This window comes from Silene latifolia, chromosome X, assembly GCF_048544455.1.
Source record: "Silene latifolia isolate original U9 population chromosome X, ASM4854445v1, whole genome shotgun sequence".
Lineage (NCBI taxonomy): Eukaryota > Viridiplantae > Streptophyta > Magnoliopsida > Caryophyllales > Caryophyllaceae > Silene > Silene latifolia.
This window is the reverse complement of record NC_133537.1, coordinates 335145349-335217437: the sequence shown is the minus strand read 5'-3', so window position 1 is coordinate 335217437 and position 72089 is coordinate 335145349. Positions and strand designations below refer to the sequence as shown.

Sequence of the window (72089 nt, the reverse complement as noted above, 5' to 3'; positions counted from 1 at the left end):
ATAAAAATCAATTAAAATCTCACAAATTATGGCATACTCCCCCGGAGAAAAAGGATTACGCATCTGAGGTAGTACCTCACCTTGTAGTTTTTGAGTATATACACATTTCTTTCTGAGCATATTACCATTTATAAATACTCCCTCCATTCAACTCCACTTTACAAGTTTCTCTTTTGCGCACTATTCACAAGCGGACATTCAACTTCAATTTTCTCTCGATACATAAGTGAAAATATATTCATGCGGGATCTTATTTGATTCGTCTTTAAGAGTACATTAAAAATATCTAACTTTTATAATTTTTGCAAATACGCAGCTAACGATTTTTATAGTCTAAAAATTGCGTTGGCAAACGTGATAAATGAAAGTTGTAAAGTGGAGTTGAATGGAGGGAGTATAGTTTTTGAGTAATATTATATTTTTTTAGTGTAATGTATTAGTAAATATGCTCAAAAACTTTATACTAAAGCAGAACTCAAAAACTTTAAAATAAAACTCAGAAAATAAACTATAAGAGTTACTACCTCAGATGTATAGTCTATAAACTGTACTCCCCCGTCCTCGTCAATTACTGTTTTTTTATTTTCGCCCAAAGACCAAGAAAAGAGAAGGGTGTCAAACTAAATGACATGTGGACTAATTTGTGTACGAAAAATCAAATTGTTCATCAAGTTTACGCAATTGCTAAATCCCGCACATAAATTTGCTTAATCCCGCACATTTTACTCTATTATTCCAATCTTATCCTCCATCCAAAAAAAAAAAAATTCTCCCTCTTCTCCTCTCAAACCTTTAACAAATTCTTTAATAATTTGACAACTATGAATCTTAATTCGCACACATGGCGAGTAATTATGCCGTTTTATCAACAATTTTACTACCCATCTTTCAATCGATTGAATAAATTGTTTTTTTAAAGGAATTTTAGACTTAGGGTTTTGGATTTTTGGCTATTGTTGAAACAGTGGTTGGTGGTGGCGGTAGAATTGGCCGTGGAAGGTAGTCGTAGAAGGGTCGGCGACTCGGCGTTATGGTGAGGGCGCAGTGAGCAGGCTTTTCGGGCGCTTGCGGTGGTTGTTTATCGGAGAATACAGTGGCTGTTTGGGAGCAATACCAGTAGCAGTTGCGAATGGAATGAAAGTGTCGTCGGCTTAAGTGGTGGTCGGGGCTTGGAGGGTGAGGGTTTGTCGGTGCCGGAAGGTGGTGGGCGGCTGGTGGAGAGATCTGAGTTCTCTTTTTGGGAATTCTATAGCATCCTCTCTATTTTCATGTAAAAAATGAGAGGGGTAAAGTCGGAATAAGGCGAAAATATGTGTTGGATTAAGCAAAATTGTGTGCGGGATTTAGCACGTCCCCAAGTTTATTATTAAAATAGAAATGACGATAATTGACTGAGACATCCAAATTGAAAAAGGACAATAAATAAATAACTAGGATAGAGGAAGTATATTTTATTGAAAATTCTCATAATCTTATAGAAAACTCAATAATTAAAGGATTGCTTCATGTTGTTGCGTTTTGGAACCGTAAGCCACTTCATAAACCTTTTTCTATACACAAATTCTTGTTTGTGACGGCATATATCCGTCACTCTTGAGTGACGGATACCATTTTACTTCATAAAGTACCCACTTTTTCTCTCTCTGCAACACTATTCATGTGGTCCCCTTTCTCCATTAACCCATTTTGTTACCATTTTATCTCACAAAATATCCGCCACAAATGGTAACCCGTCACAAGGGAGACCAATTGTTTTCTATAAGACCTTGGTCAATGAGAAAGACATGCTCAAGTGGGGAAGCTTTTAGATTTGTTCTCTCGTGGTCATCTTATAATGAGTCGCTATTGAGTCTTATCTCTTTGCGAGTGCTTTTGTGTTTGCCTTATCCCTTACTCCGTAATATATAGCCCGTACTTCATCCGCCTTGCTTATTTGTTTAGCTTTGATTTTGAAAAAAAGGTCAAGCAAATTAGAGGGGCCATTATAATTATGGTTAGTTGATGACAAATGGAATATAGCTCCTGTTCTTTTGGACTTAAAGTCACTTAATTTAAATTCACTTCAGATCCTATAAGTTCAGTTCAGTTCAGTTCAGATCTTATAAGTTCTTTTTTTTTTTTTTTTGCAAGCAAGGAGAATAACCTTCCTTTCAAGCCTTATTGGATCCGTCTAGTCAGAACTATGACGAGTGTCTTTACACCAGAGATCATAAGGGGATGTCCGGTTGGCCCAAACCTTGAGATACGCTAAGAAGACGGAAGCGGCACCGTTTAATGGACCCTAAAGGGCCACCGTGCAAATACCTCAGCACTCCCGTCTAGGGCGTCGAACCCGGGATCTCAAGGATTGAGATGCGTACCTTGCGGCACTCCCGTAACACCACTAGACCCGTAACCCGGGATCTTATAAGTTGATTCGATTCGAGATCCTATAAATTGATTCGATTCGATCTTATAAGTTCGATTCGATTCTATAAGTTCGATTCGATCGATTCGAGATCCTATAAGTTCGATTTAGATCCTATACCTCACTTAATTTAAGTTCACTTGATCCTATAAGTTCGATTCGATTCGAGATCCTATAAGTTCGATTCAATTGATTCTATAAGTTGATTCGATTCGATTCGAGATCCTATAAGTTCGATTCAGATCCTATAAGTTGATTCGGATCGATTAGTTTGATCAAAAAAAAGCAGCCATAGTAGAAGTGTATGATTAAATTACTTATCAAAAACCTTGCTAAAATAGAAAGGTAAATAGAGAATGAAACATGGTAAAATAAAATAGGTAAATAAATTAAATGACAATTTCAAGATAACAGGTTAAGTAAATAGTTGAAACAAGTAATACTCCTTTTATCTCAATTATTGTTTTTTAATTCATTGTGAGGGTATTTGACCCAAAGTCAAGCAAATGTATGATTGGGACATAAGAGTATTAAAAGATTCAGATTCAATATATACAAAAGATAAAGTTATAATCCGTATTACATAACGTAAGTATGTAACTTAAACCTAGTTCATTTATGTCTACAATTGTATTTATATAAGAGATAATTTTTTTGTCAATGACTAGATATTCTGCTTTTGTATTAATTATGTTACTTGAGCATTTCAAGTTTAAGACGACTTTCATTTTAAATAAGAATTCTTGTTATATTTGCGTTAACATTTTATTTCTTTGGATGGGGATATTGTCATATTGACAACACAAATTCTCATTGAAGACATGACATATCCGTCACAAACTGAAGACGGATACCATTTTACCTCACAATGTACCCACTTTTTCTCACTCTGCAACACTATTCATGTGGTTCCCTTTCTCCACTAACCCATTTTGTTACCATTTTATCTCACAAAATATCCGTCACAAATGGTAACCCGTCACAAGGGAGACCAATTGTATTGACAATGACTTGCTACTTGCTAGAGTTGCTACTTTACTAGCCAATTATTATTGCAAAGACACAAATCTCCCATTCTCACTCATAGATATCCATTACTTTGAGTTATTTCCTTTGAAATGTCCTTATAGTACAAAGAGAAAACGGCAAAAATACAAAGTTGAGCATGTGACATTTTTATAATTTTGTAACAAAATTCTTTACTTTAATTTGTGTCCTTTTATGGCTTGGATGCTTTAGAATGAGTGGCTCAACTAGTGATTCTGATAGCATTTAGGGTGACACTTAATGGACCACCATTTACTATCAAAGATTTTTAATTCACTTTGTTTTTATGCTACAATCACTTTACCCAAATCTTCTAGAAGTCTTTGCATCTTTATCTTTATTGTGTGAGACCGCCTTATTCTATTAATAGTGTTATGCCGTGAGGCGATTTCATTGTATATAAAGATAAGTCATTTATTAACGATAAATTAATGGTCTTTTTCTAAAAATGAACCGTCAGTAGCAAAGCTAGGATTCTCCGTTACGGGGTGAAAAATTCCAGCGGAGACGAACTGGTAATGCCATAAAGTAAATCTCGAAAATTTTCGTAAATTTCAACTAAGAAATTTGAAATTTCCAATATCTAGCGGGGGCGACCGCCCCTAGGATACTGACGGTTCATTCCGTCACTGTGAACCGTCTCGCGTATAAGATTGTCTTACTTTATCTTAATTTTTTGGTGTAAATTGTAAAGGGAGCCACAAAGTAAAGGGCGAGTTAATGCTGGCGGAATTTAAACTCATATCATAAATACCACTTATTATGACTTTACCAACTATGCTAGTTGATATCTACATAAAACCGTCTTGCATTATAGTTTATGTTTTATTTTATTTTTTAATTTTTTTTGCTACAATCACTATACTTACCTAAGTCTTCTAGAAGCCATTGCATCTTTATCTTTCGTTCATTTATTGTTTTGTTTTGGATGATGAAAAGGGCAGCTTTTGTTTTGTTTTTATCAAAATGAGTCACTCGACCCATCATTTATGCTTCATCTAGAAGAACTTTGGAATTTGTCCCTTTTTTTTCTTTTCTTTTTTTTTTTGCTTTTTTTTTTTCATTTGCTTTCTTTGTTAGTGGCAAATTAGAGATCTTTTGAGGAAGTGCCTTTTAGTCATTTATGTTCATTTTGGGTATATTTATTTTGTTTTTTACATAATGATTATGATTATGGAAGAAATAATATCAACTTTTTTGTGCTTAATTAAATGACATTATGCCAAGTGGGTTAAGCTTTATTTGTATGTAAGTATGCTCAGTATAATTATAAAAAAATATTAACAAAATAAACATGTAATTAAAGTATTAAAACAATTATAAAACAGAATATGTAAATAAATGATTGTGACAAAGATAGTACAAAGTACTATTTTTAGCGAACAAATAGAGTTTAGAAGATTACGGTTTTTAATAGGAAGTGGTATGTTTGTGCAAATATAAATCCATTGTATTAGTGTAGACCATGGATGCTTAAAAGGGAAATGCTAAAAGCAATTAATTTGAGATTTTGTAGAGTAAATACATGAATCTCATGTGTACTTGATACTTTGGCAAATACATCCATAGCACTTGCAACAATGTGAACGCTCTATGGAAGAGGGAGATGGTGTTAATTCATGTTGAATGACGAATAGAGGTGATGTATGGAGAGGAAGAATGTTAATCGTTTTTACTTTTGACTATAGTCTTGTCACTTTTTTTCTGGCAAATATTTGACTTAAAAGAGTGAAAATTCATACTCCCTCCTATTCTAAATAACTCTCCCTATTTCCTTTTTCGTCTATTCACAATACTCTTCCTATTTCCTTATTTGGCAAACTTTTATACTTATTTTAATCACATCACCCCACAACAATACCCCACAATACTCATACTTTATCTTATTTTAATCACTTTACCCCACAACAATCCTTATTTTAATCACCTTACCCCACAACAATACTTATTTTAATCACACAATACCTTCCCTCTCTCCAATCTCCTACCCCACTGTAATACTTTATCATATAATACTCCCCTCCCTTAATTCCCGTGCCCTCCATAAAAGGGGAGGGTTATGTAGAATAGGAGGAAGTATGTTATTGATGAGACTATTATTCACTCAATTAATCGTGTTTAAATTAAATGAAACAAATCCAATACATACATGATTACACCATACTAATTATGAATTTATAATTGACACACTAATTAATTAATTAATTAATTAATGTACTACTTCTAGAGTTCTAGTTATCAGGTTGTTCGATGAACACAATTACCCCACATATACAGATCACCCAAGTTAAACATACTCAACTTTAAACATCCATAAAATACTCCAAATAGTAAAAGATTCAGAACAAATAACACTCCAATATTACACTTGCACAACTTGTACACAACACGTCTAAAGATCTTCATTTTCCCCTTTATTTTTCCTCTATATATACTCCTCCCCCCTTTCCCCACTGCACACTCACTCTCACTTTCACTCCCTCAAATAAAAAAAAAAATCCCATTTTTTATAATTATAAATTCCCAAATAATTTTCATAATTTAATGGCAATTAATACTAATATTAAGTCAAAATTATACAATTTTGAGAAAGAATTAATCCCTGGATTACCAAATGATATGGCCTTAGAATGTCTATTAAGGGTACCTATTGATTCTCATTCAATTCTTAGACATGTTTCTACTCATTGGAAGACAACACTTTCCCACTCTTCATTTTTCGACCTCCGCCGCAGGGTTTATGCGGCGGAACATCTTCTCTTCCTCATCCAACCCCTTTCTGCTGTGGCGAGAATCCCGCCACAGCAGGAAACAAACAAAGATGTCCTAGACTCGGTAAACTCCGTAACGAGTCCATTAATTTATAACATCAGTGTTTACAATTCTACGCTGAACGAATGGAAAAACATGGTTAATGTTACAATTCCCACCTTCGCCCAGTGCGTGGCGATTCCCGCCTCCGCGAAGGTGGTAATTCTCGGCGGGTGGGGCCCAGCTACGTTGCTCCCGGTGACGGATGTTTTAGTAATTGACTTATCTTCAGGTACTTGGAAACAAGGCTCGCCGATGCCGACGGCAAGGTCGTTTTTCGCCGCCGCGTCGGTGGGTCCCACCGCCGTATACGTCGCCGGCGGCCACGACGGCCGAAAAAACGCGCTTCGTACGGCGGAGGTGTATGACGTGGACACCGACACGTGGCGGAAATTACCGGATATGGAACAGGACAGAGACGAAGCTCACGGTCTTGTATTAAACGACGAAGAATCGAAGTTTTGGGTGATTAGCGGATACGGGACCGAATCTCAAGGTAGATTTCGATCCGATGCGGAAGTTTACGATACAAAAACGGGTTCCTGGACGCGGATTAATGGGGTGTGGCCCTACCCGGGCCAGTCCCCGAAATCGACCGCGACCCCGGAATTCAACGGGTCGCGGAAATGGTGGTGTATGATTGGGGGCGAACCAAAAGAGTTTAGTTTTGAGGAAATGTCATGGAAGGCAATTAATTTGGGTTTGATTCCGAAGAGCGTAATCGGGTCGACATCGATTTCGATGGTGGAGATGGGGGATGATAGGGTAATGGTGATGGGGAATGGGGAAAGGAATAATGGTGAGGAATGTAAAGAAGTTGGGTGTTGTGCTGGTGAAGGTGTGTTTATGTTGGAAAAAAGAACAAGTGAAGGTGGAATTAATGGTGTGGTTAATTGGAATTGGGAACATGTTCATGCTCCTTCAAAATTTTCGGGGTTTCCTTTTTCGTCGTCACATTTGCTTATTTAATTACCGAAGATATTTTAGTTTAATGGTTATCACTTATCAGTCAATTAGTCATGTAACAGAGGTATAGCGGGTTCTGGATCTTAAATGGTTGGTTATGTTCTTATAACTCACTAAAGTAATTGACTTTGTTAGTTTAATTATTAGTTTATGTAGTTTGATTTTTGTTTAGGAGAATGCTACTATTAGTTTGAGGTTGAGTAATGTATGATCACTTAAAAAGGCGGTAAAGTTTGATCATGGAGTTCAGTGTAGCCCACATTTGCAAGGCTTGAGGTCAATACTCAATAACTCACTTTATTGGACTTATAAACTTGACTCTTTTTTCAACGTATGAGTGCGGTCTGGACCGATACAGACCCAATACCAAAACTTAACAAGATGAAAAAACATCTTTGAATCGGTGAGAACTTGGTTCAGAATGATAGTATATCATATTATTGTGGACCTTGGGTATCGACACTGGTCGAACAAAAAATATATCATGAACTATTTTATTTCTTTAAAACGTCTTTGAATCGGTGAGAACTTTGTTCAGAATGATAGTATATCATATTATTGTGGACCTTGGGTATCAACTCTGGTCGAACAAAAATATACACTTTTCCAAACCATTCTATTTCTATGTATTTTCTACTTTAAATTCATTATTAATGGACTTTACGATTATAAAACCCTTCTCATTGTATTTTACACTGTATTTAACTAAAAAAGATCAATCATACATGCTCAATACTTTAAACCAAAGTTGGTTGGTGTGAGTGGTAAGAGCTCTCATATCTTAAATAAGTGGTCACTTAGGAGGTGTCTACCCATTAAGTTGTCTTCAGTACCCGATGAAAATTGCCCTAACTATCGGTAAATGAATACTCCTGATCAACACATGAAAAAAAATAGTTCAACGTAATTGATTTCTATCATTAGCATTTACTCGTGTAACATTTATTATCAAGTACTGAGTGAACTTTTTCATGAAGTATCAAGTCCCATTGATGATCTAGCTACTAGTTTAGAAATTGTGTAATACATGTATATAAAGTTTTTACTTTTAGTATATTAGCTATATAAAATAGACACTGTTTCGGGTGTGATTTCCAGAGCAGATTTGTTACCACGTGAGCTTGTAGAATAACGTCTTTGCTTGACTCTTCCTTTCGGCCTCTCCTGAAACAATGAACAAACTGAGGGCTCGGCTTGGTACCGAGCGTACTCACTCCGACGCTCAAGTCAGTGAACTTAAAGGGATTAAGTTGTGTATTACTTGGCAAAGTATATTGTAGAGAGATAAGGGAGTTTATACCAGATTTATAGTGAGATGTTTAGGTTATATTTTCGATCCTCTTCTCAATGAGAGAAGTGGAGTATTTATAGACTTTCACCTTTTGTCACGTAGTGGCCAAGTGGCCAAGTGGCAGAGCAGGTGGAAAGACCGTCTTACCCTCGGCCGAAGGACCCATGGCAGGCCGGCCGAGGGGTCTTGGATATGAGTACGCGGATATGTATCCCGGCTAGCTGATTGACCAGCCAAGACCCAAGTGACAGGCCGACAGGCTGAGTCGGCTAGGCCGTCTGATACGTTGACTTGCTGTGGATGTCTTTGACCTTGCTCAATATGTTGACTCGGTCAGCGGGTGCAGAATATGCCCCATCATGTTGATTTGCATCCTAAGGCCTTGCCGCGTGATCGCAGACCGGCCCCAAACGAACTTATGGAGCAGGCGACGAAGTCAATGAATGTGGCGGCGACCCAGGCGGAGATTGGCGGTCTCGTGCCGCGCCGAAAACCAAAAGTATTATCTTCGGCGGCTACGACGTCAACTCCAGCTCAGTCTTCGATCCCCGCGGTCCAAAAGGAGACGGTGGTCATTGATGTGGAAGAGGAGGTCACCGTTGCGGAGGCTCCTCCTTCTTCAAAGAAGAGGAAAGATCCAATGCCTGCTGCCGCTGTTACCGAGGCTGGGGGAAAGAAGGACGCAGCCGGTCCTCTATCCAAGAAGGTCAAGATTGGTACGGATCTAACCCACGGCTCGGATTTAGCTGGTTCTTTAGGCATTCCTGATGATAGGCTCGCTGACATGTCAGTCAATGTTGACATGGATGCTTTGTCTGAGTTTTTTTCAGATCCGCCGGTGGCAGCTTCTGTTCTTACCGAACGGCAATTGGAGAAGCAGCCTGAGCCGACGGGGGTGCCGAATGTTGCCGCCGAAGTTTCATCCCAGAAGGTTTCCCCCTCCCCCGCCCAGATTAGGGCGGAAGGTATAAGGTTGTCCAGGATGCTGGGGAAGTGGACGGAACTAGCCGGCAATCATATCATGGAGCAAGAAAAGGTCATGGCTAAAGCTGCCCCTGTGCTTGAACGGCTTCGGCTTGAGCTTGCTGCTGCTAAGAGGGAGGCCGAGAAGACAAAGAAGGATTTCCTCGCCGAGCGAAAACTTAGGGGGGAAGCTGACAAGCTGGTCCTGGCCGAGAGGGCCAAAGTTGAGGCTGCGTTGGCTGACGCCGCTAAGCAGCGGGAGGAGAAGGCCAGATTTCAGGGCGGCTATAACACCATGGTTGGGCAGAGGGGTAGATGGAAGGATCTGCACGGCACCGAGGCGAAGGAGCATAATAACACAAGGGCTATCCTTGCCCAAAAGGAGAAGGATATCGAGGTGCTTAAGACCGTCATCATCCCTAATATGTGTGCCCATTACCGGGACCAGGCCGAAGATGCCACAAGGGAGGTGATCAAGGAGCTCCTTCCTGAGGGTTTTACATGGGCAGAATTTGACCAGCTTCTTGATGAGAAAGCGGTTGCTGCGGAGGCAAAGGCTGCGGAGGAGGCAAAGGCGGCGAAGGCCGCTGAGGAGGCTGCGGAGAAGGCAGCCCGGGATGCTAAAGTGAAGGCGGTCAGGGAGGAAGCTGAGGCGGCAAAGGCAGGTGAAGCTGCTAAATCGGCTTCTGGGCCGCCCACTGATGGTGATACTGTTACTGCTGCTAGTGGTGAGCAGAAACAAGCATATGGAGACGGGCGGCTGTCACCAGATTCACGCGGCCCTTCGGATAGCTTCAGCTGTTCGGGGGCCAATTACTGAGCCTTGCCTCCCTGCCATCCTTTTGGCGCTTCAACTCTTATGTCTGTAATCTTTTGTCGCACTTTTGTTTTTTTGTTAAACATTGGTAGGTAGTGTTTTGGCTTATCCCTATGGGGACGGCCGTCGACTTCTTTCTTTGTATTACCTGTAAATATTTCAATAAGAGTTTGCTTATTTTGCCTCCGGCTTGGCCGAGGTCTTTATCTCATTTTCATCTGAGATGTCTTCTTACGTTATTAATTGAGCGCTTCTTTTTCTGTTTCTACCGTCGGCTTGGTCGGGGCAGTTAGAATGCGTATCTCAACTGTACTTAACGTTTTTAAACATGTTGGCATGTTGGTCGCTTCCTCCACCACCTCCGGTCTTAGCCGAGGCGGTCAGATTTGCTATCCCAACCACCGTTGTGAACATGTTAGCCTCCGGCTTGGCCGAGGTCTTTATCTCATTTTCATCTGAGATGTCTTCTTACGTTATTAATTGAGCGCTTCTTTTTCTGTTTCTACCATCGGCTTGGCCGGGGCAGTTAGAATACGTATCTCAACTGTACTTAACGTTTTTAAACATGTTGGCATGTTGGTCGCTTCCTCCACCACCTCCGGTCTTAGCCGAGGCGGTCAGATTTGCTATCCCAACCACCGTTGTGAACATGTTAGCCTCCGGCTTGGCCGAGGTCTTTATCTCATTTTCATCTGAGTTGTCTTCTTACGTTATTAATTGAGCGCTTCTTTTTCTGTTTCTACCATCGGCTTGGTCGGGGCAGTTAGAATGCGTATCTCAACTGTACTTAACGTTTTTCTTCTTGGGTAGTGACTGCCCGGCTTTGGCCGCGGCGTCTATTCTGGCATGACTATGGAGGGGACAAGTATTTTGACGGAAAACTTGGATTATTCTTCCTAAGGTGTAATCATGCGTTGGGGTGCCCACAACGGTCTCGGACACCTCTGCCGTTATACAAAATATTTCCTTAAGTTATCCGTGTTCCGGTGGCTCATCAAAGGCATTCCCCCCATGTCCGTCAGCCGGTATTCATCGGATCACCCTCCTGCTGTAAGGATGAGCTTTTCCCTTTTTCTGATTTCTTCGCCACTTTGAGGGATTGCATGTTACACCCTCTGGCAGATACTTGGATGTTGACGATTTCGTCTCTTTCGTCCTTTGAGACCAGCTTTTGTGCTTCCCCCCGGTCCGAGACATACATCAATGCCAGGGCCCGGATGGACATCACAGCGTCGGCCTCGCTCAAAGTGACCCGGCCTATAAGAACATTGTAGGCAGACGAACCGTCGATCACCACGAACTCGATAGAACATTTTTAGCCGCATCTGTAACACTACGGATTTTTATAAGCTAAGTACTCGGCCGAGTAGAGCCTACTCGACCGAGTAGTGTCAGGAGTGTAGTTTGTTTGAGTTCTGCTGAGGAATACTCGGCCGAGTATGGTGAATACTCGACCGAGTAGAGGATACTCGGCCGATTATACACCTTACTCGACCGAGTATCCCACTGACGGGTATTATTTCCGCGATTTTGGTTATAATGATTAGAGGTTATATATTATCGTTCGTCAGTTTCTAAAATCATTTCTCCCCAAAAACATAAACTACGTTCATTATCCTCTAATCATCTTCATCAATTCCAAGTCAAAGGTTGTCGATTGTGGGTTCTAGCATCTCATTCCGTGTCAATCGCCGTAGTAAGTGTCTTATACTTGTTCATCTATTGTCATTCTTATAAGTTAGCAAACCCTAATTTGGTTAATTTGGGGATTTAGGGTTTTGGTCATCATATGTCGTTGATTGTTGATTATCGCTGTTGTAGGTGATGATGTGTTACTAGTTGTGCATTTGTACGATTGATTGCAGCGTAGCGGATTGCGAAAAGGTAGGGTTTCTCCTACTCAGTACTGTTAATTGATTGAGATTGCATATGTTTTATAATTGTTGTTATCTCTGCGATCATCGGAGGTTGGGTGTTGTGGTGACGGTATTGGTGTGGTTGTCTTTGTGACGATTGTGGTGTTGTGTGTGACGTGATGTGTGTGTGTGATTGTGGTGGAGTCACTTGCGGGAGTGGCTTCACACCCTAGTTCGCCCTCCGTGGAACCCGTCACGGGAGGGGATGTGCACATTAAGGGACAGGGATTGTTAGTCGCTCGTTGATGAGCTGGACTAGGTGGGGATGGGCTGCGGTCACCCATCGCGGCGAGGATTACCTGTTGCGATGGGTAATCTGGCGGGGCTACACACTTCGGTGTGTAGTCGGTTCTCGTGTGAGATCGATGATCGGCTGGTTGTATTGTTGTTGTCTTATATTGATTGAGTAGTACTGACCCCGTGTTGTTGTTTTGTAAAACCTGCGGTGATCCATTCGGGGATGGTGAGCAGATTGTGACAGGTAATGCAGATGTTTAGCTATGAGATAGTCATGGGGAGTCATCACGTCAAGTCTAGCTTCCGTTGTTATGAGTTTAGATGTCTTGGATTTCATCTGTATTGAGACCTTGTACGTTTATTTTGAGTTGGTTTGAGATAATGTAATCTTTAACTTTTATACTTTAATAAATGTGGTTTGGAATTTGTAACTTTGATATACTAACCTCGGGAAACCGAGATGGTAACAGCCTTTCATGCTAGGGTAGTCCTTGGTAAGGTACCTTGGTATGAGGGGGTGTTACAAAGTGGTATCAGAGCCGACGATTCCGGCACCTAAAACAAATGAACCCAATGAACTTAGGGTGTCTAAATAAAATGAACCTGGGGAGAGTTGTTTGGAGCTGCCGCAAAGACTTGGGAGACGTCCCGAAGTCGCATTAAGGCCCTTACGATCTCAAGCCGGTCACATGGGGGGAAACTGTTGTATGTTTGAGTCATGTGAGTTTGATATTTATAGTTTGAATCTTGTGCATGGTTGGATGAAATGATGCAAGAAGTGGAATGTAATAGTTGTTGAAAGATGCATCGAGGATTGTTGATGTTAAACTTTGCGCATGAATATATTGGCATGTTAAATGTTGGAACATGGTAAAATATGAAAAGTGAATTGTGAAATTGTATCTGGTTGATATTGAGCATGAAGAATGTGATCATGTTACCTGTTTAATACAATGTTGAACATGAAGTATGGTAGTGGTACATGTGCTTATGAACATGATGATTTTAATGCTTGATTGTTGGTAGAAGCATGTGATTAAGGTCATGCGTCTATATATGTGAATGTCGTGTTTAATTTTCATGTGAGTATGATAAGAGTTCACTTGTGTACGGGTTTCTTGGAGTTTTGAGTCGTTATTGTTTGTTTTATGCATGTTAAAGTTGTTTTGATAAGTAATTTTGATTAGTATACAAACCGATTTTGGAAGGGTTGTCTTAAAACTGTCATAAGTCGAGTTCTGGAAATGATATTGCTGTGATTCCAGGTTGAGGTGATAGCTTGTCCTCTTACGATTCTAACGATAGGTCACACGCCCAAAATGACCAAGTAACGAGTGAGATATGACTGTTTTACGAAAATTGGACGGTGCTGAGAACTGCGCCGATACTCGACCGAGTAGTCCCTACTCGGCCGAGTATCTTTTATACTCGACCGAGTATTCCATATTCGGCCGAGTAATCTCTCTGTGATAATACTGTTTAGCGTCTGGAGTCGTGAACTCGGCCGAGTAGTCTCATACTCGACCGAGTAAGGTCTACTCGGCCGAGTATTCCCAATACTCGACCGAGTAATCCTTCTGCGACAATTGAGTTTGCTTCTGAGTCGAAAACTCGACCGAGTAATATAGTTACTCGACCGAGTACCTTGTACTCGACCTAGTATGTTATGTACTCGACCGAGTACCTCATTGGGCGGCCACTTGAGTCGATGGCTATGTTCTTACTTTTGTTTTGAGTCGGTGGCTATGTTCTTACTTTTGTTGTGAGCCGGTGGATATGTTTTTACATTGTTTTGAGTCGTAGGGTATACACACATGTATGTTTTGAGTCTTAACGCATTCTTTTATATGTGAGACGGTCTTGATATGTAAGTTACCGGAAGTCATGACATGGAGAATGATGGCTTATGAGGGACATGTGTTGGGTAAGGAAGACATGTGTTAATGTGGTTGTGAAGGATAGTGGAAAAAGAAAAGGGAAGAATGATGAGCTAATCGAGGTAAAGAGCATGTTTTGTGAGATATGATGAGTGATATAGTTGTGTGTTGGGTAGTATAAAAGTAAGTCTATATGGGCAAGGGTGATTTAAGTGTAAAGAAGCATGAGAATGAAAGATTGAGATAAGGGATACGAATAGTGGCATATTTGGATGTGTAAGGATTTATTGAGGAAGACAGCTATGATAGAGTTGCTTAAGGATATATGTAATGGAAGGTTGTTGTAAGAAGATAGGAAAGAGAGGTATATAGTGAACTTAAAGGAAGTTATGTCGCGATGTGGATTTGTAGATAGTGGCTAAGTTTGGGAAGTTGGAATATCAAGGGGTGAGCCTAGTGTGTAATTCTTTGGACAAACGGTATGAAGTGAATTTTGGTTTCTAGAGATGCGAAAGGGAGATACGACTAATTGAAGAGTAACTGTTAGTGCGTGGACTTGATGGTGACAAGGGTGAGTGTGAAGCAAGATTAGAGATGATAAATGATAAGAAGAATGATAAGATATTTATATGAATTAATGGAATTAGAGTTGTGGAGCTATGGAGAAATAAACAAATTACTAAAGAGTTAGGTAGAGAGAGGAAGGCGATGAATTATTAATTAGTATTATTGAGTAAAAAGGGGGAAATAAGGATGGAAGTAAGGTGGGAGAATGTTGACCGGAGTTAAGGAGCATGAAGGTAAGAAATTATGGAAATGTACGATATCCCCACTAGAGGGTGTGAGTTAATGGTTATATAGGAGAGCAGGACGACGTGTTAGCCGTGAGTTTCGAGGTATTAAGGGAATAAGGAGCTTGTAGAGTGGTTACACGATCTGAGATTTTGGTGGAGAGTTAGGTAACGATATGATAAAGGATAGAATTGGGAATAGTGTTGAGGTAAATCTTGTTGATGGATTGGATGTTCGTTATTTGGGATGATAACCAAAGAGAGAAAACGGATTGTGATATTAAGAAGTGATAGTAAGAGAGTAGTCACATGAAGGATGTTGGTGCCATAGTATTGTCACTAGTGGTTGAGGATGATGTTACTTTAGGGAAGCTAGTTGATCTAATGAGGTTGATTTTGTAGAGACCAGATAGATATGTATGGTTGTGAGAGAGTATAAGATGTGGTTATATGAGGCGGTTGTTAGTAGTTGAGTATTAATGGTATGGTTACATTTGGCAGGGGGTGATAGTTATGCGGATGGGAGAATATGTTATGAGGGGTGTACGAGTTAAGCTCGGGTGAGAGGTAACTTTTAACAGGTGGTAACTTACGTGATCAGGATTGACTAGTTGGATGTGATTACGGGTCTATGATATGTGTAAATGTTTGTGTGAGGTTCTGACCTCACAAGAAGTGGTATGGTGTGATAATTATAAAGTTGTTATATGAATGTTTTGTTTATGTTGGGTACGGTATACTAATGGAATGAGGTCCAAAAGGTAATAATTTGATTGATCTGGCATGGATAGTTAAAATCGTAGGTGTATTGATGATACATGTATATTCCGTGAAAAGGTATGGATGATATGCATGAGATTCTTGTATGTTTATTTCGTATAAAAAGTTGTGTTATGGTCGAGTAAAGCAGTTTTGAGTAAGGTCTCTTGTCCGGAGAGTTATACTGAGTCAGTGTTTGTGGGAATTATATGTGGGCGTGATGTTTATCGATGTGGTTGTTGTGCCTCGGGTGGTGATCCGGGCACGGTACTTACTCTTGTGATGCGGGTATTTTCGCACTGCGGTGCGGCTGTTGGTGGCGGTGTTGCGATGCCGTCACCGGTTGTGTGGAGTAGGTGAGATGACTATGATACGAGTTTTTGAAAGTGCATACAGATTAAACATAGATTGTTATTTTGTTCTTCTTTGTTCCTTGTGAGTTTTGGTTGAACATAAAGACTGTTGTTTTTGTTTGTTGATGTTTATTACCAGTTTTGGTTTGGGAATGAGGGTAGAGGATGATATGAAAGAGAGTTGTATATGTTTTCGTTGTTATCATGGTATAGTGATATTCTGTTGATGGGACACAGTTGTGATAGGTTTTACTGTAATTTTGATCTTGTTCTAGATGAGGCTTTGGTAGACATGGTAATGATCTGATATATGCAAGTGATTCGTAGAACTGTTTAGTAATGATCTGATATATACAGATGGTTCATAATCCTTTGTTGAGACAGTGAGTGTAGGGTGTTGGGTATTTAGTGTCGTGTTAAGTTATGTATGAGTCTTGCGGTAATGAAAGAAAGGAACTTGAGGATCTAGTGTGAGTGTACGTAACAAGTGTGGATCGTGAATTATGCTTTTGGCGATAAGAGTTTTATATAGTTATATAGAGAGGTATGTCGTGTTGCGGTAATGTGGAATAGTTAGAGTGTTTGTTATGATCAGGATTGTGTGGTATTGGTTAGATGGAGTGCAGAATGAGTTGAGGTATGAGAACTGTTTAAGTAAGAGAGCCTTGGATATAGTAAGTGTTTAGATTATAGGCGAGTATCTTTCACATGTGGTGGTGATGCAGATAATGAGAGGTATAGCTAAGGATCTAGTATTAGTGAGTTACGAGGACGTAACATGTGTCTTAAGAGGAGTAGGATGCGGCAAAAAGCGTTTGAGGGTGGTGCATGTCGTAATATTATTGGACGTAGAGTGTTGGTGTAGCATAAGGAATGGATGGGTACATATAGTGGTTGATAGTGTTAAAAGGCCATGGTTGTGCTTGTAGTAGTTCGATGAGTGTGAGAATTTTTTCGATAGTGTTGATAAAAGTGGATGATGATATTTATGAGTTCGAGAGTTTTGGCAGCTGGATGATGATGTTGATGAGTGTGAGTAAACTTCGAGGACGAAGTTCCTTTTAAGAGTGGTAGAATGTAACATTCCGTTTTGATGGTTGATCTCCTTTTGTGGATTGTTTTGGTATTGAGTGCTATTGAGTGTTATGGAAGTGAGACAAGATTGGAAACATTATTTTGTGGTTATTCGATAATGTTATGAAGTCATTATCGAGAGGATATGTTATCTAGTAAGCGTGGTTAGTGGAGCTGGTGTTAGGTGTCCATGTTTTATAGGTTGGATTGGAACTTCGGGGACGAAGTTCTTTTTAAGGGGGGAAGATTGTAACACTACGGATTTTTATAAGCTAAGTACTCGACCGAGTAGAGCCTACTCGGCCGAGTAGTGTCTGGAGTGTAGTTTGTTTGAGTTCTCTTTGAGGAATACTCGGCGAGTATGGTGAATACTCGTAGGAGTAGAGGATACTCGGCCAATTATACACCTTACTCGACCGAGTATCCGGCCTGACGGGTATTATTTCCGCGATTTTGGTTATAATGATTAGAGGTTATATATTATCGTTCGTCAGTTTCTAAAATCATTTCTCCCCAAAAACATAAACTACGTTCATTATCCTCTAATCATCTTCATCAATTCCAAGTCAAAGGTTGTCGATTGTGGGTTCTTGCATCTCATTCCGTGTCAATCGCCGTAGTAAGTGTCTTATACTTGTTCATCTATTGTCATTGTTATAAGTTAGCAAACCCTAATTTGGTTAATTTGGGGATTTAGGGTTTTGGTCATCATATGTCGTTGATTGTTGATTATCGCTGTTGTAGGTGATGATGTGTTACTAGTTGTGCATTTGTATGATTGATTGCAGCGTAGCGGATTGCGAAAAGGTAGGGTTTCTCCTACTCAGTACTGTTAATTGATTGAGATTGCATATGTTTTATAATTGTTGTTATCTGCTGATCATCGGAGGTTGGGTGTTGTGGTGACGGTATTGGTGTGGTTGTGCTGTGACGATTGTGGTGTTGTGACAAATTTGTGATCTTTGTGTGTGTGATTGTGGTGGAGTCACTTGCGGGAGTGGCTTCACACCCTAGTTCGCCCTCCGTGGAACCCGTCACGGGAGGGGATGTGCACATTAAGGGACAGGGATTGTTAGTCGCTCGTTGATGAGCTGGACTAGGTGGGGATGGGTGCGGTCACCCATCGGCGGCGAGGATTACCTGTTGCGATGGGTAATCTGGCGGGGCTACACACTTCGGTGTGTAGTCATTCTTGTGTGAGATCGATGATCACTGGTTGTATTGTTGTTGTCTTATATTGATTGAGTAATATCGACCCCGTGTTGTTGTTTTGTAAAACTGCGGTGATCCATTCGGGGATGGTGAGCAGTTGTGACAGGTAATGCAGATGTTTAGCTATGAGACAGTCATGGGGAGTCATCACGTCAAGTCTAGCTTCCGTTGTTATGAGTTTAGATGTCTTGGATTTCATCTGTATTGAGACCTTGTACGTTTATTTTGAGTTGGTTTGAGATAATGTAATCTTTAACTTTTATACTTTAATAAATGTGGTTTGGAATTTGTAACTTTGATATACTAACCTCGGGAAACCGAGATGGTAACAGCCTTTCATGCTAGGGTAGTCCTTGGTAAGGTACCTTGGTATGAGGGGGTGTTACAGCATCGCTGTGTTGGGCACAAAGTTGATGGCTTGGTATAGCTCATTCAGATGCCGTTTGTGCCCATTAGCTGACCCACCGTTCTCGTTGCCCCAGATGACAACCTGGATCACTCCCATACGTTGGAAAACGGATTTTCTATTGGCCCCGTCGGAGCTTGCTTCTGGGGCTCCAGCTACATACTTGCTGAGGCTCCCCTTTTGGATTAGCTCTTCAATGGCGTTCCGTAGCTGCCGACAGTTGTCGGTCTTATGGCCGGGTTGGCCGTGGTAGTCACAAAACTGGCTAGAGTCCCCGTCCGCCCTCGTCTTTGGGGGTCTTGCCCACTTCTGCCCTTCATTCTTGCTCAGGGCAAAGACCTCGGCCGGAGATTTGACCAGGGGGTGAGACCGCTGTACCGCTTCTGGGTGTATGGTCCTGAACTCCCCCCGGCGCCCGCCGAGTTCTGCTTCCTGTTAAATCTCTCAGGCCGTGACCGATTCATGTCACGGCGACCTTCATCAGCATTGTCCCGGCGGCTCTTCCTCTCTGGGTGCCCAGCTTCACTGTGGCCTACCCAGGTCTTGTGGTAATCCTCCACCTTCACGGCTCGATCGGCCATCTTCCTGGCGGTGTCGAGGTTGAGGTCCTCGCACTTGATGAGCTCATTTTTGAACTCGCCTTTCGGCAGGCCCTTCATCAGTGCGAAGGCCGCCAATTCGGAGTTCAGCTCTCGGATCTGCTGAACTTTTGCGTCGAATCTCTTCACGTAGCTCCGTAGAGACTCGTCCTCCCCCTGTCGGATAGTGAGGAGATCCGATGTCTCCACGGCCCTTCTCCTGTTGCAGGCGTACTGGGCTACGAAGTTATCCCTTAGGTCGGCGTAGCAGTATACCGAACCATTAGGTAGCCCCTTGTACCAACTCTGGGCCATCCCATGCAGGGTTGTTGGGAAGACGCGGCACCACACCTCATCAGGCTACTCCCATACCGACATGTAAGACTCGAAAGCCTCGGCGTGGTCGGTTGGGTCACTGTCCCCTTTGTATGATAGGGACGGCAGCTTTAGTTTGGTCGGCACAGAGACGTCGAGGACATAGGCACCGAGGGGTGTCGACCACGTCCGAATGACACGTGGCGATCGGCTCCTCGCATTCCTAGTCCGGCTTCTCTCCCCGTGGCGGGAAGGGCTTCTTGTTGTCCGACTTTGGAGAGTCGGGCTTCTTTATTCACTTCTCCGGGGGTGGCCTCGTTGGCGCCGCGGCGACGCTGTCCTCCCGCGAGGTGGGGAAAGACTTTGTCCGCCATCGACACCACGGGCACCGCCGGCGTCTTCGCATGTCCAGCTCCTTGTATTGCTCCGGTCAAGTTGATCGGAGTCACTTTATGGGCCCTGGTCACTGCGGGTGTCTTTGCCCGTCACCGTCGTTGCGGCGGGGGTGATCGGCGTATTACCCATCAGGTCTAGGAATAGCTTCAGTTTGGCTGCATCGACCACATGTCCCATGACAGTGACTTGGCCGGTGGGCATCGGTGTTTCTGGTAGTATGGGCATCCCGTACGCCGGTTGAATGACTCGGCCGGTGGGGGACTGCCCGATCTCAGAATTAGGAATTATTTCATCCTGGTAGAATGCGGTTTCGTCACTCACAATTACTTCTTGTTGTTTTGACATCTTCTTAGCTTGCTGGGTGGGTTTTTTTTTTTTTTTTTTTTTTTTTTTTTTTTTTTTTGTTAAGGGATTTGACTAGCTTTTAGTATGCTTCCCCACAGACGGCGCCAATTGTTCCGGGTGTGATTTCCAGAGCAGATTTGTTACCACGTGAGCTTGTAGAATAACGTCTTTACTTGATTCTTCCTTTCGGCCTCTCCTGAAACAATGAACAAACTGAGGGCTCGGCTTGGTACCGAGCGTACTCACTCCGACGCTCAAGTCAGTGAACTTAAAGGGATTAAGTTGTGTGTTACTTGGCAAAGTATATTGTAGAGAGATAAGGGAGTTTATACCAGATTTATAGTGAGATGTTTAGGTTATATTTTCGATCCTCTTCTCAATGAGAGAAGTGGAGTATTTATAGACTTTCACCTTTTGTCACGTAGTGGCCAAGTGGCAGAGCAGGTGGAAAGACCGTCTTACCCTCGGCCGAAGGACCCATGGTAGGCCGGCCGAGGGGTCTTGGATATGAGTACGCGGATATGTATCCCGGCTAGCTGATTGACCAGCCGAGACCCAAGTGACAGGCCGACAGGCTGAGTCGGCTAGGCCGTCTGATACGTTGACTTGCTGTGGATGTCTTTGACCTTGCTCAATATGTTGACTCGGTCAGCGGGTGCAGAATATGCCCCATCAGACACCTTATTAATTATTCGCATTTTTCATTATTTCATTTTTCTTTGAGGAAAAAGGTTAAAAGTGAAAATTAATCAAGAAAATTGAGTAATAAACTGAAATGTATTCTAATGAAAATATTTTTTATATGACAAAGTTAATGATTTCAATTTATAAATTTACTCATTTTTTTCACGACAATAATAATAACAATTTACAAATTTTTTTTATACCGAGTATGAGTCAAATCAATATCTAATGATAACATCAATAAAATATTTAACAATTTATATTTTATTAAATTTATTTTATTTTAATTAGAAGATTATAATTTAGAATTTAGTGAAAATAATATGATTTGATGACAAACTTTAATTTTAGTGAAAAATCATATTTTTTATAAAATAAAGGTATTTCTATCATTATTAGTTTCCTCATATAAATGAATGCACCTAATAGTCAATTATTTACTTATTAAAGAAGATGCAAAAACACCATATTCAACTTTTATAATTTCAATTTTGTATTGCTCTGCTTCTATAAATTCAGTTTAACTCTTTTAAATTCAGTCCAGAAAAGTTCAGTTCAGAAAAATTTAGAAAAATAAATTTAAAATAATAAGGCCTTAGCAATTCACTAAAATACTTCTCTCATTCTTGAAACGAAAAATTTACGTGCTAGCTAACCTTCAGGTTTGCCACTTTGCACGAAATACCCATTTTTTTGGAACAAAAACTTTAAGCGGCCATAACTCATATTTATGAGTTCAGAAAATGACAGTTCTTTTTTTCAAATGGCTCTTCTTTCCAAGAACTGCGATTTGAAAAAAAAAAAAAAAAAAAAAAAAAGAGATTTGTAGAGTTTGGAGTTCGTGAATAAGAGATATGACCACTCAAAGTTTAATCAATAAAAAATACTTTGACACACAAGAACTCTGGGCTAAGGGTTTCGAGCGAATGCAACAATTTTTTTTTTTCCAAATTGTAACTCTCGTAAAGACGAGCAGTGTTTTTTTTTTTAAAAAAAAAGAATCGTCATCTTTTAAACTCATTAATACGAGTTATTTTTGGTTCGGAAAAATGGGTATTTCATGCAAAGCAGCAAATCTCAGGGGCACTACGTGAATTTTATGTTCTACATATCATTGGTTGAATATATATGAGGTGTATTTTATACAAATGGTATGGCTTTAAAAAAAAATGATATATGGGGTAGTATTTTAGGATTATGCTCTTTCCATCTCAATCATGTACACGATTGAACATTTTACCCCTCCTATTTTAACATCCTACTACTTTCTATTTTGTCGCCATTTTAGTTAATCTTTCAATATCCTCTCCACAAATACTATCCTACAACCAGTTGTATAGTAGCATTGTACAACCGCCTCAAAGTTGTTGAGCTCTTACACAAAGTTGTTGAGTTATTTTACAAGTTATTGAGCTATTTTATGAAGTTATTGAGCTTAATAATTATTCTGTTAAACTCAATAACTTTGTACCATAACTCGATAATTTTGTTAATAAAACTCGACAACTTTATAATAAAGCTCAACTATATTAAGGTTGAATACAACCAGTTATATAATACATTAACTGATCTCCTCTCTCCAACTATTAAACACCACCACCAAACAACCACAACATGCCACCCTTCCCCACCTCTCCCTACCCTTCCCGCCGCCACTTTTTCTACGCACAACCGGCGAGAACTGCCCCCTCACGGTTTGCCAGACTTTCTAGTGCGTGGTGCGCAATCCCCTTCCCTACCCCCACCCTCACCCGCCCTTGTCACCACCACTGCCTTCTTACATGCTGCCCTTCGTCGTCTCCCTTCCATGTCTTTCTCGAGTACCCCGGCCCGATCGCCGCCCGCTCCCTCCTTCGCCACCCTGCAATAATCCTAGCTACCCCTAACTCTAATTTTAATAAACTCTAATGTTATCAATCCTAATTTAATTTACATTTGTTTAACTTGAAATCAAGATTAAAGCCTCATTAATGAAGTAAGAATTGTGAGTTGATTCGTATGAAAATTAAGAATTATAAATGAGTAATTTGGTGAAATTTTGATTAATTTGGGAGGGGGAGGAAAAGGAAGAATTTGCGTTTTTTTAGAACGGCGAGGTAAGGAAAAATTATGGCAAAAAGTACATGGAAGAGTAAATCTTGTACATGAAAGGGCAATTATGCTATTTTATTAGATGGTCTCTCTTAAAACACAAATTCTCATTGATGGCAGCCATATTTGGTCTTCAGCTGAAGACGGGCCAAATGTCGCCATTTTAACTACAAAATGTTACCATTTTAATGACAAACTATTATAGCTTTAAAAATTATTTACCTTAAAATGGTTACATTTTCATCAATGTTGGGTGACATTTTGCCCGTCTTCAGCTGAAGACCAAATATGGCTGCCATCAGCAAGACTTGCTGCTCTTAAAATAGTTGTAACTGTCTAAAGTATAAAATGGAGCAAATATCATCCTATTCCTATATAGATAGTTCATACTTCCTCCATTCAACTCCAACTTACCACTTTTCATTTTATACGCTATTCACAAGTGAACATTTAGTTTCGATATTCTCTCAATACATAAGTGAACATTTAGTCTTTACGAGTACATTAAAAATATGTAATTTTTATTATTTTTGGAAATACGTAGCTAACGATATTTACCACGTAAAACACGCATTGGTAAACTTGAAAAAGCAAAGTGGTAGAGTGGAGTTGAATGGAGGAAGTATATAGGACAAAAGTCTATAATATTCTCGACATTTTGTTTTTTATTTCATTTATCTATTTGATTCGTTTCTTGTTTAAAACGAATCCGTTTAAACAAGAATTTGTGAAACTTTTTGAAGTCCTTGTTTTGCACATCGATTTTTTAAGCTACCCTCCTTTTTGGCTACATATCACCCTGGCGAACTACAACATCTTGTAATTTGTATGAGTTCACATTCATGCATCAAATGAGAATTTACCTTATATTTTTTTTAAAGTAAGCATGTAGCTTGGTAGAGCTACCATAATTGCAAACTACATCCCAATTTTTCATCTCCAATGATAAACTACATGCTTATTATTTTGCAAAAATTGTTAACAGATCCTTAAAGAGAACCATTGAAAATGTTTAATGTTTTGAACGGTGACATAGTTTGGCTCTGTAAAAAACAAAGTAATCAAAATTAAGCAGAAATAATAAAATTTGTTACTAGTCATAGCCTCACAGGCCTCTAACTTTTTATGTACACACACATCATTAAAAAAAATAAAAGGAAGTTTAACAAGTGATGGAAAATGGTAGGAGTGTAGGACCTTTATATTTTGATACCCAATTGATTATGAATAAACGTTGATAATCTTAATCTATAGTCTCAAATAATACAACTATACAAGCAAAAGTCGGCAAATGGTGACGGTTCCAATTGATTATGAACACATGGTAGGGTCTGTTCATTTTGATCTATCAATTAGCAACAATCGGCTAAATGTAACTGTAAAATGGTTACAAAATCCCGTCTTATTATTTTAGATAAAAAAGGCCCGTCTAAAACAAGACGCACTAAATATAAACCCCACGTCTATAATCTACTTCATATTTCTAGTACTATATCTTATCTCAGTAATTATCAAATAATCACCAAAATATGAAAAAATGGTCCTACAAAATAGAATCGATAAGAAACACATGCTTAATACCCGTAAAGGTGGAATGATGAAGTTTCGTGGTTAAAACTTTAATGAAATTTAAATGAACTCGGGTTTAAGGCTATAGTGGAGTATTTATGGCTTAAGGCTATGCTTTATACATTTTGAGACTGTCACTCTCGGGTGACTTATCTGGTATATGTGGTTTGCAGGCTATTACATATCCGAGGGTTACCCAGTGCACACCAAAATAGGGTTACGGGTCTCCCCGTCACCAAAAAGAAATAATACACATGCTTACTTTCCACATGCCACCCATTCAGTTTAAATATATAGGAGTAACATTCATATAGACAAACTAACAATCTTAATCTCCTAGATCGGTATATAGATTATCAAGCTTTTATGATAGAAAGTAGAAACATTAGGAACAAAGTACCAAGTCATGTTAATACTAACAAGCCTATTATTTTGTTTTCTTTTTAAGAACTTTAACCTACTTGTTCTATCTACCTATTGGAAAGTGAATAACGATGTCTCCATGTGTATGTCCATATTATCGTGTTCATGAGTTCATGACTCCATTAAGAAGGATTTCGAGTTTAGACATGTTTCGTTCAAGCCAGAGCAATAGATTGTGTTGTAGCTAGGGATGGCAGTGGGTCGGGGACCCGACCCAGACCCTGAGGATCGGACCCTAACGGGTCGGGTATGGGTCTCATTTTTTCAGACCCAATGGGTATGGGTCGGGTATGGGTCTTAAGAAAATATTTTTGGTCGGGTTAAGGGTCTAAGTTATGAGACCCATACCCGACCCTTAGACCCTTTATTAAAGAAAAAAAAATCAAAATTACAACTTTTCTGAATTCATACTGGCAGATTGTAGAAACCCAACTAAAGTCTATTTCTCTTCCCTCATCCCATAAAGTGATAAAACCCAACCAAACTCTTCTGACAATACCACCACTCCACCACTGACACAAGAAAACCACCACCACAAAGACGATACGCGATCGACAACCACCTCTCTAATAGCCTACGACCGACAACCACCATTAACGGCAGATTAATAAACTCATAATGTTAAAGTAGTATGAATTTTTTTAATATTATAGACCCCATAATCGTTAATCTTGTTCTTAAAGTGGTTTAAACTCTGACCATGGGTAGACCAGACCCTACCCTTACCCATAGGGTCCGGGTATGGGTCCTCAAATTTTAGACCCTTGCGGGTCTGGGTCGGGTACGGGTCCAAAGGAAAAATCTCGGGTCGGGTCCGGGTCTAGACGGACCCTACCCAGACCCTACCCATTGCCATCCCTAGTTGTAGCGGAGGCATGCGGTTATCCAATATTAGTTGATTATAATGATAAGAATAAAATAATACTTGGTTTACTAGCAAATTTACTGGCTACCTCCACCTGAGAAAGGAGACTAAATTATTTACTATTATGGAGATAGTAATACAATAACAGACCAATTTGCATCTAGAACAAGTTGAGATTTCCTCTCAGAAGGAACCTTACAAATCAACTCTTAAATTATTGTACTCACCAATTCAATTATCTCCCTCTCCTTAATTAATCTAGATTAATATAATGGTCTTTATTTAGATTTATTCCACCCTTAAAAGAAAAACCTATACTAATTAGGAATCCCCTATTTACTAAAAGAATAGGAAAAGTTTCAAGTTTTTCCGCCTAAACTACATTTCCTATTTTGGTAAAATCTCTTATTTACTTTCCTATTTTGATATAATCCTTTATTTAATATTTGTCTCTAAGATTTTTGTGATAAAAAATTCGTTCATTTTTTTGAATACTTTTATAGTTAATTTTTTTTTCTAAAAAAAAACTCTACAAATACCGCGCATTCATTGCGCGGGATCTAAACTAGTTAGGAAATAAAGATTATTAAGAAAGGGATGGTGGAGGCAGGAGGGGGTAGGATATGAATTGTTGGGTGTTGGTTAGATGGGGCCGGGCCGGGTTGGGGTTGGGAGGGGGGGGGGGGGGGTAGGGGTAGCTAGGGGGGTTAAGACTTGAAAGGGATGTCGTGGTTCGAGGTGTTAGGTGCGGTTACACTGCGGTGGAGGATCTGTTGATGGGTCTTGAGGTAGTCGGTTAGTTGGCGAATACCACTTCCAGACGATGGTAGATGAGAGGGGAAATGAGAGAGAATTTAGATAATTGAGTTGAGAAGAAACAATAGGGGTAATCTGATAAATAAAAAGTAAGGTTACAACAATGAGTATAATCAAATCTATATTGCGTAAATAAACAAGTTATAAAATCTACAATAATTATATATCCGCTTTTCAGATTTCACGTCTCACAAGTTAGAAAATTCGAGAGAAAAAAGTCGAGTATTTCAAAAGTTTAATAGGGTAGACAAAAATGTATTAGTAGACAAAGTAACATTTTCTAAAATTTAGTAATTTACTCATTCCAATATATACGTAAGTTTCTACTTTTAATAATACTTTTCATCACCACTCATGCAGTGCACGAGTTCCAAAACTAATAAAGGTTATTAAGAAAATACCAAGCATCCTAAACAAAAACCAAATTAGGAAATTTAACAATTTTCTAAACTAATACAAGACACAAAGCAAACGAATTATGCAATGACGGAACTTCAATGCGCCAGCCACCGCAACAATGGACAATTGCAACACACATAATTCTAATAGATTGATTTCAAGTCGATCGACATTTGAATAATAGAGAGACGTCTGGTTGAACAAGAAACTGGAAGTTCCCATGAGCTACTAATTCATAGGAATTTAATTATTAAGTCGAATCCATGTGAATTTCATAAAATTGTTTGGTTAGTTGTCAATGTACAAATTTAAGTCACATGATTTGTTAATTATCTAGGGGAGTAAATAATCAGATTCCCCCAACATGTACGCATTAATATCTAAAAAGATCGATTTCCTACATTTTGCAAAAAAGATAAGGCAATAAACAAGCCTTAATATCCAATTCCATACAATTCGCAAAATCGTTTTTGGTGAAATCCGACGTGTATTGCGGTCATCGAAACGACTACATATATATAAATATAAAAGATAAAAAACAAGTTGAACAATCTCAATTTAGCATAAGAATGGTTATATTAGGTTGATTTTAGGCTAGAGGTATGTTATGTATGCAGTATGCACATATGACTTGTTACACTTAACATGCGAAAGATAACGTGCAGTTTAAGTTGTTTAAGACGTCCAAAATTTGCACTTAACATCGGCCTGAAACTTGTCTCATCAACTACATGTATGTATTTGCCTAAAAAGCAGCATATATAGTACCATGGCTATTATTACATGACTTTGTATCTAACTTATTGAAATGACTTTAGCCTAAACATTTAACGAATTCTCATAAAAGTAAACTATGCATGATACAACTAATCTTCTTACATGTAGGTAGATTAAAAGTCACTCTCATTACTACTCAACTTAACATTTGTGCTTAATCTTAATTAGATAACTCATTCGTTAATATAATCATTCATAATTACTCTTACACTCTTATTAATAACGGTATGTCCTAGATATACGTGTAATGGCCGCAAGGGTGTGTGGAGTCTAGTTATTAAAACTGAGGTCAAACCTCGGAAGTTTACTCAACTAGTATACTTGATTTGCAGGCGATACCTCGTATGCTCAGGGGTTTACTCAGTGTCCAGGCCGCATGCACACTACTCAGTGCGAGTATTCGAGTAGTGCGCATCAAAGGTAACGGCTGTTGGTTTCATTAAGATTCAAAAAAAAAAAAGGAGAGGAAAGAAAACTACGTAATTAAACATAGTCTGTATAATTGGTTTTTGGACATATTTTAACATAAGATTATTAAGATTGTAGATTGACCAATCAATCTACTAATTTTATGTGTTTGGTAAATGAAATATTCATATAGCATATTAGCCGGAATCTACTATTTTTGAATATGCTGCTAATACCAGCATATTGTAATAGCATATTCATTTATATATGAAAATTGTAGATTTATCCTATAATCTGCTAATTACCAAACACGTTTTCTTAATTCTGCTAATTTTACTCGATGGTCAAACCTGCTGCTAAAATCTGCCAACCGTTATCTGCTATTGTAAATCTGCTTCTGTCGTTTGCCAAACAGGGCCATAGTTTGTATAATTGGTTTTTGGACATATTTTAACATAAGATTATTAAGATTGTGTGGCAAATGGCAATAATATCGTACCACAAAAAATTGTGAGAGACAATTTCTATGTTGAGACTTTTTTTCCACAAACTCTTTTTTTTGTGTTTTTCGTAATTCTTCTATTATTAATTGTAGTTTAAGGAACTCTTTAATTTAATAGCACTTGACTCAACTGGTGTGGTTGTTCTAACTTAATCCGAGATCTCATGTTCGAGTCCCGAGAATGCAGTAGTGTTAAATCTCATGAGGGAAAACTTTACCGCCCTAATGGTCCTACCTAACTCAAATCCGAACTAAATTAGATGGTTAACACCAAAAATTTTAATACAAAGTGTACATGTTTTCATAATGAGCGCACCCAATTTCCCGTCATCCCGTGAATATTAATTCTTATTATTAACTAGGAGGAAATTCACTCAAAAAGGAAAATCAGGATCGATCGATCATATGAATGAGGGTTAGATTGAACCTCTTGGATGCGTTGACTAGACACAACTTGAGCGAACAGATATTTCAGATAAGTAAGAGTACGCAAGACCCACGCACTCATGCATATCCGATTATCCGGTAAAAAAATATCTATGCACTCCGATAATATCCGGAAAGAAAATATCCACGCCTTCCGAAAATGGAATCATGGAATCATGCATAATTGTAAATTTGTAGATAGTGCTATTATTGATTATTGTATGGAATGTAAGATTAACTTTACGATTTCAATGATGAAATCAGTCCCAAGAATCAATATAGACTTGAATTAATTCAACCCTAATACAATCAATAGACGAAATAAAGGACTAACCTTGCTCCATGTCTTACAGACGCAATCAATTCAATAATAAGAAGTATAAACCAATTGATTCTCCTCCTTAACCCTTTCTTTAATGTTCCTGGATGATGGAGAGGAAACTGTCTTTCACCCTTCTTGATGTACGTATGTTTTTGTTTTGTCAGAATGAATTATTTCTTTTCTTACTGTATCCCATCATATATATATGATGGGTTACGTACCTTTTCGCAAAAACAAAACCCGATCGTACCTTTTCGTGAAAGACGACTTATTAGGGTAAGGTAAGAGGGAATAATAATTCCCGAACTTTAATTACATTAATCGGGACCGATCCATCACGATACCGTCTTTTATATTAAAGTCTCGTAATAATAATGTGAATTTAACTTTTATTAAAACCCGAAACACATAGGCCATACGAATATTATTAATTATTCTAACATTCTCCCACTTGGCCTTTGTGTTGACTTAATGGTTTAATAACTATAATGTGCACTTTTATGTTAAAGTCACTAACTTTCATATCCTTAATCGAAATAGAACTAATTGGATCATGGCGGTCACACGTCATTTACTAATCGACATGATTCCTTCCATGTATCACAAATCAATTCCAAATCTAGGTAAAACTTTAATTTGAGAAGAGCATTAATTCTCATAATTAGTCACATGTAATCCAATAACTGTAATGTATACATATACTATAATGATTAACATGTCTATTATAACAGAAACAATACTATAAGTGAATTCTAGATGTCATATTCATTACAAGCATATTAACTTTATAATAACAAGGCCTTTGATACAACACCCATGCGTTCTACATGGCCAATGAACGCCTTGGGTGGTAATCCCTAGTTAATGGATGCCACCATTTTATCTCGTTCTTATATGCTCAAATGACACTCTTTTGCTTCGATACCTCCTCTTTGACCGATAAGAACTTTAATTCCATGTGTTTAGCACCCTTGGAGTATTTATCGTTCTTAGAGAAGAAGACGGCTGCAGAATTGTCACAATAAATTCTCAGCGGCTTGGCAATACTATCGACGATCCCAAGTCCCGAGATAAAGTTTCGCAACCACAATGCATGAATAGTGGCCTCAAAGCATGCCACAAATTCGGCTTCCATAGTAGAAGTAGCAATGACAGACTGCTTCCCACTTTTCCATGATATCGCCCCCTTGACTAAAAAGGAACAAGTAGCCAAATGTTGATTTTCTACTATCAACACATCCAAAGATAATCAATCAATAACCAATCACCTCAAGATGATCGGATTTCCTATAAGTAAGCATGAGCTCCTTAGTGCCTTGTAAGTACCTAAGGATCTTCTTCGCAGACTTTCCGGTGGTCCATCCCGGATTACTTTGGTACCGACCCTAACATTCCAACAAAAAGCGATATCCGCCGAGTACATGTCTGAACATAGTTCAAACTCCCAACCACAGATGCATAGGGAATTTTCTCCATTTCTTTTCGTTCCAATTCATTACGGGGACATTGCATTTTACTAAATTTGTCCCCTTTCTGTATAGGAACTATCCTATGAGCATTCATTCATTCTATATCTCTCTAAAACTTTGTCAATGTAAGCTTTCTGAGACAACCCTAACAATCCTTGTGATCTATCACGAAAAATTTCAATTCCGATCACATATGATGCCTCACCCATATCTTTCATTTCAAAGTTCTTAGATAGATATTTCTTTACATCATGCAACATGCCTAGATCATTCGCAGCTAGCAAAATATCGTCAACATATAAGACTAAAATAACAAATCTGCTCCCACTGATCTTAATGTAGATACACCGATCAACGGTAATCTCTACAAACCCATATGACGTGATGGTATCATTAAACTTTAAATACCATTGTCTAGAAGCTTGTTTTAGTCCATATATCGACTTCCTCAGCCTACACACCTTATCTTCATTACCCGGGGATGCAAATCCCTCAGGTTGGTCCATATATACTTCTTCCTCAAGCTCACCATTTAGAAAAGCGGTCTTTACATCCATTTGGTGAAGCTCTAGATCATAATGAGCTACCAAAGCCAAGACAATTCTTAAAGAATCTTTCTTTGACACCGGAGAGAAAGTTTCTTTATAGTCAATACCGTCTTTCTGAGTAAAACCTTTGGCAACAAGTCGAGCCTTATACCTTTCAATGTTACCTTTAGAGTCCCTTTTGGTCTTATAGACCCATTTCGACCCAACGGTCTTAGAACCCTCAGGTAACACTACTAAGTCCCATACTTTGTTGTCATCCATAGATTTCATCTCCTCTTTCATGGCAATTAACCACTTTTCAGAATTATCACTTTCCATGGCCTTACGGAATGAGACGGGATCCTCACTAATGCTCAAGTCACATTCAACGTTATATGTCTCGTAGTCATCTGGGATGGCTGATCTTCTTTCTCTTATAGATCGCCTTAATTGTTCCTCTGGAACATTGACTACCCTCCTTCGCCTTACAGTTGCCTTGACGTTCACGTGACATATCATTCTCCCCTTGAATTGTGACTTGATCATCATTGTTATTGTCATTTTGTGGGTCTTGCACTTCGTTTCGTTGTTGTCCCATTATGTCATTTGACTGTGACGACATGATTGGTACAACAATTTCATGTGCAACTTCAGGAGAAGAAACTTCAACCTGAATTTCTTTAATGTCCACTTTTCGTGGTTCAATGCTCCCACTAGTTTGACCGTTCTCAATGAATCTAGCATTTCCAGTCTCTACTATTCTCGATCGTGATTAGGACAGAAAATCTATACCCCTTTGACTTTTCAGGATAGCCAATGAAATAACCACCGATGTTCTAGGATCTAGCTTCTTTTCATTTGGGTTATACAACCTCACTTCAGCTGGGCAACCCCAAACTCGAAGATGTCTTAAACTCGGTTTCCTTCCGTCCACGAGTTCATAAGGAGTCTTAGGAATCGCTTTACTAGGAACCCGATTTAAAACATAGGTTTCTTGTCTTTAATGCATAAATCCATAGTGAAAGAGGTAAAGAACAATTACTTAACATGCTCCTAACCATTTCCATTAAAGTACGATTCGCCTTTCAAAGAACACCGTTCATTGAGGTGTACCGGGCATTGTATACTGTGCACAAATACCCCTACTTTCAAGTAACTTTGCAAATGGACCAGGACATTGTCCATTTTCAGTAAACCTTCCATAAAATTCACCACCTCTATCTGATCTCACAATTTTCACTTTCTTTTCTAGCTGCCTTTCCACCTCATTTATGAATATCTCAAGGACATCCACGGAATGAGCCTTTTCATGCAACAAATAAGTGAAACCATACCGCGAGAAATCATCTATAAAAGTGATAAAGTACTTTTCACCACTCCAAGATGGAGTGTCAAAAGGTCCACATATATCGGTGTGTATAATCTCTAATAGCTGAGAGCTCCTTGTAGCTGATTTCTTTACTGTATGTTTAGTCTGCTTACCTTTAATGCAGTCTACACACACATCTAAATCACTAAAATCCAATTGAGGTAGAATTTCAACTTTTACCAACCTCGTTAACCTTTCTTTGGATATGTGACCTAGCCTTTGATGCCACAAGTAAGCTGATTTTTCATTCGATGCACTACGTTTAATACCTTGAGACTCAACATAAAATAGGGAATCGGAAAATTTAACATCAAGATTGAACCTATAAAGTGAATCAATCAAAGTACCACTACCATAAAAGTATTCATTACGGTACATAGAAAATACACCATGTCCAAACTTAAAGTTAAAACCTAAATTATCCAATCTACTTAATGATACAAGATTTCGAGCACAATCAGGTACATAGAGACAATCTGTAAGATCTATATGACAACCAGTGTCTAAGATTAATCTGTAAGTCCCAATGCCCTCAATACGTGCTTTCATCCTGTTTCCCATGGATACAAACTGTTCAGCTCCTCTTATGGGCTGGATCATACGATATCCCTGTTTAATGTGAGAAATATGAGTAGTTGCACCAGAATCTAACCACCAAGTATTATTAGGTACTTCTATAAGATTTGATTCAAAGCAAACAAAACTATAATGTTTACCTTTCTTTTCGAACCAAGCCTTTCTTTTAGGACAATCCTTCTTGAAGTGTCCCATTTTCTTGCAAAAGTGACACTTCTTCTCTTTCTGGATCGCACTTTCAGGTCCCTTAAAGAAAGACTTTCCCTCCTTACCATTCTTACCCTTCTTACTCGGTTTAACCTTGTCTACATCGGCACCATCATGACTCAGAAATGAAACAACTTGATCTTTCATCTTCTTTAATCTCCCTTCCTCCCGTATAAGCATGGCTTTTAACTCTTGATAGTTCCATTTATCTTTAATGGTGTTATAGTTCTAAAATCGCCAAACTCATAAGGTAGAGAGTTAATGATGAATTGGACCAAGAAAGTATCACTTACATCCATCCCTAAAGTCTTCAACTTTGTCCTGAGTTAGACATGTGTGTCACATGATCATGAATCGGTTGAGACCAGTCAAACCTTTTAGTAGTTAGCTCACTCATTAAACTACCAACAATTGACTTATCAGCTAAATCCGACTGTGAACACTCCTTTACTTTAAGCATGAATTCCCTTGCTTTCTCTGTTTTGGGCATGGAGGGCTTAATGTTATCAGCCATTGTCATCCTCATGAGGTGTAAACCCAACCTGTTAGATTTCTCCCAAGCCTGATAATGACACTTTTCGCTTTGGAGCTTTCAGTGTAATTTTTGTTGGCACCTCATCTCGTCGGGATGGCAATGTCCAAAGCCATTATACCCAAAGTGTATCTTTGGATCTTTAAGGCCCACTCATCATAATTAAGCCCATTAAACTTTACAAAAGAAGAGTCGAGATGCAAACAAATTTGGAGATGCTGCAATCATTTATACATGTTACCAATTAGTGCTTTGAAAAACTATCATACAGATTCAAATAAAATCATATAAACTTTTATACATGTATTTAAATGACCTTTGGGCAACACTTAAATACAAGTAACCATCATTGATGCTAATATATACTTTAACAATTAATTATAACACACATGAATCAAATAAGAATGATATCTTTGGATATACATACTATTAGACCCACTTTATGAATAATTAATCCTTTCATATTATCAACTATATTTAATGACCCACCTTTGGGTGATCTCCCAAAATATAGATGACAAAAAATAATTGATCAATCTATCTATAATGTCATTTAAACATCTCTCTAATTATGATCAATTGATAACTTTTATTTTTAAATGTCTAAATGCAATATAACAAGGCCACTTTGGTGACTAACATGTAATATACAAAATAAACATTTAAACTTAATGGTAGACCTATCCTTACATGTATTAATATTTCATAATACAAATTAACCCATAATTAATATGTACTGTGTTACTCTTTCTCTTAAGTAACCCAACTACCGTACAAATTAAGAACTCTATCAATCATAAATACATATCAATGTTGCTGGCATGTATCAAATGATAAAAAAAAAAAAACATCAAGCATTCTCAGGCTACTGTCCACGCATGCAGTAGATTCAAAAAAGAGAGCATACAGTAGATTCAAAAGGAGAGAATAAATATTAATATGACATCAAAGTGCCAAAATGAATTATTCAATAAACTACTACTGCCCACGCAACTTTTCTCTTCATTCATACAATATGCCAAAATTAATGCAATTTATCACCATCAATAATAATGCCATGTATAATTAATAACACATGGCTGATAATAATAACAATAATGACGGATAAATTGACGATACGGCAAAACCAAGTGAATTATAATATAATCATCCAATTTATGATGACGGTAAACAGCGGAAGAAAATTTAATTTCAAACTTTCAATATTGCAAACTTAGACTATGTTACAAACCCAGTAAACAAATGAAACCATTAACATATATGGTCATAGAATGGTAAGGATTAAAAAAAAAATTAATCGTTGAATGTAACACCTTAATCATCATGCATACTTGATTTATGTATAATCTCATGTATAATCGTTGAATGGTCATAATATGTCAGTGACTACAAAACAACCGTCAATTCATTCATAGAGCCATACAATCTGCCAACCTACTAAAAAAATTGTCATGAATGCATTTCAAAAAAACATCTACAGCCTCCTTTTACAAACACGGATATGACAAAATTAATTAAGCAGCGGAACATCACGCAAATACAATCTAATTCACGTAAACTTTAATGGGTAAATTAATCAAATCTATAATTGCTCTGATACCAAATGTAAGATTAACTTTACGATTTCAATGATGAAATCAGTCCCAAGAATCAATATAGACTTGAATTAATTCAACCCTAATACAATCAATAGACGAAATAAAGGACTAACCTTGCTCCATGTCTTACAGACGCAATCAATTCAATAATAAGAAGTATAAACCAATTGATTCTCCTCCTTAACCCTTTCTTTAATGTTCCTGGATGATGGAGAGGAAACTGTCTTTCACCCTTCTTGATGTACGTATGTTTTTGTTTTGTCAGAATGAATTATTTCTTTTCTTACTGTATCCCATCATATATATATGATGGGTTACGTACCTTTTCGCAAAAACAAAACCCGATCGTACCTTTTCGTGAAAGACGACTTATTAGGGTAAGGTAAGAGGGAATAATAATTCCCGAACTTTAATTACATTAATCGGGACCGATCCATCACGATACCGTCTTTTATATTAAAGTCTCGTAATAATAATGTGAATTTAACTTTTATTAAAACCCGAAACACATAGGCCATACGAATATTATTAATTACTAGATTTTGTGCCCGTGCGTCGCACGGGTTTCAAATTTGTTTCTCCTTTAATTGTTGTGGAACGTTTTTTACCATTTTAAACGGTGTTTACAATTATAAATATGACTCCTTAGTCTTGCGCATATAGCTAATTTAAGTTAATGTTGTATTCTATCTCACTAAAATATGACATCTTATCAAATTCTCTATCTTTTAAGATTTATTTTTAACTTTTAAAATAATTTTAAGATTTAGTTTTAATAATATTAATTTATTAATTTAATTTAAAATTATTTAGGTGTTTTAGAATAGTTGGAGACTCTAGAATTGCCTGATTAATAGGTGTTTTAGAATAGGTGTTTTAGAATATCCGGGCGATGCCCGGGCTAATTTGTAATATCTTATGATTAATTTTACTAAACTGATCTGAACTTATAGGGGTTTACCTTTTCTTAACTGAATTTTACTGAAGTGAACTGAATTTATAAGGGTTTTACCTTTTCTGAACTGAATATATAAAAGCCGAACTAAACCTATAGGAGCTGAATTTTTCTAAACTAAACTTATAAAAACTGAACTGGACATATATGAGCTTATAGAAAAGTGGGTATTTTTTTTTTTTTTTTTTTTTGATGACGAGGGGGTTGAATCCCCCCCGGACCCATGCATTCCCGCACCACCACATGGACCATGTAAGCCACCCCTTTCGGGGGCTGCAGTGGCCAAGTGATCATCGCCCCAGCTGGTAGTCGAACCCGGGACCTCTCAACTCCGGCTACCACTGGACTAACACCACTTGGTTTAGAAAAGTGGGTATTAATTGAGCTTAACTATTCATAACTGAACATATAAAATCTGAACTAAACTTATAAGAGCTTAGATATAATTCCTTCTCGCCTCACCGTTTATACTAAACTTAATTACATTATGCTTGTAATTGGGCCACTTTTAAAAGTGACCGAGGACCCGAGTTTTAGCCTCTACGAAGCCTTTTTTCACTCTTATTTTCATAATTGTGAACCCCGTTATTCTCGAATCCAACTCGCTATGGCATCTTTCGCTATCTTTTTCATTTGTAAGGTTTTCAATACTTCGTCTCCTTAATAAACCTATTTGGCATGTACTTGTGCGTAAATGGCGAAAGAACAAATGGTCAACCATAAATAGAAATACAAACTCTGTACCTTGTTACAGTTGGTCTTACTTGTGACGGATAGTGCCCGTCTTTAATGAAATTTTGTGTTTTAACATAAATTATAAATTACAATTATTAGTTTAGAATAAAGTCATTCGAAATAGTGCATCATGAAAGTCTTAAAATATAACTTCTCTCTTGTTGTTGTTGTACATTGGAGCACCAAGACGAAAAGAGTGTGTACCATGGCTCTTTTATTTTTAGCAATTGCCCACCTTACATTATCTTAGGCTTAAATATACAAACTTCCGTATTATTTACTTTAATCTCATGAAGACTCAAGTTAATTATAAGCAGAAGAAAGTCTAAAACTCGAGTATATGAAATTTAGTCTAAAACTTGAGTATATGTAATTTGATTTTTATGTAGCGCGAAGATTTTTTTAGTAAGATTTTAAAAATATCTTCTAAAATTCATATAATATCATCTAAAGCATGTGTCCGCTTCTTATTTTGATTCTACAAATACAAAACTCTATCATTGCGCTGATCACATAGATGAATGTATAGTAGATAATAAAATTCTAGAGTTGTGTTAGTGGAGATTTGTGTGAATTTAATATTGCTTTATAGTATTAACACAAAATCTGAATTAGCCACTTCGTAATTTGCTCTCAATATTCCACTTATCCTGCATTAACAATCAAGAATGAATCACTCCAACTATTGATTAAAAGTTCCCTTTTAATTTCCATTTATGTTTTAGCAAGCGAGCCAAGCAACATCAATTTGGTTTTATTAAAGAGAAAATAAATTAGTTTTAGAATCCTACTACACGTATATCTAAACTTGATCATTACAAAATATTCATGAAGAATTAGAGAAAGTGTTACTAAAATATCCACCCAAAAGCAAAAAAAAGTTCCTTCTTGTATTAAGATTGTAATAATCTGTTTTTTTTTCGACTTCTCGTATATCTCAAATAATTCTCACGATCATGGCCAAACCCGTAATTTAACATAATTCCTTTTTTTTACTGTGCATTATCATATCGAGCATTACTCCTTCCATCCAACCTAATAATAAAAACTGGATGTATCAAAAATAAGTACACAATTAGTCAATCCTGAAAAACAACAATAGTTTTAGTGTAAGACGGTCTCACCCGGTTAGACGATCTCATTGCTGAAAACTCATTTATTAGTATTAAATGAATCATTTTTTTTATATAAAAATAGACCGTCTTATCGTGTAATAAGCTATAATTTTTGAGAAACAACTATTTGGACAAAAGAAAAAGGTCTGATAATCATAAATAGGGGAACAAACCTTAATAGCTGAGTATATTAACATGGGCATCAATTCAATTTTTCCTGCAATCAGACGTACAAAATTCACTAAATTAATAACATTAAAGAAGTAGAATATGTATATTAGATTGCTAAATAAATTATGCATGTCAAGCAATTAAACAACGGAATAAACAATCATTACTCCCTATAAAACAAAAAATATGGAAGATCTAAAATATGCAAATCAAGAGAATAAGAAGTTGGCTGCTTTATATAAGAAGGGTTACATATAGATGTGGGATCTAACGTAAATTCTATCTAATTAATTTAATAATGTATCTATCTATATAGCTCGAAAGTATTTTGATAAAGTTCTCTTTCTTTTAAGATTTATTTTTAATTTTTAAAATAATTTTAAGATTTAATTTTAATAATATTAATTTATTAATTTAATTTAAAATTATTTAGGTGTTTTAGAATAGTTGGAGACTCTAGAATTGCCTGAAAAAAGCCTCTTTTATATATATATATTGATTCTAACATGGAAACGTTACTAAAAGTAGGGTCACATCAGAATGCAGTGTGTTTTGTCTAAGTCAATCAACCGAATATATCCGCTTTATATAGGTTAAAATGGGTGAAATAATATCCTACCTATATATATCAGAAATATTTTATTAATTCCTAGTTAATTTATTCGGAAAATTCACGTGGTACCCTCGAACTTTGCCATTTTGCTCGTGGTACCCAACTTTTTAAGTTTGTGCACATGATATCCTTGAGATTTAATTTTCAAACACAACGTGCCCTTTTTACCGTTCTTAAAATTTTCAATTGAGCATAAATCATAGACCAGAAATCGGAATTGACTAATTTTTTTTTCCAAATTGATTACCTCATCGGGATCTATAAATTGATAAAACGAAAATGGTCATTCGGAAATTTAAGATCGAAGATACGGTTGATTTGAAATTTTCGTTAAAAAAAACCCTTTAAAATGTCAATCGGCAATTTTTTTCTTCTCAAATTGTAGATTATGACGAGATATCATTCTAGGAAAAAAAAATTTGCTGATTCTGAATTCCGGATTAGGAGTTATGCGCAATTGAGTTTTTTTATAGCGACAAAAAGGGCATGTTGCGTATGAAAATCAAACATGGAGGGTATCATGTACACAAACTTAAAAAGTTGGGTACCACGTGCAAAATGACAAAGTTCAAAGGTACCACATGAATTTTCCGTAATTTATTTATTCACAAATTCTCATTGAAAACGGACACTATTCGTCACAAGCTAAAGACGGATAATGTCCCTCTCACCAAATGCAAATGGATAGTGCAAGTGGGGGGAAATGGACACCCCCCACTTGTCCTCCCACTTGCATTTTATGAGAGAACCACTATCCGTCTTCAGCTTGTGACGGATAGTGACCGTTTTCAATAAGACGGACTGTTATTTATTTCACCTCTTACATTTTCGACATGTCTTAAAAATAAAATTTTGCGAAACTTCCCAGTTTTGACTAGCTTCTAACATACAGTAATTATTTTTCAGTGAGGATCACTGTCCCATTTGATGTTCCATTATGTGTGCCACACCACTTAGCTTCTAACACATCAACAAATTAATATAAATATTGTAATATTTTATTTTCCCACAAGTGATGTGTCGAAATGCAAGTGGTGTGGCACACACAATATGACACAAAAGTGGAACAGAGGATCCTCACGGATTATTTTCAGCCTTTTGACACCCTTCCCCTCTTAACAACCCTCCTTAACCGTCATAAAACATTGATTGATAAAAATTGGGATGATGAGATGAAAATAAGTTTGAGTTTGGAGGGTTGTGATTGTTAACTTTTTACAACTCGCTTGAAAGGGATAGTTTAAGATTTATAATATGGTGTATTACAATTATTACTCGGACAACTATGAGTATCAATGCATTAGTTTAACGAACTGACAAACTTAATTAATAAAGAGTCAAAGTATAATTAATGGTATATCAGAAAAGTCAATTCTCATATGTTTTTCCAACAATGGTGTAGCACCTGCACTCTTTTATGTAGTATACGGGTAAAAATAAATCATTTATATATACCAATACATATTACTCCTTCCATTCTAGTTTTATTGTCTTACTTTCCATTTTAAAAAATTTAAGAAATAGGGTAAAATTACTACTTTACCCCTTTAATTAGGAAGAATTGGGGCAATGTCATTTTGATAGAAAGAGTGAAAGTTAAAAGATTAGGAGTAGTAGTGGTAGTCCACAATTTTAGCATACCGAATTTAGAAAGGAGACGATTAATTTGGAACTTTTGGATAAAAGAGGACAATAAAGTAGAATGAAGGGAGTATTATTATTACATATATCTCTAAAAATACGTAAAAATTAACTAATAGATTGTATTAAGTTTTTTTTTGTGTTTGCACTTTATATAATTGACCAGATCTTACTCCAAAATTCATTTTATGAACCAATTTGTGTACTAAGTTTTAGCTCCTTTACAAACTAATACTCGTAATCCACAACGATTGTTATCCACAACCGATTTAAGTAAGGCCGCACAAGTTATTGGTTAACACCGTAATAAGTTAAAATGACACTCATAATCGATTTAAATTAGGTAAAAGTAAAAGGAAAATTGTGAAATATTTTACTTTAAGACGATTGTAAACAAGACCTACTAAAAATACATGTTATATTGTCCTATACTGCTTATTGGATCCCCTATTCCCCTAGAGGCTAGAGGTCCAATGTGATAACCCACTTCTTGGTTCTTAAAGGTTACTAGCGGGCCTTCTTATCTAATTTTTATTCGGCTCATGGGCCAGATCTTTTAGTTTAAATTATCCGGGTAGGTGGAGAAAAGCCCGCTAAACTTCTGAATTTTGAGTAAGCTTTTTTTTTTTTTTTTTTTGAGGTGGAAAATCATTTCATTCATAATAATAAGTCATACGACATCTACAACATATGTCAAGATTAACCGGAAACAAATCAATTAAAACCAAATAAACTACAATCTCGATCAAAAAAAGATCTCTAAATTTGATGGGCACATGAGACGCTTCTGCACATCCTCTAATAAATCGCCTCATACGGGCTTGCACAAGAGGCTCTTCGAATCTTCTAATGTTTTGACGAGACAGGAGTTCATCTGACCCAAAGGATTGTAACCAACAATCTGACAGTTAAAACCATATAACGCGTCAGTATAGCAATGATCTTCCGCATCGCTTGAGCAAATAGGGATATGCAAACTCTACAAAAGAGGGACAAAACCCACCAAAAGATGGGGACAAGACTCTCACATCCAGAGAGGACAGCGAATCGGAAAGAAAAACTAACAAACAACAACATAAAAAGACTAAACGAAATAAAACAAAAGGAAAATAACATAATATAAAGATCGAAAAAACCATCGCCTTCAAACAACCGACCACCATCACCACGTCCACCACAAACCTGCCAAACACACTCCTCAAACGAAAAGCAAAACACGGTCAGAGGACCACGATCTACCCACGCTACCCAAAGAGGACAAAACCCCAGAGACAAACCAGGCCAAGCACAAACCACCAAAGACCCAAAAGCAATCAGACCGATGATGGCAGAGCGGGATGACCAAATCGATAGGGAAGAAACCATCAACAAACAGGGACGGAGGATGGACAGATCACGGAGATAGACCAAGGAGAGGCCACATCTCCCGAAAAGGCGAGCGGGTATGAGAGGCGTGGGGAGGAAGGGGAAGGCGGCAGTAACAAAGCAAGGAAGTTAGGGGGTTTTTTTTAGAGAGAGGTTGGAGGTTTTTTAGAGAGAGGTTAGGTATCCCCCTTTATTTTGAGTAAGCTTTGTATAAGATGGTTTTACACTTAACATTATTATAATGCTCAAAAACTATAGAATTGGAGTTAGTACATCAGATGTATAATCCTCTTACTGTAATTCTGCTAAAATGACATTGTTCCATTTTTTTTCTTATTATTTGCTCAACGTTTGATGTACAATTATTTGCTCGAAATTTCTCATATGCCGATGTTGTATAAATATCATTTTTTGTTTGTATCTCGGGCTAAATATTACTAATAATTTTTGTAACTGAAAATTAAACATGGAGTGAGTTTTCTCAAGGTAAACTTAATAATAATTATATATTACATGTCCGTCATTGTCATCGACAATATTTCATTGTTCCACACAAGTACTATTTTATATATTCCCGTGCAACTCTGCACATGTTCTAAACTAGTTGTTGTATAAGAGATAAACATAATTCTATTAGTGAATAAAAATGGCTACTAAAATATCCCGTTTTACAATATATATTTAATTGTTTATGTAAAATAATCTTACACAACTATTTTTGCTCAATTTTATACCAAACCCCAAGGGGTTACGATTTACTAGTAAATCTTTAGTAACACAAATGAAAGCGTATAAGGATCGTCTAATGAACCTAAGAGATCATATTCTTTTAACGATTTGGTCCTACGTTCTTTTTTGACAAAAAAAAAAATTATACGATTTTCATATTTCCTAATTTTTGTAGACACGATAAACTAGAGTTTAGCAATAGCCGACTTTAATTTTGTTATGCAATGCACTATTTGTAAAGAATGTTTATAATTGTATTGAATGAATCATATGAGTACAATGTGACGATATTTATACAAGAGACGGAAACCCTACATCTTGGAGTCTAAGCAAGCTATCAAATAATAATAAAGAAAACACAATATACAATAACCATATTTACGAAGATACACAAGATATTATGAAGAAGGAATAATCTTCTTATTATTTACTTCCTTAACACGCTCCCGCAAGATGGACGGTCCAGAGACAAAGCTAATCTTGGAAAGCATAAGATGAAATCGAGTACGAGGTAAGGACTTGGTGAGAGCATCAGCCAACTGATCATCGCCAGAAATGTGTTGAACACGAAGGGAACCATTCTGAACCCGCTCACGAACGAAGTGAAAAGTAAGAGCAATATGCTTCATACGAGAGTGAAAGACAGGGTTAGCAGAGTAGTGAGTTGCACTCAGACTGTCGGAAAAGATCACGGGGGAGGAGGTAGAAGTGACACGGAGTTCCTGCAAAAGAGATTGGAGCCAGGCAATTTCGGCAGTAGTGGCTGCAATGGCACGGAACTCAGACTCCGTAGAAGAGAGAGAGAGAGAGAGAGAGAGAGAGAGAGAGAGAGAGAGAGAGAGAGAGACCATGTTGCTTCTTAGAAGACCAAGAAACCGCATTACGACCAAGATAAACAATGTAGCCGGTGGTAGAAACGTAATCATCTTTATCACCGGGAGGACACACTAGATATAAAACAAGTAACAGTAGTGAGACACGGACCAGTGACGATAATATCGTCAACATAGACCAATAAATATAGAGGAGTAGATGAATGCATAATAAAGAGGGACGGGTGAGCTAAGGACCCAGTAAAACCGTAAGACAAGAGGTAGTTTTTGAGTTCAGTAAACCAAGCCCGAGGGGCCTGTTTTAAACCGTAGAGAGCTTTAGACAATTGACAGATATAAGAAGGGTGAGAGGAATCAACGAAACCATGAGGTTGTTCCATAAATACAGACTCATTTAGATGAACTTGCAAGAACGCATTGTTGACATCTAATTGACGGACATGCCAACCACGAGTTACTACAAGAGAGAACAAGAGACGAATGGTGGTGGGTTTAACAACGAGACTAAATGTGTTAGAAAAGTCGATACCTGGACGTTGATGAAATCCATTGGTACTAGTCTTGCTTTAAATTTGTCGATGGTATTGTCGGGGTTATACTTAATGCAGTATACCCATTTGCAACCAATTACATTTTGGGTAGGGGAATGGGGCACAATAGTCCATGTTTTATTATGGATAAGCGCATCAAACTCGGTTGTTATTGCAGCACGCCATCGAGTGTCGAGGAGGGCCTATTTAGTAGTGGTAAGAAGGGACGAATCAGTGAGAGAGAGAGAGAGTATATTTGGGGTTAGGCTTGATAATATTGTTAGAGAGTCGGTACCATGGGAATGACGAAATTAAATTTTGATATTCAATTAAATAAGATAACAAAATGAACCAATATCATATATAATATTTAACAACGGTTTTGATACCACTAAACCGTTATCAATAATAAACTTCAATAACGGATTTGAAACCGTTATTAAGATTTAATAACGGTTTCTCAAAAGTATACCCGTTGTCATAAACATATTTAACAACAATTTTATAATCGTTCTTGAGTTGTGATAACGGTATTATAGATCCGTTATTGATGTTATATAACGGTCGCGTGTTTGTACAACCGTAGTATATATATTTAACAATCGTCGTTGCAATAACGGTTCCGTTTTTCTATTTAAAAACGGTAATTGCATTATCTGACTGTTATTGATGGACTTATTTGGCGTAGTGATAGTTTATTTGTTATATTGATTTTGATTTTATGATGCGTCCATTTTCCTCTAATCTCATATAATTTATACTTTGGTTTTATCTTTTACGATAATTTTTATGTATTTCATTGATAATTGATTTTTAAATGATATTCGGTAATTGAGCTCCTGATTTAACTTATTCGAGATTCATTTTTGTACGAAATTGTTAGTAAAGTATATTATTTGATTAATTTATATATTTTCGTGTTGGATTTGGAAGAATATTAGCATAACGTTATCAAGAAGATTAAGAAGACTACAACAACAATAATAACAATAATCGTGACAAAACACTAATAAAATTAGTAATAATCGTGGCAAAATACTAATAATACGTTGAATTAAACTTAGTGGACTATTGAAATACCAATTTCATAGATAACATTCTTGAATGCATTTAGAGGAATTTAGAGGATGCTAACTTGTTTGTAGAAATGATAGGGCTGCCACGTGTCTTATAGATAAGATAACTACTCAACCAGCCTTTTTATTTTATTATATAGATGACCCAATCCACATACTAACACCACCTTGTCTACAAAATCAAAACTTGTGTAAAAAAAAGAACAGAAGCTTGAACATCTCACTAGAATTCCCTAAAAAAAACAATGTCTCGTTTTATTACCAAATTGAAGAAGCTTGATTTGACAATTGTTAAGGAACCCTCCCAACCTAAGGGTGTTGTAATGTACAAAGTACATAATAAGGAATTGGATGAAATGGAAAAGTCAGATCCCAATGAATAAGTGCATGGAATTGAATGATCGATATTCACAATAATATTACTCTTGATAAAATCAAAAATTAGCTCGTCATAAGTGTTGAATAAGGTCCAAATTTGAATTTTTTTTAACCAGTTTAAATTTTAATTTCATTTTGGTTGTTTGTAGTGTTAACAATTTTGTATTTTCTAAATGAACTATTTGTTTATTTTGTACTTAAAAGTTGATGTTAATGCATGAGTGTGCCTTTAATTGATATCATACAAGCAAAGCATAATGTGGCAAGTCTAAAAAATGAACAGTTTATACCACGCTTTTCTACTCAACACTTGAGCAAGTTCTGTACAAGTACGATTGTTGTGTTAGACACTGTATTTTTGTCTTGTCTTCCTAATTGTTTATTTTTCTCTTAATAGGCAATGGTGAGCAAGATGTTTATTGGTGGTCTCGGGACGAGATACCTCCGTATTTCGAGACTTAGGGTGTCGGTTGTGGGCGGAGGTTCGACGAGAGGCAAGGTAGTCGTGTACGTCAACCCCGACGACCACGACCCGGTAGAGAAGGTTTTTCGACAGTCGGCACTCGACTCGATGCTGGAGGCGATCGGTGACGGACTAGTGGTGGGCTCTGTCTTTTCTTCGGCGTTTCAGGGCATTACCCTTCTCGGTCTTCTTGCCGGGAAGGTTTCTGGCGGGGCTACCCGAGAGCTCGTTGAGAGAGCGTTTCCAGACCTGCCTTCTCAGATGCTCCATGTCACCTCGAGGCTCCACGACCAGGCGGTGAGGAATCACCTCCTGGCGAGACGTGTACTCGCGGGACTCGGTACAGGTGGTGGCGGTGGTCCCGTTGACGGTCGTCCGAGAGTCGACGGAGAGGGAGACACCCAGACAGCGGAGGCTGGCTCAGAGTGTGGCTCGGAGTCCGAGGCAGGCTCGGGAGTGGCGGGTTCAGGTCCAGGAGGAGACGAGGGTTCAGAGGTTGACACTGAGGCTGACTTGGATTTGACCGACTTGTCTTGGTAATTAGTGGTACCGTATGACGTATATTATCATCAGATTTGGTTGACGTTTATCGGCTTATGTGTTTACCTTAAACTTGAGTATGCCAATAGACGACTCATGTTGTTTACTTATGCGATGTACTATTGACACCAACAGATACTACGTGGTTAAATATATCGATATCGTTGATAATTGTCAAATGCTGTACTTAGGGATGTCAGCAGGGCGGGTATAAATGGTTACCGCCCCGCACCCGCCCCAGTTGGGGCGGAGATGGGTAGAGTTTTGGCGGGTGGTGGGGCGGGTGCGGGTACGAAAATTGTACCCGCCATGGGTCATGGGGCGGGGATGGATTTTGCATTTTACCCACCTAATACCCGCCTACCCGCAAATCATTAAAAAAATTAGTAGGATTACCATAATTATATAAATCTTATTTAGTTATAGTTAAGATATAATGTTAATAATAACTATTTTATAAAAATTTTTACTAACTTACTTGGTGAAAAAATAAAATTATAAAGATAAATTCAAAAAAATGGAAATTAATAATGATTAAACCAACTTTTACGAAAAAATTTATCGAATAAAATTATCGTGTAGCGGGTTAATGGGTAAGCGGGGCGGGTACGGTTTTAAATTTACATCCGTTGGGGCGGGGATGGTTTTGGAAACTTGTACCCGCCACGGGTGGTGGGGCGGGGATGGGTACGAGTTTTTCTTGGTGGGTACGGGCACGGGGGAGCCTATATCCACCACCGCCCCGCCCCAATGACATCCCTAGCTGTACTATAGTCCGGTTCATTTAGTCGATCAGAAACTCCGACGTCTATATATATACTGTCCTCGGTAGTTAATTTTACTTGAGATTAGACCATGATCTTGGACTTTAGGCAGCATTCATCATTGGTATTAAGAAATCGGACTCCTGAACGCTTGTTTTTTTAATTCGCAAGTGGTGAGGAATCGAACTCCTGACACTTGTTTAAGAAATAAGAATCCGTAATCATTCATGAGAGAAATGCAGCAAACTCGATGTAGATTCAAGGATTATACAACGGTTTTTCGATTTATGTAATATACACTATATATCACGGGCTAAAATAATTAAAGATAGAAAAGAAAACTTTATTTTCAGTAGACTAGGGATAAACCCTTTTTTAATTGTACATGGATACCATTGAAGGTCTTGTAAATACAAATTACAACAACCACAAAATCTAAATACATGATCAACACTCAACAAAGATTTATTTTTTTGGCAATGGTAAATAATGTCTTGTACAAATGGTAGCATTTTATCGATTCATTTGATCAAATGCATTTATTTTGATTAAACAGTACACAAGCATAACATAGTAAATACATCGGTAAGGAAAAGAGTGTTGGTGGCGAACGAAGTGCATGCTAAATACATGCCAATTTCTTGATGAAGAATCACATATTAGGCACTTTGTTTGAGAACTACATTACTATCTTTGGAGTTGTCTTCATTTTTAAGATCTTTTGTTGCATCAATCTTGGACTCATTTAAATCTTCTTGATTTTTCACATTATTTTCATCTTTGCTTGACTTATCAATTGCTCTATCATAAATCCAATAATTTGCCCATGGATTTGTATGCCCAACAAATGATTCATCCTCTTTTTGTAAAACATTTTTTAATGCTTCAATCTTGGATTCATTTAAATTATCTTCTTCATCATTTTTTACATTATTTTCATCTTTATTTAACTTTTTATTATTTACATTTTCTTCTTCATTTTTCACATTATTTTCATCTTTATTTAACTTTTTATTTGCATTATCATAAATCCAATAATTTGCCCAAGGATTCAAATGTCCAACAAATGATTTATCCTCCTTTTTCATAAGATATTTTAATGCTTCAATCTTTTGCTCTTTTAAACCTTCCTCTTCAATTTCCACTTTATTTTGATCATTAGTTGACTTTTTATTTGCACTATCATAAATCCAATAATTTGCCCATGGATTTGAATGCCCAACAAATGATTTATCTTTTTTTTGTAAAATATTTTTTAAAGATTCAACCTTTAACTCTTTTAATTCTTCTTCATTTTTCACATCATTTTCATCATTAGTTGACTTTTTATTTGCACTATCATAAATCCAAAAATTTGCCCATGGATTTGTATGCCCAACAAATGATTTATCCTTTTGTAAATCATTTCTTAATGCATTAATCTTGGACTCATATAAATCTTCTTCAATTTTCAACTTATTTTGATCATTAGTTGACTTTTTATTTGCATTATCATAAATCCAATAATTTGCCCATGGATTTGAATGTCCAACAAATGAATTATCCTTATTTTGTAAAATATTTTTGAATGCTTCAATCTTTAACTCATTTAATTCTTCTTCATTTTTCATATTATCTTCATCTTTAATTAACTTTTTATTTGCATTATCATAAATCCAATAATTTGCCCATGGATTTAAGTGACCATTAAATGACATACCCTCCTTGTTTATAAGGGATTTTATTGCTTCAAGCTTGGATTTAACTAAATCTTCATCTTCATTTTCCGCGTTATTTGCCGCATCATAAATCCAATAATTAGCCCATGGATTAGAATGAGAAATAAACGACGAATTGCCTTGGAATACTATGTCGTCGTCTTTGATCGAATGAGGCGTGGATTGCTCCTTCAACTCTCTTCCATGCTTATAGTCTAAGATAATTCTTCCATTAATAGAGCTGGCAAGCTGTTCAATGTTAAAAGTACGCTTAAGTATAACAGTACGTTTACGGGATAATATGTGCATGACTGCATGCAAGAGATAATGCGATATGTATACTCTTTCTCGTCGATTATTTATTTACTTTTTTATTAATGGTTTACGAAGTATATTTATATCAAAGATAAACAAATGATTAAGATAAAACGAGTACAATTAACTCTATGTCTCTTACATACTTGTGCACAAGATAGCTGAAGAAATGATATTATGCGATGTTGCGGAATATAAGTAGGTCAAATTATAATTTAAAACGAGTATATTCATCTCAAACTTAAAACGAGTCAAACGTGTTATGTGAATTAAAGCAAAACACCTAGGGCAATAAAAAAAACTTCTCTCGTCTATCAAGTAGGTGTCATTTGCCATATTTTATTTAAGACTGATATGTGCGTATTAAGAGAAACCAAATTGAGTAAATTCCGTATTACATTATTCTTAATATCTAAAATTAGAAGGTCACAAGTAAGACGGTCTTAATATAAAGAGGTAGTGGTGTAGGTGTTTACCAAGGAGATTGAGAGGAGGGAAATCATGAAACATTTGATGTTGGATAGCTTGGGCTCCATGTCTTTCTTTTAGAGAAATGTAGTACTTGTGAGTTTGTGTTTTTATGTCGATGTATTCTCATACTCTTAAATTTATAGGATCAAGATTACTACAAAGATATACACTAAAATTGTTAGTTGTGACATTTAATGCAAAATAATTTACATACCCAGCACACATTATGTTATTGTATTGTACGTGTATCATACCACACATTATATAATTGTATACGTGTATCGTTCAACACGACACATCAAAAAAAGAGTTGTGCGTGCTTTTCATATATAAATTTTACTTTTTTATGTACACGATTTTAACTTTTATCATTTTTTTTTCATGTGGTTCCTCACTCGAAACCACTTATCCACTACTTCTTTTCCCGCTCACCAGTCAACCCTTCCTCTGACGACCTACCCCAGCCTCCAACGCCAACCACCACAAACTTGCACCAATATCACTACCCACCGGCCACCGCGCCAGCTACTATCACAACCCAACCCGCCACCAACCCTTTAATTAAATAAATAATACTCAACGAGCCCAAATTTCATCCTTTAGAAAACAAATAAAATAAAATTTGATAAATTATACAAAACTAGACAAATCCTTGTCTTGGCCACTTTGATAGATCCAACGATTTTATACTGGTTTCGAACATGTTAATTTTATTCGGATAATTCAAGACTTTTTGAACTATTTTGATCCGCTTTTTTTTTATTGTCTAACTAGTTCGCTTGCATCCCAAAATCAACTAACAACGGCTGGAGTAGCTTTTTCATTTATAAAGTAGATTACACTTCTCTTTTTCTCCATCAATCAACAGGAACGCTATTCTTTTCGAACTTGTTACGTTGGACGGGAACATCGTCGCTTTTCGGACCTGATAAGTGTTCCGTGAACGAGAACGCCATCGTTTTTCGAACTCGTCAATTTATGGCGCCCAATTTCGCTTCGCAAGCCAGGTCACATAACTATAGGCTCTGATACCATGCATCTTAAATTCGCATATAGAACTGTGCCTTGCCTATTGATGAGGAGAGAGTATGCGTTTCATAACTCTAAGAAGCTAGATTTCATCTCAAAAGTCAAAACCAATTGATTATAAATGGAGTACCTCCTTAATTTATAAAATAAATTACATTTATTATTTTTTCGCCAACATAGAACACTAAAGCGTGATATCCTTCATACCTAATATACGTGTTTCGGAGTATTGGAGATATGATCAGCAAGAGCATCACACCCTACATCATTCAGCTGCATCATCTTCTTCCCTATCCTACTGCTTCCATCATAGACTGTTCTGGAAGGTTCCAGGGACTAATGACAGCCTGTCATAAACTGTTATGATGATGAGTCATTGATGAGTCATCATAACAGAATTCAGTTACAGTCAACAGCTTTTAGTCAACTTACAAAAATAAATATCTAGATTTGTTTGTTAGAGTTTGTTAGCTTACTTGTATATAAATACCTGTACATAATAGTTTGTAACTTAAGTTTTCATAATACAATTTTTCTCAGTTTATTTACATCATTCTCTCAAACATTTACTTTGTCTTTCTACACTTCTAATCAAGCTTGCATAATTCATGTTAATGGCTTCCATGAAGATCATCATTTCTGCATGGTATCAGAGCTGCAAGGAGTGATCCTAGCAGTTTCTGTATACTTTCGTACGCAAATTCGCTGTTCAATTGTTATCAATTTGTTTCACAATTCCGCTGCAATTACTTTAAATTTTCTGCATTACAAACAACAACAAAAACGAACAAATTTTACTTTCTTTTCACAAATTATCATCAAAAACAACAAATTTCTGATTTTTCAATTCTTCAAGCTTGATTAACAATGGCGGCAAATTCCGAAATGCGGCTAATTCCATTATTATCTTTGGTGTTATCGGTATGCAGGATCCTCTATATCTTGCTCCTGGTGATATATCTGGTTTAAATCTGGTTTCTTCACCTTTTAATGGCAAGCATTACCTCCAGTGGTCTCGTGCTGTGAAAATGGCGCTCATTTCCAAAAACAAGCTAGGTTTCATCACTGGAAAGTATCCTAAGCCTGCGGAGACAGCTGCTACTTATCAAGACTGGATCCGAGTGGATTACAATGTCATGTGTTGGATTCTTCACTCCTTGATTCCAGAAATCTCAGGAAGCTTACTCTATGTTCAGTCATCTAAGCAACTTTGGGACGAAATCAAGGAGAGATACAGTCAGGCAAATGCGCCTTTTCTTTATCAATTAAGGAAAGATGTGATGTACACCATACAAGAGAATAATCAATCTGTAGCTGATTATTTCGGCAAATTGAAGTCAGTCTGGGAGGACCTGCAGAGTTTGGATGGTTTACCTGATTGTGAGTGTGGAGCTTTGAGCAAGTGTTCTTGCAGTCTTCTTAAGAAGGTTCTGGAAAGAGATAATAGACACAGGTTAATTGACTTTCTCATGGGACTGGATAAGAAGTATGAAACTGTCAGGAGTCAGATACTTGCTTCAGATCCACTACCAACAGTCAATCAGGCTTTCTTTCGCATTCAGCAAATTGAAATGCAAAAGAGTATCAGCAATAGTGATAAAGGCAAAGCTCCTATGAATGAAGAAATGGCTCTTGCAGCTAACAAATCTTATTATCCAAAGCATAATCATCAGAAGTATCCTAATGATGGTGCTGTTGGAAGTAATTCTCAGAAGCAAACTGGTCACAACAGTAATGGTTACAAGAAGGAATATGCTGCTGCAAATTACAATAGTGGCTATAAGAAACCTGCTTATAATTCTGGTGGAGCAAATAATGGCTATAATCAGAAGGTTGAGTCTGATGATGACTACAATAAGAGGCCCAAGATGACATGTACTTACTGCAACAGAGATGGACATACTGTCACTCGTTGCTATCAGCTTCATGGTTTTCCTGGTCAAAGAAACAACAGAGGTTTTGCTGGTGGACAGAAATATGCAGCTAATGTTGAAGGTGATACTCCACTTGAAGAGGAAGATCACTCTGATGATGAAGAGATACAGGTTAATCCTGCTATGATGAAGGCTATATTCAAGCAACTTGTTAAGGCTGTCAAGTCAGGAGATGTTCCAGAGTTTCATGCTAAGGGATCTCAATCTCAAAGTTCACATTCTGTGAATTTTGCAGGTATATCTCTTGCTACTACTGTTGTTAATGCAATAGTAGAAAATGAAACTGCTGATTGTTATTCCTGGATTTTTGACTCTGGTGCTTCTGATCATATGACATATGATCAGAATCTTTTCCAATCCATAAGATCTTTGGTTAATCCTATTAAAATCACCCTTCCTGATGGTACTGTGAAACTAGTTAAGACAGTTGGAGATGTTGTTCTCAATGAGGAGCTGGTGTTACGCAATGTGCTGTACTTACCTGAATTTAAACATCATTTGATGTCAGTTGGTAGGTTGCTTCATGACACTGGGTTGCAAGCCACTTTTACTGACACTGGCTGTATTCTGCAGGACCCTACCACTAAAAGGAAGGTCTGTGTGGGGCAGAAGTTAGCTGGAGTTTTTAGAATAAGATTTACTAAAAATAAGGCCAATTGTGGCAAATCTTGTTTTTCTTCCATTGCTTCTCATACAGCTTGTGCTGCTAGTCCTTCTTTTCACAAAGCAGATGTACACTTGGCTCACTCTAGGTTGGGTCATGTTTCTTTATCCAAGTTACTACATGTACCTATGTACTCTGCCATTAATAAGACTCAAAACTTTCATTGTGATACTTGCATTATGTCTAAACATCATAAATTACCATTTCCAGTTAGTCATTCACTTGCCACTACACCTTTTGCTTTAATACATGTTGATCTCTGGGGACCATATAGAATAAAGTCTATAACTGGTGCCTCATATTTCTTCACAATTGTGGATGATCATACTAGAGTAACATGGACGAGTTTACTGAAGGATAAAACCGAGGTTGCTCAGACAATAGTTCATTTTTTAGCCTATGTACACACTCGGTTTGGTCCCAAGTCAAAGTCATTAGAAGTGACAATGGTACGAGATTGTTGAGAATGAGTGTGGTGCTTTGTTAGCTGCACATGGGATAGTTCATCAACGGAGTTTACCTGGGAACCCTCAACAAAATGGGCGTGTTGAGCGGAAACACAGCACCTTTTAGATCCGCACGGGCTTTACGAATTCAGGCTAGTTTACCTAAAAGATTTTGGGGTGAGTGATATTGGCGCCACACACTTGATCAATTTAATGCCATCTTCTGTTTTACAATGGAAGATTCTTGAAGTATTGTTTGGAAAAAAAGCAGTGATTATGAGCATCTTAGGGTAATAGGTTGTTTATGCTATCTTTGCTATTAAGACCGGGGATAAGTTGGATCCAAGGGCAAGAAAATGCATTCACTTAGGGTATCCTTTTGCTCAGAAAGGCTACAAATTATATGATCTTGAATCTCACAAAATTATCCTAAGTAGGGATGTTATATTCAAAGAAGACATGTTTCCATTCAAAGATGATTCTCACAAAACAGTTGAATCACCTCCTGTTCCTTTTTGCCAAACAATAACAAGTTTTTGAGATGATCCCTTACATTTTCATACCGATACTCCTTCACATATTAATCCTAATAGTTCAAATAATACTAGTACAAATAATACTTCTCCACATATTACTACTAACATCTCAAATAATACAATTAATTCCAATAATACATCTTCCCTACACATTTCTCCTACTATTTCACCACATCTTTGCCAGTTCCCAGGAACGATACCATTTCTTCTTCTCCTTCTATTCCTTCTACTTGAGACCAAGTTCCTCTCAAGAGGACGGCCCAGGGGTTAGGAGGCCACCACCTGGTCTACAGGACTTTGTTTGTCCAGATTGAAGCAGTCCCACCTTCTAAGGATTCCACCTCTACTTCTTCTCTTTCTTTTCTCATTCGCACCAAAATGATCTTTCCAGTTATTCTCAGGAGTATATAGCATCCCTCAATGTCTTTGTTATGGGAGTTTATGAACCATCTTCATATGCTCAAGCAAAGGATGATCCAAATTGGCAGGAAGCCATGAACAAAGAGTTACAAGCATTAGAAGACAATCACACTTGGATATTAACTACTTTACCCCCAGGGAAGAAAGCCATTGGAGCAAAATGGGTGTACAAAGTCAAGTTCAAACCGGATGGCCTTTGTTGAGAGGTACAAAGCTCGCCTGGTCGCCAAAGGTTACAATCAGATTGAAGGCAAAGATTACAAACACACCTTGAGTCCGTTGCTAAGTTTACTAGTGTAAGAACTCTCATTGCTATTGCTGCTATCAAGGGATGGCATTTGCATCAACTTGATATCAATAACGCCTTCTTACACGGCTTCCTTGATGAGGAGGTATACATGGAGGTTCCACAAGGATATTCTAAACATCAACCTCACCAAGTATGTTTACTCAAAAGATCTCTTTATGGCCTTAAACAAGCCTCTAGACAGTGGAATTTAGAACTCACCAAGTTTCTTAAGCAACAGGGTTTTGAACAATCCACAGAAGACTATTCCTTATTTCTTAAAAATGGGAAGCAGGGAGAATTTATGGCTGTTTTAGTCTATGTAGATGATTTGCTCATTACTGGCAATGATGAATCAGGTATTAGCCATCTCAAAACACTTCTGGATCAAGCTTTCACTATCAAAGATTTGGGGTTTCTAAGGTATTTTCTTGGGATTGAAGTGTCCCGGTCACAATCTGGGATTCTTCTTAACCAAAGAAAGTATATTTCAGATATACTTACTGATACACAAATGATTAATTGCAAAACAGTTCCTTTTCCTTTTCCAAGGGGCATAAAACTTTCAATAGATGAGGGTGATTTATTGAGCAATCCAGAAGACTATAGACGGTTGGTTGGGAGATTACTCTATCTAAACCTAACTAGACCAGATATCTCTTACTCTGTTCAACAATTAAGTCAATTCCTTAGTGCACCAAGATTACCACATATGCAGACTCTTCACTTGGTTAAATACTTGAAGCATACCTTGCATTATGGCCTGTTCTATTCCTCGATGCACACTGTATTAACTAGTTATTGTGATGGTTGATTGGGGAACTTGTGCGTTTAGTGGGAGATCACTTACAGGCTATTGTGTCTACTTAGGGTCTTCCTCATTTCTCGGAAAACGAAAAACAAAATACGTGAGCAAGTCCTCTTTGAGTCGAATACTGAAGCATGAGCGGACTTCCGGTGAGCTAGTATGGATAGAGAGTTTTTGCATAACTTCAACATTTTCGCACCACTTCCAATTACCCTTTCTTTGTGATAACAAAGTCGCTCAAAGATATTTTGAGAACCCGGTATTTCATGAACGTACCAAACATTTGAAACTGGACTGTCATTATATACGGGAAAGGATCGCTGATGGTTTAATACAGACAAAGCATGTGGGTACAACCTCTCAGATTGCAGACGTAATGACCAAAGGACTTGGTGAAGCACAGCACACGTATTTCACTCACAAGTTGGGACTTGTTGCAGTCCCACCAAGTCCAACTTGAAAGGGGGGTATTGGAGATATGATCAGCAAGAGCATCACACCCTACATCATTCAGCTGCATCATCTTCTTCCCTATCCTACTGCTTCCATCATAGACTGTTCTGGAAGGTTCCAGGGACTAATGACAGCCTGTCATAAACTGTTATGATGATGAGTCATTGATGAGTCATCATAACAGAATTCAGTTACAGTCAACAGCTTTTAGTCAACTTACAAAAATAAATATCTAGATTTGTTTGTTAGAGTTTGTTAGCTTACTTGTATATAAATACCTGTACATAATAGTTTGTAACTTAAGTTTTCATAATACAATTTTTCTCAGTTTATTTACATCATTCTCTCAAACATTTACTTTGTCTTTCTACACTTCTAATCAAGCTTGCATAATTCATGTTAATGGCTTCCATGAAGATCATCATTTCTGCACGGAGGCTATTATATATAACCGAGGGTTTACTCAATGCGAACCGAAAATAGCGACTGTGGATTTCCCGAGGACCATAAAAAATGAGAGCCATTTTAAAGAATTAGAGGGAGTCCGGAGTAGTATTCGATCAAAGCTTTCTATGGTGTACTTTCCAAGGTGGGCGCTCCTTAAACAACTTTGTACATGCTACTTTTGGCAAAGTAGCATCCTTGCTTGATTTGGAAACCAAGTACCATCAATTTAGGGGTAAATACTTCGATATTGTTTTCATTATATTCATGTTTATGTGGTTTTCAGTAGTACAACTTCAAACTACTAGCAAGTTTAGTGGTGTTGATTTGAGAAATTTTAGTAGTTTTAATCCTTCATAATTTAAAACTTAATATTTTATCTATATAATAACCTTTTAAAAAAATAATCAAAATTATGAAAATTCAGTGATCTTTTTTAAGATAGTCATATTAATCTTAAGTGTAAAACGTGTCAAATACTCTTATATAAGTGGATGAGACAAAATTTATCAATCCTCAGACATTTTGCTTTGTGTCTCATCCACATATTTAACTTGTTTTATCGTTTAATATGGATATGTTCGTGTTAAATAAGTGTAAGAATTTGGGGTATCACACATTCTTGTTTAAGATGAGTTTTGCGTTTTAAATTTTAAGATGGATCAGATATATACCAAATTACATGAAAATTTGGCTAAATAATGCAAAAACTTTTCTCTTTATTACCACTATCTTGTAGTGCGTTTTAAAATTTAATTCGGATGCAAGATTTATTATTGTGGATTTGTGGTATAGATTTGCCATCTTGATCAATATCCAAACAATAATTGCTATGGGCCTATAAGTAGTGGACAGTATAAAAGGAGCCAATAATTTTCCCAATCAACATTATTTAATTTTCTTACTTTTCGTTCCCAAATTAGTTATTTGTCACAATAGATTTTGTCTGCGTATTAATGCTTGTGATAAATAACCCTTATCCAAGTCCCACATCAGTAAATGTAAGAGCGATATGCCTTAAATATAATGTTTGTCAGCTTAAAATAGTGCGGTGTATTTTGAGAAGGTGTTTAAAAATAAAATCGTATTAGACTTAATTAAAAGCGGACAAAAGAATACTCGAGAATGCGCGTCCAAATAATTGGGTATCAAAGTGGATAATTAATTTGGCTTGGCCTAGTACTTCCTATATATGATATGTCGTATAGCTTAAAAGATGGTAATGTTATTGTAGACCTATTTACGTGTAGACCTGGTAAATGGGTTATTTGGGCCGGGTTTGAATGAGACTGTATTGAGTCGGGTCATTTTCGGGTCCACAATTTATCGTGTCATTTCAAATCGGGTCATTTTGGGTAATGATTTTGACTTAATTGATTTATTTCGGGCAATCGGGTCATTTCAATCGGGTTACATTGGGTCGGGTGACTTTCAGGCCGGGTCATTTTTGGGTCTCGGGTCAGCCTTATTAGGTTGAGTTATTCGGATCGGGTTAGTTTTATCAGGTTTATTTACAAGTATAAGTGATGCTAATGTGTTTCTTTACAAAAAAAAATGTTTTGATGTTAGTATAAATGGGTACAATTGGAGTTGTCTAGCTTAGGTTAATTAGGAAAAACAAAAAGGAAGTAAATCAGATGTATAATTTACATATGGTCAATTAGGCATTACGATCTATTTTTTTGAATTTAACTTTTTTAAACTGAGCTTATTAAAATTTTAGTTTTTCTAAATTAAACTTGATTTAAATTGAACTTAAAGTACTAAACATTTTTTACACTGAACTTATAATATTTGAGCTGAATTGAACATTTTTCGTCTCAAGTTCAATTCAGCTCAAATATTATATGGCCAGTATTTGACACGTTCTACACTTAAGATATATATAACCAGGCTACTCGGAAGTCGGATATATCCGCCTTAAAAAAGACCAATTGTATTACTTAATGTACTCGGTATATATGTGCCCCTCTACTTGCTCCTCTCATCTAACCAAGCTACTCAAATAGCACCTCAAAATGCATTCAAAATTTGTTCCTTGGATGTTGGCCATCTCCTTGCTTCTCTCAATGGTATAGGGAAATGATCATCTGAAATATTCTCCAACCTTTTTTTTTTTTTTTGGCAATGCTTTAGCTCAAAATTTCATTTAATTTTCGCAGATGAATTGCAATGCAATGGAAGCAACACCTTCAAAGGAGAACCATATCCAAAACCATCCACCATCTGTCGCCGCCGACCATGTCGACCACCCGCAACTCGTCTTTTTCACCTTCAAAGACCTCCATCCGGGAAATATCATCCCAATTTACCAACTTGCCATCAACCCTTCTACTTCTCCGCGTTTTCTCCCTAGAGAAATCGCGGATTTAATACCCTTTTCACTTTCCAAACTCCCATTTATTCTCGATGTTTTTGGTTGGCCTCGGGATTCTCCCGAGGCCAAAACAATAGAAACAACATTAAAACAATGTGAGACCCCACCACTCAAAGGTGAGACCAAGTATTGTGCCACTTCCTTAGAGTCAATGTTATCCTTTGTGCATAAAACTTTTGGGACTATGAAATATAAGCCTCTAAGTACCCAACAAGCAGTAGCGCAATCGGGTAACTATTTGCAGAATTATACGGTTCTCGAAGCTCCAAGACGGGTATACGCCCCTAAAATGATCGCTTGTCATACGACAAGGTACCCGTATTTGGTGTACATATGCCATTACTTTGTGGGTGATAATCAAGTGTTTAAGGTGAAGTTAAGAAGTGAAGAAACAGGCAGTGAAATGGAAGCAGTAGCCACTTGTCATATGGATACATCCGAATGGAGCCCGGATCAACCGTTTCTTAAAGCTTACGGAATCAAACCGGGTACTATCCCGGTTTGCCATTTCTTTCCCACTGATAATGTTGTTTGGGTTGGAATAATCTCAGGTGATCAAGGTTCACCACAAATATGAGATTATTTTTATCACAAATTGTTATATCAGACGGTCTCATTGATAAAACCAGACTAATAATAACAGCTCTATCATGAAGCCATCAATTGTGAAATTATAATGTAATAGATCTGCTTTAAGACAACTATCTCCGACTTATAAGCGTAGAAGGAGTCAAATATTACCCTGTATAAGGAAATGAGATAAGATTTCGCATTTCCAAGGCATTTTGCTTTTGGTCTCATATATTGCTTGGCCACTTTCTTGTTTATTTGTGAATTCATGGTAGAGACCAACATCTTTTCTTCGTCAGGCAAATTTAACAAAAGAAAATAACTCGAAAATCCTCAAAATTGAAGGCTCATAAAACTAAGTTTGACATAAAAAGTAACAAAATCTTCAAAATAAGGACTACTAGCTGGGGCGATGAGCACTTGGCCACTGCAGCCCCCAAAGAGGGTGGCTTACATGGTCCATGTGGTGGCCCGGGGGATTCAACCACCTCGTCATAAAAAAAAGAAGAAAAAAAAAAAAACTCAGTTATGCACCCATGTTAGAGGCAACTCCAAATGGATCACGACATACGTCTATAAACTGTTTATACACCTCGGGTTCAAACCGGGGATGGTCTGAGCTGTCGGACACAACATCAGATGAATCGAGCTCAATGCAGCTAGTTTTGGTTTTGAACTGCGCATTCCCTGAATTCCTCTGGCCTTTCGCGATTTCCTCTACTGACTCTGCAACTGTAAGGTTGCACCAGTTGACTTGAATGCTAACCAATGTCTCAACTTGGCTGAAATCAGTTGGGATCGCTTTCAGCTTACTGCAATTTTGGACAACTAACCGCTCAAGACAGGGAAAGCAATCCTCTGATGTCTCCCATTCTTCGATATCAAGGTCCTCCAAGCTCATATACTTGAGATTCGGGAACTCCACATCCGTGACCCATTTCTGCCCCTTGAAACATTCGTCTTTCAGTTTGAGAGTCTCGAGTTCAGGCAATAATGCTGCGATTGTCTCTATTTCAGACCAGGGAAGCTGGAACTTGGACAGGGTTAACTTTTTCAAAGTCGAGGGGAAGCTGAACTGGCACGGATATTGAGGGTCACCCGAGTAGATCACCTTTAAATTTTCTAGATGACTGAGACTGCTTAGGTCAGGGAATACATTGACAGACTCATCCCAACATTCGCGAAAAATGCACCTTAGCTTTTGAAGATTTGGCAGACGGGCAATGGTCGCGTCACATATGTCACAGTTGCATAAAGCTGGAGTGGCAAGGCTTTGTAGACAATCTAATGAATCAGAGTTCTCATTGTTTACTACACTCGCGTGGTCGTGTATCAGCAAATGCCTTAACTTCCTCAAATCAAAGATAGTTTCGGGAACATGAATTAGTTTCCCTGTCGTCTCTTTGAAAATGAGTGTTTCAAGGTTCACTAGCTCACCTATGGAAGGAGGGATATGCTCCATCCTACCGCGTACTGCCAAATATCTCAGCAAAATAAGCCGCGTAATACTCTCAGGAAGTGTGTTACCCATATCAATGCATTCCATGTCCAACACTTTGAGTAATTTGAACTTCTCGAAATTAGAAATATCATATACCACAATGATGATGGAAGCGATTTCAACCAAATACGGATTGAACATCAAAGTACGGGTGGGTGCTGTGTGCGCCAAGGTTTCCCTAAACTTATTAAACAGGATTGGGCGACGAAAACATAAGCGCCGGTGCCAGCTTGGTAAAGAATCCCATCTGTAAACAAAATACATGTCGGGTTAGCATAATTACATGCCAACATGCGATTCTAAAGCAAACAGAAAGTAAGTGATGAAAAATGTTTTTAACAAAAGCTTATTATATATACCTGTGTACTATATGTAGAAACGTCTCCTCTTCCGCTTTTAGTAAACAGAAATCTCGTAGCAAGTCGTGCATTCTACAGTTTTGAATTTGATTACTTGAACCTGTTTTTGAGACCTTTAGCAAGCTTCTGTTCACCAGGTCCCTCAGGCAACGCTCTGCTGCATCGTCCAGACTACGTTGCTGATCAGTTTCATCTATAAATCTTTCTGCAGCCCACAGTCTCGCCAATCTCGACCTAGGAATCTCTTTTCCTCTCAAGAATGCACCACAGTAAAGGAAACACTGTTTCATCCGGACTGATAAATGGTTGTAACTAAGCTCGAGTTTATCTAGAATACCGTCTTGGTTTTTAACAAAGGAAACCAGACCCTCTTCAACTTCCCTCCATTTATCTTCATTTTCTTCTATATTCTGAAGGACTCCAGCTATGACTACAATTGAAAGCGGCAGTCCTGCACATTTTTTCGAGATTTTCTGTCCGACTTCACGTAAATGCTGAGGACAGCTCCTCTCACCAAATACCTTCTTCTCCAACAAATGCCAGCTTTTCTCTATGACAAGCGGTTGGAGTTCAAGACATGCGCCATCACCACTAAGTTGCGAGCCAATGGGTATGAACCGGCTTGTCAACAAGATTCTACTACCATTGTTGCTAGGTGGAAAACAGCTCTTCAACGAATTCCATGCTTCAATATCCCATATATCGTCCAGGACAATTAGGTAATTTTTCGTTTTTAGTAGACATTGATACAGCTTTAGAGCTAAATCCTCGGTTCTCAATTCATCGAGTTTACTACTAGGGCCAACTATTTGCCGTAGAATGTGTTGGAGTAACATTTTCTTTTCATAATTTTGAGAAACATAGCACCAAGCGTGAGTAGCGAAAGATGAAGCAATACCTTCATACACTTTCATGGCTAGAGTTGTTTTTCCCGAACCAGGCATGCCAACGATGGAGTTGATTTCCAATGGCCGTGGCCCTGTGCACAGTCGTTTTATCAGTTTTTCTTCCTCGTCCTCAAAACCTATGACTTCACCGTCTTTTGCTTTACCAGCTTCTTTCATAGTCACTGGGACTTGAGGTTCTTCTGATTCGCCCACTTCAGACGTCACTATTACATTCTGGAAGGACTTTGTCTTGGAAGTCTCTTCTTTGATCAACTGAAGCTCTTCTGTGACATCAGCTAGACGCATTCTGAAATACCATTCCGGTAGCTCCTCAAACGTGTCTATGACATATTCAACTTTGCGAGCTACGTTCAGAATCTGCTTTTTAAGGCCTTTCAATTTCTCTTGTTCAAGAAATGAATTGCATATGGTTAATTCATCATGAAGTGCTTCAATTTGCTGCATAGTAGTCGCCGCGTAGTCTGATTTACCATCCTTCAATTTCGTCAGATTTGCTAGAAGACTCTCCAAAAATCCCAATTCAGAGACAGGTAGCTTGGACGACGACAGTTTACAGTACTTCATATAAGCTCTACTGACCGACTTCTTCAAGCAGTCGACTTTTTCCACCAGACTACAATGAATGTCTTCTCTGCATATTTTGGCAGATAAGTAGCAAAACATTGTTCCTAATTCACAGATCCCCGTTCCAATTTCCTTGAGGAGATCGTCTAATTCCTCTTGCTCGTAATACAGCAAAAGCGGATCAGTAAGAGTACATCTCATAATATTGAGCCCTGACTCCAAACTGTTAACTTGTTTTTCTGTGAAATCTAATTCAACAGATTCAGAATTTAGTAGCTCCGTCAAGTTACTTATCAGAAACCGGATAGCCTGAAGCATAACTTCATCCTTCCGTTGTTTAAAGTCTGTCAGTCCCCAAATTGGAACATCAATGAATTTAACAAAGATTTTTCCAAGTTCCGGTTTCTCATTATGTAACAGCATCTGATTAAGAGACGTTGTTTGATCTGCTCCGCTCATCAAATGTATGTAAGATAGACATGCAGCCCTCTCAGTCAAATCTTCCAGATGAGTCAAGAGATCATTTCGGCTTTTGTCATTAACCCACAGCATTGCAGTTATTTCATGTAGAAGTCCCAAAAACGATATCGCATCATCAAGTTGACCCCCCATCTCAGAAAATGAGTCTGGATTACAGCACTGCAGATTCTTTACATTACTCGATAGAGCATCAGCAAATCCCAACCCCAGAGTTTTGCTCATTGGACTAAACAGTGTTGAAGGTTTTAAAACCTTGATCATTACGCACACTTCTTTAACAGCGACATTATTGACTGTAATATTTTTCAGTAGACAAGATCGGATGGATTCAAGTTCCTCGTCTCCTTTTTCAATTCTAAACTTTCTGAACTTAAACCGCCGAAGTTCCCACCATGACTTGCAGATCACATTTTCAGTATTGACTTTGATAGTGTCCAGTAAAGGATGGTTTATGCTCCATCTTTCTGTGCATCTGAGAAGCGTTCGCAGAAACCCAAACTCAAACCAAATCTCTTCAGTGAGTAGAGTCCGGAAACATTTCAAGAAGTCATCAACAGATAACCAAATGTCTCCAACTTCTAGTCTTGCCAACTTAACCCTTTCGGCAAGATCCTTCACCTTTAATGTCATCGCTTCATTGTTGTCCAGATTTTCTAACTCCGTTACAAAAGAATAAATAACAGATTCAGCTTCATGGGACAAGGCATCAATATGAGTTGAAATGGCATTCAGTTTTCCCTGTTCAACAAACGCTTCCTCAGGAGGCGGCGTGACAATAGATTTGACGAAATCCATCTCCAATAACAATTCTTTAATGTCATGCTCTTTTGAATCTGAGAAATGATACTTTGATATTTCTCGCAGATTCTTTTGTAGGGAGACAATGAAACCACAGAGAGCTTCACACTTCACAGGACAAGTAGTATCTGGTAGACTTAAGCCCAAAACCTCCATAATAATTCCGAAGTAGACCGACTTTGCTTGGAGCTGACAATCATTTGTCTTCTGATTTATATCAGTAAATTCAAGATCTACTGCTTTAGCTTCCCTCGCGTCTATATTCTCCACTGTAAATGATCTGAACAGGTATGCAGTTTCCCGAATCAAAGAATCCGTCTCTTTATAAATGTCAGTTAGCTTTGTCTCGGTGCAAACCTCAATAAATCTCCATTTCTCCACCAACATACGAAAAGTTATCAAAAACCTTAGCCTTTCATAAATATCTTTGACAGGTTCCTTCGTAGCAAAAGGTACATCCATATCTAGGCTCTGAACATACTGTAGATTGTCCAGGACACAATCAGCGCATTTACGACAGTCATATTCACTTACAGAAGCACTGCAGTAAAAATGTGTCGCATCTGCTTTAATGTGCAGCGTCTGTTCCAACATCCGAGTAACAAATTCATCCAAGCATTCTGCAGAAACTCCTGATCTAAGACGGCTTTTTACTTTATCATACCGCTGATCCACTGTGACTAAGCCAGATGCTACATATGGCAAAATGTACCTGACTTGAAGTTTCAACATTTGGATTTTGTTCATGAAACTTGGAATCGAATTCTCAAACTCGGGTTCTATGCAATTTAAGTCCTCAAGAAGTTTCTCGTAATAACCCTTTTGGTTATCGTCTCTTCCAACACTAAAACAGTTCCATGTGATAAGCCATTTATACACGGAACATTTACATAGAATGCCTGCAGAAAGTAGATACAGAAAAGATTGATACAGCATTCGATATTCTAATAAGTCAAAAAAGGAAACTCGACCCAACCTGACCCGACCAGAACCCTTGGTAGGTGTAAAGGGCCCACATTTCAAACTGACCGATCATGTAAATTTTTTTCAGCTGAAATGCAATCAGTACTTGATAATGATGCTAAATAATGATGCTAATTGAAAATTAGTACCTTTAATCCGATTTAAACATCGAAAAATTCCTGCTCGAGAATACCAGGCGATGCAGAATGCTAGAGCAATGCACACCTTCCAGAAAATGCGAGAAGCAGCAGCGGTCTCTTTAGCGTGTTCTTCTTCGTTGACCGCCATCATTCAACCTTGAAAAAATCGACACTAATCACAGTAATACATTACGCTATTGCAGTGATTGAGGATGTGTACTGATATCAATCGACTAGTAAATAGTAGTAACACTGTTGATATATGTCCAATAAGCTATTATTAACGCTTGTTAATAATATGTAGTTAATTTGTGTATTACAATATGGTGTTGGAAATGCAAGTTAATAGAAGTATGAAAAGCTGTTAGAATAATGAATAAAACTTGGGTATATTTGAATTTAAACATAGAAAAATCAGTAAATCACAGACATCAGACAACGAGATTTACAACTGTGGACTAAAAAATTACTACTCCGTACCAATTACCAAGTGTGAGTGTGACTGAAACTGTGCAGAAGTCTGAAATTGCCTAAGATTTGGTAAATCTAATGTTAACACCGAGTTATTGTTACAATAGATTATACAGAGTATATACTAGTATTATATATACTGGCCTGTGGCCTTGCCTTTATAATATTCGGTTTGGTGGATTGCCTTTAGATATAAGGAGGACACTCCTCCAACACACAAAGTTTTCTATATATGCATACAGTAAGTGTACTACAGTTTAATACTTTAATCATGACATAAATCTCGAAGTAGGTGCTAATGGTTAAGTGTACGAGGATGTATTCGATGGTTTTTGGAGTAATTCATATTGGATTCTCGTGGTTTTGTCTATTTTACATTATCTTTGATTTAAAGTCCCATTAATTACGCACTTCACACTTGACACAGGCATGTGTATACTCCTGTGCCTTTTTGTCATCTAGCTACCCTACCGAGGTAAAGGTGATAAAGTTTCGATTCTTTTGAACTTAATTTCAGTTCGCTTTAATTCACTTATTTTTATACGTTACTTCAGTTCAGTTAGTTTCAGTCCAAAATATATAGCGAAAACTGTTTTGTAAGAGTGTACTTATATTTGAGTTATAGACTTATAGGTATGGCGGATGCAGCTGTTGGGGTTTTCCTTGGGTTAGCCAAGGACTTAGTAGCTTATAACTACAACTTAATAAGTGGTGTTAAGGATGATTTTCAAGTCATTTACGAGGGCATTAATGGATTCAAAGCGTTCCTCCACGATGCAACTGGATGGCGCGACTCTGCCAGCATGGCCAACCTTGCTGCACGGATGAGGGACGTAACGTACGAGGCCGAGGACGCTATCGAAACCTACGTTATCCTCAAGTATGGTAAGGGTACATTGGAGAGACTATGGGAGTTCAAAAAGCTGCACAATGTCGCCGAAGACTTCAAAAGCATCAAGGATAAAATCAAGAGGATTAAGGACGACCAAGTCCATGTTATTCAGACATTGCAACGTCTCGACAGCACCCGGAGATTAGCTTCTGGATCGACGGTAACACTCTTTTCGTTTCTTTAGTTTTCGGTTTGCACTGTCCAGATTTGAGATTTAACTTGGATCATAAATTCGATCATTAGGGAGATAAAACTCGTAAAACCTATCATTTGTCCCATTCTATGTCCCACACCATACACATATTGACACATCAACACATTAGCATATTTCTTGTATATTTTTCATTTTGAACAAGTAATGTGTATGAACTGGGACACAGAATGGGCCACAAAATGGGACAAATGATCCTCATTGCTGCCTAAAATCATTGTACACTTGCAATGCAAGGATGAAAGAACCAATTTCATGTTGTATATAATGACTTGGCTGTATATATATAGTGATAGATGAACCATCTTAACCAAAACCTTAAGGTGATGGTTGAGGCCCAACTATTATAAATATTCCTATTACGCTCCCTCACTCAAATGCCCGTTGGGCTTGAAGAGTGGTTAGTTATGCACTCCCTCACTCAAATGCCCGTTGGGCTTGAAGAGTGGTTAGTTATGCACCGGCTCCCCCATACCGTGTGCTGGGTTTCCACTTCGAGTTTTTGAGGGGTTTTGAGGTTGCCAGGATTTGAACCAGTGACCTTCGGTCACATTGGCTCTGATACCATGATAGATGAACCATCTCAATCAAAATCTTAAGGTGATGGTTGAGGTCCAACTATTATAAATATTCCTATTATATAGAATGGTCTTACACAAGGCTAATACAATTAACTGACCGTGAAGGGAGTTTTGGGCATGGCACAAGGCGATCAAGTAGTTGGCCTCGACGAGGAGACAGTAGATTTGATTGACCAGCTGACTAGAGATTCTGATGAGAGAAAGGTTGTGGCCATTGCTGGAATGCCTGGACTTGGAAAGACAACACTGGCTAACAAAGTATTCACTGATCCTCATATCGAGTTGAAGTTCATGTATCGGGTCTGGGTTCGTGTTTCACAGCAATACAGCAGACGGGAAGTGCTCCGCACCATCTGGCACAAGGTTGGTGATGGATCCTTGATTGACCCAAATAACATAACCGAGGATGAGCTTTCAGAAAAAGTCCGAGAACATCTTGCAGAAAAGCATTGTCTAATTGCCTTAGACGATATCTGGACTGATAAAGCGTGGAATGAGCTGCAAAATGCCTTTCCCAGAGAGAACAGCAACCTGCGGATACTGGTTACAACGCGAGAGAATTCACTTGCCTTCCTTGCCCAAGAAGGTAAACTAGATTGAGCTAATGTTAAAATGTTTTTGATGATGAAAAGTGCTTAAGTGATACTCGTACTAATAGATGAACCATCTCAACCAAAACCTTAAGGTGAACCTTCGGTCACACTGGCTCTGATACCATGATAGATGAACCATCTCAACCAAAACCTTAAGATGATGGTTGAAGCCCAACTATTATAAATATTCCTATATTACGTACTACGTATTAATTCAGTATTGTCTTTCAGTACCCTCATTTTTGCAATTCATTGCGTGCAGGTAAACCCTTTCCACTAAAGCTACTAGACGAAACAAAGAGTTTCGAGCTCCTGGAGAAGAGAGTTTTTCGGAAGCAGAAGTGCCCTGACCATCTCAGGGTTCTTGGGCAAGAAATAGCCGAGAAATGTGGTGGACTTCCACTAGCTATAGTAATCATCGCCGGTATTCTCCTGCAATCTCGAACTGAGAAGAGATGGTGGGAAGATATCTCAAAGAGGGTGACTGAAAACATAGCTCAGGAAGACAAATGTAGGGAGATAGTCCGCCTAAGCTATGACAATTTACCGTATCACCTACGAGCGTGTTTCCTCTACTTCGGTATTTTCCCTCAAAGCTTCCAGGTTCCAGTTTCCAAGTTAAATTCCCTGTGGATTGCCGAGGGATTGGTGATTCCCGAAGAGGGAATTGAATTAGAGGAACAAGCTTCAAAGTATCTCCAAGAGCTTGTTGACCGGAATCTAGTAATGGTTGAAAAGACAGATTGTACCAACAAGATTAAACTTTGCAGGGTCCATGATGTCCTCCATGATTTATGCATCAAAGAATCCCGACAGGAGAACTTGTTTAACCAAATTCGGGATCTAGATCACTTTAATAGGTGTTCCCGCGACTGGGACACCTATCGTCGTCTTTCAATCCACAATGGTGTCTTAGAGTACCTAGCATTAAAAGCTTCAGGTGCCCGGGTCCGATCATTCTTGTCATTGGGCCCGGAAGCTGTCTTGCCGGTTTTGGTTATCAGAAACTTCCCTGGCGCATTTCAGCTTCTAAGGGTCTTGGATGTGACATCGATTTTATTGCAGCGTTTTCCAAAACTCTTACCTAAACTGGTTCACCTGAGGTATGTGGCTATGTACATTGATTTCGATGTTCTATCTTCTGATGTGAGCAAGCTTTCGAAGATGCAGGTTCTTATTGTCAAAGTGAACAAGGGAAATGATCTTGAAATAGGTGCTAATATATGGGACATGTACCAGCTACGACATTTGCAAACTAACGTGCCACTTCGTTTTTCATTCCCTTTGACAAAACTTCGGCAAGGTAATATATTTTTGGATCAATTTACTTGTATTCTTTTTTCGTCCATTCAACTCCACTTTACATGTTTCCTTTTTAGGCCAAGAAAATGATCAAATTATCCTTATTCACACTCCATATTTACAAAAAATGTCATCCATACCCCACACTAATCCACCATAAAACTCCACCTTTATATTTTTTTAACATTTTTAACCCCGCCATTCTCTTTCCATAGGTACTTTTTATAGTATTTTTAATCCGCTCTTTAATACGCGTGCAAAAAGCAAACATGCGAGGTAGAGTTGAACGGAGGGAGTATATCACAAGTATTTGCATTGTGGATACGAAACGACCTAACCCGAAATGCCATACATCGTCACGACTCATACCTGACTCGAGTATCGCAATTGCCGGATCTAGTGGAGTCTAATACTCCCTCCATACCTGACCAATGGTAACATGGTAAAAAATGGGGGTTTTTAAGAAAAAATGGTAAAAGCAAGGGCAAATATGGAAAGTAAGCTGAATATAATAAGGATTAATGTTGGGTTGGTGAGAGACCCACTACTTGGCATTTGTGTAAATATAAGAAGGATATAAGGGCATTATTGGGAAAAAACAGCCCATTTATAATATGTCACCATTGGTGTGATACGGCCGTATTAGGTAAGTGTTACCATTGGTCTGGTATTGAAGGAGTACATGTTAAAAAGCAAAAAGTATAGTTTCCATTGGAAATGTATTATATATTGTATATGATGTCGTCTCTCTGCCCTGTCAGGTACCACTTCTCCTATCAGGACGCTCACTGTAGTATCCCCGGAAACCTGTACAGCAGAATTGTTGGCCACAATTCCGAGAGTCAAGAAGTTGGGCATCCATGGCGATCTACGAAAACTGCCAGGCATCCAGGGAGGAGTAGCTGCATTCGATGGGTTCTCGACCTTGAGCTATCTCGAGATTTTAAAGATTAAGAATGAATCAACCGAACTTTCACCTTCTCCATTAACCCAAACGTGTTATCCTCGAAGCATAAGGCAATTGACTCTGACAAAGACCCACCTGGATTGGCAAAAGCATATGAACACTCTTGAAACACTACCTAATCTTGTAGTCCTTAAACTTAAAGACAGTGCTTTTATTGGAAAGTATTGGAAGCCCAAAAAGGAAGGGTTTCTCTGTCTGGAGGTGTTCCATGTAGAGGGCACAGACTTGGAGGTCTGGGATGCTGATACGGATGACTTCCCAGCACTTAGAACAATCACTCTCAGATACTGTGACGCATTGAAAGGCTTGCCAACTAACCTGGGAACCTTGCCAAACCTTCAGAAACTTGATCTTCACTGCAACAATCCTACTGTCGCTGCTTCCGGCAAAGAAATTCAACGGATTAAACTTGAACAGAAACAAGAAGTTTTGTTTAAACTCTATGTTTTTCCTTAAATTGGTGGTTTATGCTTAATAATTTGAAACATGTCAAGTCGGATTAGTTTAGTTGTGAAAGTTGTTTAACTTTCCAGTTGCAATTTGGATTTTTTCTTCGGATCAAACATGTCAGCTCTATACTTCTATGCAATTTAAGTCCTTCAGAAGCGCCTCGTAATAACCCGTTTAGTTATCGTCTCTTCCACCATTAAAACAGTTCCATGTGATAAGCCATTTACATAGAATGCCTGCAGAAAGTAGATTTATACAACATTCGATATTTGGGTTTAGGTCAAACTCCGGCCCTATTTTCATATTCCTTCTTTACGAAAGCATAAGCAAGTGAGGTAGGAATAAACCTGGCAAACGGGTCAAGCAGATCAGGTTTGGGTCGGCTTAGTTTGGGTCGCGTCAATTTCAAGTGGACGAGAGTTCGGGCCGA

The 72089-nt window shown here is 37.8% G+C and overlaps 6 protein-coding genes and 1 long non-coding RNA gene across 7 annotated transcripts; 4 read left to right on the top strand and 3 right to left on the bottom strand.

Moving 5' to 3' along the window:
- Nucleotides 1-5910: 5910 nt before the first annotated feature.
- Nucleotides 5911-7490, top strand: LOC141618940 (F-box/kelch-repeat protein SKIP20-like). Its single transcript, XM_074435995.1, has one exon. It carries the CDS (start codon nt 5999-6001, stop codon nt 7232-7234), a length of 1236 nt encoding a protein of 411 aa, XP_074292096.1. The 5' UTR covers nt 5911-5998; the 3' UTR covers nt 7235-7490.
- Nucleotides 7491-33498: 26008 nt separating this feature from the next.
- On the bottom strand, nt 33499-36381 carry LOC141622400 (uncharacterized). Its single transcript, XR_012532957.1, has 3 exons — nt 36235-36381; nt 33925-34741; nt 33499-33817 (listed from the first exon to the last, which is right to left on the bottom strand). It is a non-coding gene; the product is annotated as an uncharacterized LOC141622400 (long non-coding RNA).
- A 12101-nt stretch (nt 36382-48482) lies between these two features.
- Nucleotides 48483-50638, bottom strand: LOC141622398 (uncharacterized). Its single transcript, XM_074438436.1, has 2 exons — nt 50518-50638; nt 48483-49975 (listed from the first exon to the last, which is right to left on the bottom strand). Exons 1-2 carry the CDS (start codon nt 50575-50577, stop codon nt 48689-48691), a joined length of 1347 nt encoding a protein of 448 aa, XP_074294537.1. The 5' UTR covers nt 50578-50638; the 3' UTR covers nt 48483-48688.
- A 1140-nt stretch (nt 50639-51778) lies between these two features.
- Nucleotides 51779-56641, top strand: LOC141620932 (uncharacterized). Its single transcript, XM_074437675.1, has 5 exons — nt 51779-51867; nt 52082-52223; nt 52471-54588; nt 55523-55719; nt 55837-56641. Exons 1-5 carry the CDS (start codon nt 51779-51781, stop codon nt 56639-56641), a joined length of 3351 nt encoding a protein of 1116 aa, XP_074293776.1.
- A 2853-nt stretch (nt 56642-59494) lies between these two features.
- On the top strand, nt 59495-60692 carry LOC141622394 (BURP domain protein USPL1-like). The gene is made up of 2 exons (XM_074438431.1): nt 59495-59604; nt 59695-60692. Exons 1-2 carry the CDS (start codon nt 59551-59553, stop codon nt 60484-60486), a joined length of 846 nt encoding a protein of 281 aa, XP_074294532.1. The 5' UTR covers nt 59495-59550; the 3' UTR covers nt 60487-60692.
- A 154-nt stretch (nt 60693-60846) lies between these two features.
- On the bottom strand, nt 60847-66466 carry LOC141622393 (putative late blight resistance protein homolog R1A-4). Its single transcript, XM_074438430.1, has 3 exons — nt 66202-66466; nt 62340-65988; nt 60847-62227 (listed from the first exon to the last, which is right to left on the bottom strand). Exons 1-3 carry the CDS (start codon nt 66341-66343, stop codon nt 61006-61008), a joined length of 5013 nt encoding a protein of 1670 aa, XP_074294531.1. The 5' UTR covers nt 66344-66466; the 3' UTR covers nt 60847-61005.
- Nucleotides 66467-67203: 737 nt separating this feature from the next.
- Nucleotides 67204-71828, top strand: LOC141622392 (putative late blight resistance protein homolog R1B-14). Its single transcript, XM_074438429.1, has 4 exons — nt 67204-67715; nt 68453-68933; nt 69203-70243; nt 71004-71828. Exons 1-4 carry the CDS (start codon nt 67299-67301, stop codon nt 71663-71665), a joined length of 2601 nt encoding a protein of 866 aa, XP_074294530.1. The 5' UTR covers nt 67204-67298; the 3' UTR covers nt 71666-71828.
- The last annotated feature ends 261 nt before the right edge of the window (nt 71829-72089 follow it).

What these genes read in the sequence shown, in the direction of transcription:
- LOC141618940 (XM_074435995.1), top strand. Translation starts at nt 5,999, where the DNA reads ATGGCAATTAATACTAATATTAAGTCAAAATTATACAATTTTGAGAAA.
- LOC141622398 (XM_074438436.1), bottom strand. Translation starts at nt 50,577, where the DNA reads ATGGAGCCCAAGCTATCCAACATCAAATGTTTCATGATTTCCCTCCTC. An exon ending in CCCTCCTCTCAATCTCCTTG is followed by an intron (nt 49,976 to 50,517) that starts GTAAACACCTAC and finishes AACATTGAACAG; the next exon opens with CTTGCCAGCTCTATTAATGG.
- LOC141620932 (XM_074437675.1), top strand. Translation starts at nt 51,779, where the DNA reads ATGATCAGCAAGAGCATCACACCCTACATCATTCAGCTGCATCATCTT. An exon ending in AGTCATTAGAAGTGACAATG is followed by an intron (nt 54,589 to 55,522) that starts GTACGAGATTGT and finishes AGTTATTCTCAG; the next exon opens with GAGTATATAGCATCCCTCAA. An exon ending in AAATGGGTGTACAAAGTCAA is followed by an intron (nt 55,720 to 55,836) that starts GTTCAAACCGGA and finishes TAAGTTTACTAG; the next exon opens with TGTAAGAACTCTCATTGCTA.
- LOC141622394 (XM_074438431.1), top strand. Translation starts at nt 59,551, where the DNA reads ATGCATTCAAAATTTGTTCCTTGGATGTTGGCCATCTCCTTGCTTCTC. An exon ending in TCTCCTTGCTTCTCTCAATG is followed by an intron (nt 59,605 to 59,694) that starts GTATAGGGAAAT and finishes TAATTTTCGCAG; the next exon opens with ATGAATTGCAATGCAATGGA.
- LOC141622392 (XM_074438429.1), top strand. Translation starts at nt 67,299, where the DNA reads ATGGCGGATGCAGCTGTTGGGGTTTTCCTTGGGTTAGCCAAGGACTTA. An exon ending in TGCCTTCCTTGCCCAAGAAG is followed by an intron (nt 68,934 to 69,202) that starts GTAAACTAGATT and finishes CATTGCGTGCAG; the next exon opens with GTAAACCCTTTCCACTAAAG. An exon ending in TTTGACAAAACTTCGGCAAG is followed by an intron (nt 70,244 to 71,003) that starts GTAATATATTTT and finishes CTGCCCTGTCAG; the next exon opens with GTACCACTTCTCCTATCAGG.
- LOC141622393 (XM_074438430.1), bottom strand. Translation starts at nt 66,343, where the DNA reads ATGATGGCGGTCAACGAAGAAGAACACGCTAAAGAGACCGCTGCTGCT. An exon ending in ATGTTTAAATCGGATTAAAG is followed by an intron (nt 65,989 to 66,201) that starts GTACTAATTTTC and finishes TACTTTCTGCAG; the next exon opens with GCATTCTATGTAAATGTTCC. An exon ending in TTTCTACATATAGTACACAG is followed by an intron (nt 62,228 to 62,339) that starts GTATATATAATA and finishes TTTTGTTTACAG; the next exon opens with ATGGGATTCTTTACCAAGCT.